Source organism: Bidens hawaiensis, unplaced genomic scaffold (assembly GCF_021521415.1).
Source record: "Bidens hawaiensis isolate Kalapana, Puna unplaced genomic scaffold, B.hawaiensis_p1.1 tig00024293_1, whole genome shotgun sequence".
Classification (NCBI taxonomy): Eukaryota; Viridiplantae; Streptophyta; class Magnoliopsida; order Asterales; family Asteraceae; genus Bidens; species Bidens hawaiensis.
In genome coordinates this window covers 292,440-352,656 of record NW_027493830.1, presented here as the reverse complement: position 1 = coordinate 352,656, position 60,217 = coordinate 292,440, and the positions used below count along the sequence as shown (strand labels likewise).

The following is a 60,217-nucleotide window of genomic DNA, read 5'->3' as shown; positions in this document are numbered from 1 at the left end:
TGGGTCAGTTAAACGCCATGTACACGCTCATGGGCTGACCAACTCAATTGTTATTTACTCGTTATTTGAATTGGGCCAACAAATTTCATGGAACGCTCATGGGAGGCCCAATTCACAAACTTTATGTTGCTTTATTTAGTTGGACCATTCAAAATTGCCATGAAAAGCTCATGTGAGGGTCAACTAGTTTGATATGCTTGATTATTTTATTCTTGGAAAATCTTATAAACATTGTTCATTTACTTAAATGATTCAAACTTTATACATATTATTTTTAAATCTCGACTCGTCCCTCGAGTCTTCACTTGCCCTAATTTATGTACATACATATACGGACGCATCCCTATTATCTCGCATAAACTCATTTCCACAACTTACCCGTCATCTTATACAATTTCGTTGTTGGTCCTCATAGAATATCTTTCCTAGTAATTAATCATCATAATCAACGTCGTTCGCCTGCTTCTCGTGATTTCCATTCGACTACTATAATCGACAAGGAGTTTGCTGCTGTATTCTGTTAACCAAACGATCGCCAATCTCGACAAAACTAATACCTCGACAAGAAATCTTACACTAACTCATATCTGTTAAATATTATTTAAATCATCTTTTCTTATTTATTTCCATATTCTCAAACTATAAATTATCAAGTATATTTCAATCATTACCCTCGGCTTTAAAACTATAAATATTTCATTACCTCTTGTTTGTCCTCAATCTCATGATGGTTTTCACAACTTACTTTCCATTTTTATAAGTCTTTATTATTAAAATTCAAATATTGTAAATTTTATTGATATTAACTAAATTTTTCATCTTCCATTAATTAAATTTTTACCATTAAAATTGATTTATTGATAAATCTCCATTAAAACCCATCACTCACTTTATTTATAGATTAAGTTCGAAAATTAAGCGATGATTCATAAATACTTCAACTCCCTACTTTGATTTTTGATACATTTTGAAAATTTTAAAATGTTTTAATGATAAATTCGTAGTGTTAGAATAGTCATGGTGGTTCATACATTTCTAGCATCGTGATTATTTTATTATAATATTTCATATCTCATTCTCATCTCCACTATTAATTTGATATTCATTATTTATTTAAATTTTTCATAATAAATCATCGATAATTCAATTTACTTATTTCCTACTATTTATAAAGATTTTGTGAAAAAGACATAATTCATAATTTAATCTAATTTAATATCTTCAATTACCTAATTTATATTTTATCCAATTTTAAAGATTTATTGGAATAGGACTATCTCGGTGATTCGGGAATATCCGCTTCCCAATTTAATCTATTAACTATTTAATTCAATATGTATATTTTTGCATTATCATTAATATTTAAATTATTAATTACTAACTATTATAATATTTTAGAATATCTTAATCGAATTAATCTAATCTCAAAATTACCAACTTGAAAAGCTATAAACTTTATATTAACTTCTCTTTAAATCTCATAAGTTCTCGAACTAATCAAACTCGACTCACCAAAATCTTCGTTTAAACTTACACTCTCGATCTTATGGATTTCATTCTAATGAATACGATCTTTAAAGATTCCACATGTTATTAAATATCGTAAGAATTGTTATAAATTAAATTTTTGTGCATATCATCTCATGAAACAAGTTCCTTTATCTAACACGTTTAACTTCATATTCTACTCTTAGCTTATTCTCAATCATCATAATTCACTTCAAATGTCTGTTTCACGAAATCCATTCCAAGCTCTAAAATTTGTAACTTTGCTCTAAAAGGTGTTTAGAAATTTCACGGTTTTAACAAATTCAACTCGAACATGTATTAATTATCTTTTGAATTTAAATTTAAATATTATCAAAACAATGCTTGTTCGTTTGACTTTGCATGCGTATGGACCATCACCAAAACCTTCGGTTTTTGCTTATTCGTGGAAGATACAATGCTTGTTCGTTTGACTTTGCATGCGTATGGACCTTTGACTCGTCATATCTATTGATTCTTTCACTTTCCGGGTAAGTTGTAAACATAGGAATCATTCATATACATTCCCTAGTCATAACCTTTAATCAATTTCGGTGGTTGATGGGTGTTGACTGGTCAAATCCTTTAAAACTCGTTAAAGGGCAAAATAGTCAACAAGTTTGACTATCCGTTTTCTCATACTTCTGGTCAGATTCAACGTTCGGTCCAGAAAACTTTTATTCTTGTAATGTAATTTTAAGGCAACTGACCAAAACCCGACTTCCGACTCACTGCTCGGATTCTGGTCAGTACCAGCTCGCTTAAATCTTAAATTTAACATAACTTGAGTTCTAAACGTCCATTTGGATTGATTCTAGTGGTAACGAGTTCATTTTTATTTATATTATCATATCCTAAAAATCTCATATTCTTAATTTTTTATATCGTTTGACATGTAGTGGACGACTCGCTTATTCGTCTAGCTCGCTTATTCATTTTTATATTCGTTATTCATTAATCTAAGGTGAGTTTATCATTCCCCTATTTTACAAATTTTATAATCGTTTTGGGGACATATACGTACGTATCCATATTTCATACTATATATATATATATTCAAACAAATGCATACTTGTTATTGTGAGTGATTTAATCAAACATACGTGCTACTTGCTTACTTGTGTTACCATTCAATCAATCGTATATTGGGATTACTATTCAATCAATCATATAGCGGGTGTTTCTACTGGTGACCAACGCCCGATTCGCTTGGCAACAGTCTACATACTTGTTTATGGTTTGATTATACTTACCGCACTTGTCAAGTTATGCTTATTTATATTGTTGTGTCAAAACTGGTGATATTCTCACTCAACTTTATGTTGACAAAACTTCATTTTCTATGCATATGGAGGTTGCTTGTATTGAAGATTAAAGTTTGGACATGTAGACAAGACCTTAGGATATAATCAAGATAATCATTATTTGAGTTTATATTCATTGTATTTAAATTGTTTGTTGTAATGAATAATATGTGTATACTTTGAATAAAATAATTAATTAGATATTGTCACTTATATTCATGATAGTATCTTCGAGCTGTGAGCAATCGGATCACGCCGCGGCATTTCCGCCTTAGGTTGGGGTGTGACAAAATTCATGACCCATTTCTCTCTCTCTCTCTCTCCATAATTCGGTTTCCTCAAGAACCTTAATCCCCATCACTAATATACATCCTAAAGTGGAACTCGACAAAGCTAACTATCATGTCGTCTGGAGCATTCTCATCAGTTGTGACTACTCTCTCTGCTGTAACAGGTATGTTTTAGTTAGAGGTTTATCATAATATTTGTGTTTTCTATTACATACGTGAACATACCATATATTAAAATTTAGGCAATTAATAAAAACCAGTGGAAGAAGCAAAATAAAACAACAACAAAAAAAGACAAAGACTCGTTAAGTAGCCAACATCTTAAACTAAGGTGCTGTTTGTTTTTTAAGACAAAAACTGTCTGCAATCTGATTTCATGTCTGCAACTGAAGATGTGGTCTGAAGGTCTGCAATCTGAAAATATAATACTGTTTGTTTTATAAATTGGGTATCGTCTGCATAAGCTAAAAATTAGTTACCTATCATACATATCACAGTAGATAGAAGTCATTTAACGTTTGTATACTAGTAAAATAGTTGGTGGTGGGCGGTGGACGGTGGTGGTGGCGGACGGTGGGTGGTGGTGGTGATGGACGCGATGGTGGTGGGTGGTGGACGGTGTTGGTGGCGGATGGTAGGTGGTGATGGTGGCGGACGGTGGGTGGTGGTAGTGGACGATGGTTGTGGCCGATGGGTGGGTGGTGGTGGTGGGCGGTGGATGGTGGTGGTGGGTGGTGGTAGTGGACGGTGGGTGGTGGCGGTGATGGATGGTGGTGGAGGCGGACGGTGGGTTGGTGGCGGTGATGGTGGCAGACGGTGGGTGGTGGTGGTGGACGGTGGTGGTGGGTGGTGGTGGTGGCGGACGGTGGGTGGTGGTGGTGGCGGCGCACGATGGGTAGTGGTGGTGTTGGACATTGGGTGTTGGTAGAATGTTAAGAAGTGTGAAGATGTGTGAAGAAGTTAAACAATAGCTTCTTTTTTAAGATCATAAAAGCTGTTTGCATATCTTATTTAAAAGAAAAACAAACAGTCTTCAGAAGATTATGACTGCGCGCCCGCAGACATAAGCCTCCTGCAGATGTTCATTAACGTTGAAATTTGGCACCCGCTACCTATAACGAAGCTTATACTGATAATTGCCAAAGACGTTGACGCAAAAGTAAACTCATTCTTTAGGTTCATATGTTTATGTTACAAGATTGGGGACTCGACGTTAGTACCAAATTACGTTGTATCATGCTTATGGTAGTAAATAGTAATGTAGAGTTAATTCACTTGTCTTCTACAATCCTTTTCTTTTTAGTGCATAAGAGAATAAGTATTACTATGAGTTTTTAGTTTTATTAACTTATTTCATTATAGCCCGCTAAAATGTTAAAATGCCCTTGTTTATACTTGCCTAAATACTAGAGGTTGTTTTTTTATTCTTATCCCTAATTGAAGTTCCACATTGTCTGTATTCTACACTAAATCTCGTGAGCGGTCTAATGTGTACATTGTTGTGAAAATTAAGGATGATATTGTAATTGTGTCAGATCCTCTGATGATTCTTTGTACTTAGTATGCTAACAACGCTAATAATGTGACAGTTATTGATATAAAACTCAAAGGAAACATGAAACCTTATATGTTGGTGCTCTCGTTGTTTGAGGGGAAGTCCTTTTAACTTTGAGTTTGACTGTGTACTAACTGCTACATATTTTGATAACAAGACCCTTTCTTATGTGTTATTAAGCAGATCTTTGATTTCCGATCTTCTCTTCGACGTTTAAGGAATTCTAGTTGTTTATGGTTCAGCACAACCTTAAACAATGTAAGCAAATTCAAATGGTAATGTGAAAGATGGTTTTGACCTTTGATTAGCTATTCAAATGTAAAAGCCTAAAAGGAGTTAACATGATGGAGCATTGATTATAAACAAGTTCTTTTTTCAAGACAAATAAAACTTTATACAAATGTGTATTCGTGCAAACTTTTTATAACTTTTGTAGTACTTACTAGGAGTATGTATATCTTTTAATGGTGTGGTGCAGTAAATACGAGAGGTAAAAGAACATAGGGTAGAGAACATAGGGTAAGAGGTTCTTAGAGGGGAAGGGGCACTCATGAGTAAGACCCATGCACCGATCAATCCCGTACTATCATCTCATTTCTACCCTCATGTACCCGTAAATCACAAATTCACCGGCGGCACCTACCCACAAGTACCCTAGAACTTTTTGTGTTTTTGTTTTTTATAATAATAATAATTAATTACTCATTTATTTTTTCCAATTGTCATATATTCTTCATGGCAAAGGTTTGCCATGAATTACAATTTGACAATCTACCCACATAGGTAGGGGTGGGTTTGCCTTATGGCTTGAAACCCATAAAGCTTACCCTTGCATGTGCCCATTCCCCTCTTTAGTATGTGGGGTATTTTACTTCACTTCTCACTTAGTTATCAGCGTCACATTATTATCTCACTCCAAACCCACTAATTACACTCTGTCAAGGAAATAGTGATAAGATACTTCCTAATTTGCTTCCCTTTTTTTCCAAATAAAATAATAACATTAATATCTAAAATAAAATTTAAATTTAATATAACTAAAATTAATACTACATTGAATATTACCAACTAATTAATCAAGAACATATATAAACATAAAATTAAAAAGGCAAATTGGATTTTAATAATCCAATTTTTTTTGCAGTTGGTCGATAATTATTTCACCTCAGAAAATAGTTGTCGTTGGTGCCACCTTTCAATTAAATGTTTTCATTGGATCTCCGTTTTAAAAAAAAAAAAAAAAACTTAACGTCCTTACGTTTTTTTCCCCCAAATTTCAAACTAATGTTTTAGAGTTTTTTATCCGAATGAGGACACGAGTCAATTGATGTAAAACTTACATTGAAACGGTGCTCCAAATGACGAAAATGTGCTTCATTCGGGTGTTTAAACTTTCAATTAACAAAAATTAAGTTGTTTGTAGCATCGTTTCGAGGCAAATTTTATATCAATCAACTCGAATCCTCATCCGATCAAAAGCCCTAAAACATCGGATTGAAATTTGGAAAAAAACTTAACGACGTTAATTTTTTTAACGATATCCAATGAAAACAATTAGTGTGAAAGGTGGACTGGTGGCAACTATTTTCTAAGGTAAGATTATTATCGTTCTACTGCAAAAAGAAGGGATTATTAAAATCCAATTTTCCAATTAAAAAGTATATATAAAATTTCGAGTACTCGTCATCGTCAGGTGGTTTGAAAAATGTTAATATATTTATCAATTTTACTGGTCCAAACACGTGTCAAATTTCATTTACGATACCAAAATTATATTACTCCCAAAAACAAATATGTTTTCGTTAAAGCTTCTACCGGGATATTCAGAAAACAATTTTTATACAAAGCTATGTATTTAGTTATTGTTTTTTTAAAATTGATAAATACAAATAACCAAAGATTAATTATATGCTAAATTAATTTAAATAGCCTTGTGAGAAATATCAGGATTCAGGACCCCTTTGAAACTTTAGGTCTTGTGAGGTTCTCAGACTCATCCGGGTTTTCATCTCATAGAGTGTTACGTTAGAGAGTTATGTTTTTGTGGTGGCACAATGACTGTCAAGTGGTAGCTGACGGTATGGTTTTTTGGGACTCTCAAATTTGAAGAGTGCGATGGCCTTAAAAACACAAGAAAAATCGTTGTTTAATAATAAAATAAAAAAAGTTGTTAGCCAAGTTAAATCATATTTAGAAAATGAGTGATATTTCTAGAATGGTTGCTTTGGTTGTAACGAATATGCATTAACCGCAAAAGAATATTTAAAACTTAACGTCTAAAAAATATTGTAGTCCTTGATTTTAACTAAAAAACAACACGTGACGTTTTATATTGGTTTGGGTCGATTCAAATACGTGAACATGTTGAAATGAGACCCAAGTACACGAACACACATACGGATTCTGTTTAGTATAATTTTTGTCACTACTGCATACCCCTAACCATTTGTTTATACAAATTAACAACAAACTTACTAACCAATTACCCTAAACATTCAAACCATTAATTAAATGTTGATTAATTAAACTCTTTCACTTTGTTTCTTCAATTTTCTCTTTTAACTTATTTCAAGATTAACTTTTAGCACCCCTTCATAATTTTGGAACCAACCCGTTCTTTTGCTCTTTTTCTTGATCGAACCATACGGGTCTCAATTGTTCTTTCTTATTGCACATTTTATTATAATTTTTTAAAATATGACTCTTAACTATATTTTTTTACTTGTTTTAAGATAACTTTCAATAAATTGTGAGCAAATGTTTGAACTTTGAATAGTTACATTAGTTTGTAGATCAAATGTGTTCGGAAGTTAACATGTTACAACAACTAAAAACTTAAGAAAAAGAAAAAAATTATGCTCTTATATGAATCAAATCCCAATATATAAAAAGCAATCCAACATGTAGGATTCTTTCTGACAATTATCCTATTATTGTTATAAATGACGCACCGTATATTTGATTTAGGAAAACACCACTATTTTCGGGAAATATGTCAATTTTTTAGCCAACATTTGCGAAATTTTAACTACGGAATCTGAATTATTTATAGAGATGCCAAATCAAATAAAGGTTGTACCAAATTAGGCAATTACAATGATACAATCTTTGTTTAAAAAAAAAAAAAAAACTTCACTTCTTCGTAAGTGATTAGGCCTATTAATCTACAGCATCAGAGTTCAAGCATTGAAACGAATTTTAACAATTAATTATTCGTTTTGACGCTCAAGAGAATTGAACCCATGATGAAATGGAAAATCAACTGACCACGAAACCAGAGGCCTAATGATACATCTAACTAGGTATAACAGCGTATTTATGTTGTTCAATTACAACGACACGTTTAAATTATGTAGCAAACATTTGAACCAGTTATAACGGTTCGTTTAAATCAATTTAAAGACACACTGGTAAAATGCCCAAGCGGGCACGATGGCTGCTTGGAGTCCATTTTTGCGAAGGCCCAAAATTTTCATATATATCTAACAATAGCAAATAGATAAACACATAGTGCACACTTAATATACTTCTTTTTATTAAGTAGGCTGACTCTTCCAATCCAACTCAATCGAATGAGAAAAAAGCTGGGACTACGACTTGTCTTGTATTTGTTCGATGAGAAATGCGAGTCTGTTTGCCTAGTTATGGGAATACTACCTTCAACAGCCCTCTTGATGAATGAAAGAAAGGCTTTAGGAGCTCTGTAAGCCCACACCTGTGTAGAGTGGATCGTTCAACACCTACGGCACAAAACAACTTTTTAAGCCTCGGCTAAACAACTAAACATTAATAAATTAGCCCACTAAAGCAAGCCTGCATTAATTTATTAAACACCTATAAAAGAAAAATGAGGATTGCAGACGTCGACAAAGAAATTATGAGTGATTGACAACATTATGCTAGTAATGGTGCAATAACTTTGTTTTGTTACTGCATTCAAAATACAAAAAATAACGTTGTGCACCCGACATCAAAACCTTGTGTCTATTTTATGCTTGTTTTTGTGAAAGAATGTCATTTTTCTTGATCCTAAAATAAAGGAAATCATGACGCTTGACGCTTGAATGAATTAGGAATCATGATCTTACGTCCAAACACTTACAACGTGCATATAGAACCAAGCAAACTTATTTAAACCAGCATAAAACTTATATGGTTACTAATAATGTCTACACATTCAATTGACCTATTTAGCCTCATCCTAAAATATTTTTCTTCATGCCATGTAGGAATATCAGTGAAACCTGAATCCGATAGGAAAACCTGAAACCCGACATAACTGGGATGGGTAATGCCTGACCCATTAGGCTTGGGATTAGTTTTGGAATTTTTCGTGGTTTGGGACGAGTTTGGGATTTGTAATATACCCGATTATCCGAGCCGATTACTCGATAACATTAACCCGTTTACCCGATTATATACCCGATGTACCCGACATAATTTTTTTATATAGTGTTTGTTGAAACTTGTTTATGCCAATTATTTGAGACGTTTTATTTTTCTGGTAATTATATTTGTAATCGATTAGTTATATTTTGTCAAAACCCGATGGAAGCCCGACGGGTTTTGGGCTAGGTTGACAAAACCTGATTGGAACCCTAAAACCCAACGGGTAGTTACCCGATTAAAACCTGACGGGTTGAGACGAGCTTTCATAATCGGGTATGGGTTTGGGAAAACCAAAACCCGACCCAAACCTAACCATTGCCATCCCTACATGTTTCCTTGTCATAGATTGACCTAAAATGAGGTAACAACCGTATTTATTCATATTCCTAAATAAACGTAAAATGGATTGTCCTAAAATACGACCTGAACACGACACGAATTTAAATGAACCGATACAACAGAAATAAATATACGGGTTGGATCAAGGCCGAAAAATCTCAATACGCCAACCAGCCAAATCAGAACTTATCAACCCATCAACCCTACACTATTTGCACTTGACAACCTAAAAAAACCAATCCTATACCAAAAATGTATAAAGGTATAAAACTAAAACATGTCCTTTTTCACATGACCCTCAAACTATGCCAACAAGTACAAACCGACCTCTGAAGTTCCAGTCCACAACAAAAGTATCCTCTACGGATAAAAAACCTTACAACACACCCTTTGCCTTTGGTGAAGAAAGAGAGTGGACAACACAACACACATCCTCTGTTCTCAATCTCATTCATTTCCAGATCTTCCTTCGTCTTCATCCTTTCTCTAATCCAGATTCCACTGATGGTGAGTCCTCAGTTACACCATCTTTATCTTTATCTTTAATTCCACCACTTTTATTCAATCCGATCTGTCGATTTGCAGGAATCTGAATTCAAATCCAAAGCTTGACGCTTGATGTTCGAATGCTACTAATCCGATCACTGGGTTCTGTTTAATTTCACCATAATAAGGTAATTAATTAGTCTTTTGTGGGTTCTTTTTGTATTTACATATAGATCTGTTAAACCAAGGTTTATGATTGAAATCGCATCAAGATTAGAGTATTGATTATTGGGTTTTTTTGAATTGTAGTTGAAATTGAGGTTAAGGTTATTGTTGTGTAAGTTATTATTATGGCAATTCAACAAGGGGTTGTGGAGAAGATGGAACCGGAGAACGGTAAGCTGTTTGTTGGTGGGATTTCGTGGGATACGGATGAGGATCGGTTGAAGGAGTATTTTGGTAGTTATGGGGAGGTGAGTGAGGCAGTTATTATGAGGGATCGCTTGACGGGCCGTGCGCGTGGATTTGGGTTTGTTGTGTTTGTTGATCCTGCTGTTGCTGAAAGAGTTGTCATGGAAAAGCACATGATTGATGGTCGAACGGTATGTTTTTGTGTTCGAATACTAGTATGCGTTATACGACACAATGTGATTGTTTGTTAGTTGATTTAAGGGGTGTTTGGATGTTGTCTTTTGAGATTGATCTATGTGGAGGTAACTTAGTATTCAAGTATTCTTTTTTATTACTAATATACCTTTTATAAGTATCTTTGATTAGGTGTCAGCATGATATTGAGTGAAAAATGCTGTCTTTTAAGTAAAAGATGACATTTTCATCATCCATTATGTTTTTTACTTGAGTTAGTATAATAATGAACAAGATGCATATTGAGTGACTTATTCAAGTAGTTTGAATATGTGGACTGCCTTAATGATAACAAAGCTGAATACTTAGGTGTCGTCTACATACATTATCCCTATTTATCTTTTGCTTCCTTAAATAATAACACTTAAAGAGTGTCAAATGTGATTATTAAAAGTTTACAACTTCATGCATCATAGGCACATATGATAACTATTTTCTGCACCATGTTTATTTACAATCAAAAGTGATTATAACAATTATGATTTTATTCCAATCAACCTCATGTTATCACTTACAAAATGCGCATCCAACTACCCCCTTTAGGGCTGTAAACGGACTGAACTGAACCGACGAGATCTTGTCCGTGTTCGGCTGTTAAGCTTTTGTTGGACAAATGACGGTTCATGAACACTCTACTGAACGAAAATTCATGTCTGTGTCCGTCCATTAAGAAATTGAGTTTGTCCTTTTGTGTCCGTTCGTTAATATTGTTAATGGATGCTAACGGACAAATGAACACTAATGGAACCTAATGGACAAACGAACGCTAACAGACATTTATGAACATTAATGGACAAGCATGCATAAATGACTCTAGTGAACAAACGAACATAAACGATTACATATTACTTTCAAAAAGTATAATCATTGTTGGACGTTCACGAACACTATTGAACGAATGCGGTCTCTGTCCATGTTCATACCGTTAAGCTTACTGAACGAAGGTTTTTGTTCATGTACGGTTCGTTTATTAAAAGGACGAACATTAACGAACTTCTTGTCAATGAACATCTGGTTCGTTTACAACGCTACCCCCTTAAATCTTGAAATTGATTCATGAAAGTATTTTAAAGATAAAAGAGAAGTTTCTAGGGTTTAGATTCTTTATTCATCGTTTCATACTTCATGTTAAATTATTATTTTACTCTTCAAATTTCAAGGTTGAAGCAAAGAAGGCGGTTCCAAGAGAAGACCATCATGGACTAAACCGAACTATTAACAGCATTCAAGGATCACCGGTGGGTCCCATGGGGCGCACAAAAAGATATTTGTAGGTGGTTTACCATCAAACATAACCGAAAGTGATTTCAAAAACCTATTTTGATCAATTCGGTACAATCGCGGATGTAGTGGTAATGTATGACCACAACACTCAAAGGCCAAGAGGTTTTGGTTTTATTACATATGATTCAGAGGAATCTGTGGATAGAGTGCTATACAAAGCGTTCCATGAACTTAATGGTAAAATGGTTGAAGTCAAACGGGCTGTCCCTAAAGAGTTATCTCCAAGCCCAAACCGCAGCCCGTTAATCGGATATAATTATGGGTTAAACAGACCAAACACGTTTAGCTCCCAACAAGGTTATAATATGAGCCCAATTGGCAGTTATGGAGTTAGAATGGATACTCGGTCAGCCCGATTGTTGGTGGTCGAACTGGGTTTCCTCAGTTTAACTCACCTGGTTATGGTATGGGCTTGAATGTGGAGCCCACTTTGAGCCCGACTGCATTCAGCGGGTCCTCGGGGTATGGGCGGGTTTTGAGCCCGAATTTTGGTGGAAATCCAAACAGATATAATATTCCTATTGGGTTTAATCAAGGTAGTGGGAGAATCGAGCCGCCTGCCAATTCATCAGCCCGAAATGTGTGGGGAAATGGTGGGCCCATTAGCCCAGTGGGGTCGGGTTCATATCTGGGTTCGGGAAGTGGTGGATTTGGAGTGTTTGGTAACAATGGAGCAAATTGGGGCTCTTTGCCCTTAAATGGAGGGAGTTCTTCGGCTTATAGTGGTGGGAATTTAGGCGGGTTTCGGGCCGAGGAGAATAATTATGGCTGGTTGGTAGAAACAGTGTTACTGGAGTGGCCACAACATCATCCTTTAATGGGCCAATTAATGGGCCTATAAATGGGCCAACCAGTGGTCACCAGGGGTTTTATGGTAATTTGTACCGTGGGGGGTCAATTTATGGAGATGCAAACTTGGCAATCTTCGTCTGATGAGGTTGATGGGTCAGGTTCATTTGGGCACGGGCTCAGTAATGCTGAAGATGTGGTGGGTGATGAGTATGTTGGGAATTATAGTATTGCAAATAGACAAACGAGTAGAGGTAAGTTTATCATAACCTTTTAATTTTTAACAGTTGATATAAAGTATTTAAGGGCATTTCAGTAAATATCCTTCTAAAAGCTCAAAATTTCATGATATCATATTTATTTTTCATTACTTTGAAACAATAAAAGTATCATATTTATCCATTGAATAGTAAATTAAATTAAATCATGTTACTAATAGCAATTTGTTTTAATGAATAAACAAAGAGTACACTATCACATTATGCACGAACATGTTTTATGGTTTCCTTTTGTTATATGTTTATTTTGTGAAACACACGATTAGAATTGCCGATAAATATGATATTTTTGGTCTTTGAAAGGAGAAATATGGTTTATGAATTTAGAAGGACGTGCACAGACACACATATACATGAAATTTTGAACTTTCACAAGAATATATACATAGCATGTTAGGATCAAATACGATTAGATTTAACGTTTTAAGCATACAAATAACTAGAATAGTTAACTTCATTTTTCATAGTGTAATTACTCTAGTTCAAAACTGTAAGGTAATGATAATTATTCTAGTTATTAGTACATGTAGTAGGCTAATTTCATTTGTATCAGATCCCACCACTATATATATATATATATATATATATATATATATATATATATATGAAATTAATTTAATAATAATCAAAGAGTGATTTGCTTGTTAATCTAATAATTAAATACGCTATTGTTTGCAAGGATGAATCAATGTGGATAAGTTGCAGAAAAGAAGTTTTGTCCAAAATCACCCGTTCTTGCAAAATAGTGTTCGGCTTTGTATTTTTGCAGAATTTAATGGTATTGCATGCAATAAATATCAAGTGTGATAGTTTAAACAGTTAATTACTCAATCTTAAAATTAATTCTGCTTGTTAACTTAAAGTACAATGCCACTCATCTTCTTATTAGAATTCTCCTATATTGTTCAAATGTATAACAAATTATCTAAGATGCTAACAGTAGGTTCTTTTGTTTTTGCTTGTGTCTAAAAACATGAATTACAAAGGCTTGAGATGTCATAACATTGAAGATCCATGAAAGAGTAGAATGAAATCCTATTTGTAGAATTTAAAGGTGGCACTTTGACGTAGTTACTAATAAAGGTACCGATATTGGTTGTGTCAAATAAAAAGATTTAGCTATAAGTGGAACGGGTCAAACAGGCTGATTGTTAGCCGTGATCCTTTTATACATTCAACCTCTCCTACAAAGATTTAGATCATTTTATACATATAGCCCTGCTTGCGGTGCGCACATATGATGTATATATGTGTGAACCCTCGGGTGGGCAAAAGTGAAATTGCACTAATTTTGACGTTATTTTACTAATCTCGTGAAAATAACGTTAAAAGTGACGGACGGTTAATCAGGCATCATGTAGTGGCGTTGATAGCTGAAAGATAAGGGTACATGCACCGATCAGCCGGTGTCCCGATGATTGAGTGCTATGTGCCTTATGTCCAAGGCTTGATGCAAAACTACTATCGAGCCGGGGGTCTCACCGGAAGCAGCCTCTCTATCCCTATGGGGTAGAGGTAAGGCTGCCTACATCTTACCCTCCTCAGACCCTACCATAGCTTTGCTATTGGTGGGATATACTGAGTACGATGATGATGATGATGATGATGATGATGATGAATTTTACTATCATAATGTATTGTATTTGCAATCATAGTTGACACATGCATTACTTATATTAAGTGTAAAACTTGGACAATATAGTGTTAAGAAGATCAATCTAATATCATGGTGTCAAGTGATCCATTTTGACCTGTACTTCCATTTTAAACATTGCTATATAATGAGAGTGATGATTGCTACTTGAAACCATTGTTGTGAAAATACAAGCATGCACTACAGTTTTGGGCAGAAATTGCCAAGCATTATAGTTGTTTTTGTATTTTAAATTCCCATATTCTGTCCACAAATGCTCGTTTCATGCAAACTTTTAAGTGTTTTCTTTAAGTCATTATAACTATGATTAGATACTCCCATAAAATAAAACGGTATAATAGTAATCTTAATCTTACATGATGGCATATCATGATGTTTTATTATATTTTGCAGTGTTCTGTTGAGTATAGAACTAATTTCATATATATTTATATTTATCTGAATTTCATTATAGCATATATTTACCTTTCAAAACACTAAAATAATTCTATTTACACCTTGTTAATAAAACAAAATTAGTTTATTGTAACAGTGTTTTACATTGAATAATAGGAAAAGACCGCAGTTTTCTAGGATCATTTCATCTCATGATGTAACTGTTTTATTTTATTTTGCTATTTGATTGATAAATATAGTATCTTTGTTATTAACATATTTTTTTTACCTTTTCTACAGAAATTGCTGCATAGAAGAAGTTTTCATGTTCTGCATACGATAAACCAACATTAGGAGGAGGACCGATTCTCAGTTGAACTGAACTGTGAGTTTCGTACATATCCCTCGTTAGCATACGCCACGTCAGCATCTTTAATGCAAAATTTGATTCTTGATAAGATACATTTATACACATCAAGAATGGCAGTTTATAATGGGATTTTGTTCAAGTTTAAGAATTTTGATTTCTAATTGACATTTAGGTTTCATTGAAGTTGTAAGATCAAGAATGAGTGATATATTGTGCATCCCTTAAATAAGGATAGTGGAATAGAGGAATAATATCTTTATCTTTATCTGTTAATTGTTGTGTTCTTTCATCGTGTTTATTTCGAGGGTGTTTGATTCCTTGATCTCTTTAGCTATTTTGATGTTTGGGATCGTTCATTTTGCGACCTTTGGTATAAACTAAAATTGCAATTAACAACTCATGTATTTCCATAATTGTGATTTATATATTTGTTAGTGTTTATATGTGATATGTCTCTTATAACTTAATTGGCTTCACAATCATAAATAAATTATCCTCTTGAACAATTGAGTGACTTTTAGTTTCATTTATAGTAGCTATATATTTTTTAGGTCACTTTTATTTGAATCTATATGATCCAAGTTTGTTAAATGTGAGTGAGACATGAGGAACAAAAACAATTAAGAATAAAACTATTATAAAAAAACTTCCATTTGAACCGGAGTCGTTGGTTGTTTGAATTATCACAACCAGAGATGAGATCGGTACCAAATAGGTGCCAAAAGGTCACCAAAAGTACAAATTGAATTTTAAGAAAAAAAGGTTTCGAATACTGTGCCGAATCTACTGGTTTGGTATGGGTACCAGTGCTCGGTATTAAATGCTCATCCTTAGTCATAAGTCATCATGTATTACATACATTCAAAAATGAACATTAAATATTAAATAGGTTGACCCAAAATGTGTCACGATCGAGGTTGATGTAGTTGATATGAGTTAATATGCGGTCATGTTTCGGTTCACCTACTCGACTTGTCAACCCGCCAACTTGATATGAGTATATACACTCAGCACTCATGCTAAATGGGACTTAACTTTTCTTGTTACGTATGGTGTTAATGAATAATAATAATACAATGGAATCCTCTTTGTAAAGGATCTATAACTAGACACAAGAATGAGAAGAAATTAAATGCTTCCTGTAATGCATACCCTAATGTGAAGCTTGGGTTTAAGTGTGGCAAACCGAATTGACAACAATCATTTGGTCAAAATACCAGCTAGTTAAGTTGTAGTAGCAAATAACAAACACTAAGAAAATTAGCCAATGCCATACCATGCATAAAATGCAGATCAATTTTAAGATGTTTCTTACGTTGATGAAATACTAGATTAACTGTTAAATAATCGGCACCAATATTGCTGCACTAAAGTGTAGGTGGACATGCTAGAGGAATACGGGGGCTCATGTAACACGTATGTAATCCAATGAGTCCCGACAGCAGTATGAGATAGAACATGATACTCAACCTCTTTACTAGAACATGCAACATTAATTTCTTGTAGGTTCAACTGATAAGGTTGGGTCCAAGAGAAACACAATAGCTTGTAGCAGATCGTCGATCATCAGAGCATCTTGCTCAATCTCATTCGAATAGATAGTTGGATAGCCAAATCATAAGTGATCGCATCCTTATGATACCACAAGATACGCTTAGCTACGACCTGAGCGATCAATAGGTCTTTCTAGAAATGGAGAAACCTTACTGGCCGCATAAGCTATCTTAGTTCGAGCCAAGTGATGCTCGACTCCATCATTGTTTTTTTTTTTTTTTTTGTATTTGACTTTAATATTTTTTCATTCAGCTCGTATAATACATGAGTCTCCAACCTAATATCTATCTATATCTATACTCTTCAACAAAAACCTAAAATGTTTTGTCACCTGTCACTCCCACATTAATCCTCACAGGTTAAAAAAATTAAATCCCTAAAATACTCATTATCATTTATTTGTTAACTGATAACTGCTAAAAACTAATTTCAAGGATGAAAGTAACTAAATAAATACTTAAATTGTAACTAAATATTAATATTTCATCAATTAACTGTGTAATACGCGGGTTGTAAGCAAGTATTAATATAAACATATCACTACCAACAACACAACCAATTTTCATTGGTGTTTACTTTTTGTTGTTAAAAAAAATGGGGTTTACATAGTTAACTTAAATGCAAAATTGAATCCAAATCAACTCTTTTTTCATTCATTCAATGCTAAAAGTACTAATAATAAAGACACAAGAAGTGATTCCGTGGGTTAAGCTCGCTCTGATGGGCTTTAATTAGCTGGGCCAAAACGTAACGGCTAGAATTAAGGGCACAATCGTAACTTCACATGACCGCCATGTGGACCGCACCAAGTGGTTGTATGATATAACGGTCATCTCCCAATCAAACCACCAATTTTCACCATTTTCAAATTCCAGCTCTCACGCTCCAAACCTGCTTCAATCAATCTCATCAATTCGATCTCCAATTATGAAGTCCTACTCTGAGATATCGCGCAACCGATCACCCGGAAGCATTTCGATTTCCTCCATTCGAAACCTACTTCCGAGATCCGGAGCTGTAAAGAGCAAAGTCAGTTCAAACCCTAACCCTAAGATATTGCGTTTCAACGTGGAGAACGTGCCGCCGGAGGATGCCAACGTTAAGGCTAACAAACCGCCTTCGGCTGTGAAGGAGTCGGCTCAGCAACATGAGGAAGTACTGTTTCCTTCAGATCCACATGTAAAGGTATGATTTAGCTTTTAAGTCATTGATTTTGTTATGTTTGGAATAGGATTTGAGCTTGGGGAATATTGTTAGGTTATCGCGAGGATTAGACCTCCTAATTCTCACGAAAGAGAGGATTATACGGTTCGGAAAGTTTCGGATAATTCGGTGGCGGTAGGGGATCGGAAGTTTACTGTGGACACGGTGCTCGATTCTAAATCTAGCCAGGTCTGTAGAGTTGTTATTAATTCTGTTATAAGTTATTGCTAATTAGGTATTAGAAAATTGATAAGATTTGCTATTATGATAGGAGGATGTGTTTCAATTGGCTGGTGTGTCCATGGTTAAGAGTGCAATGGCAGGTTACAACACATCGATGCTAGCTTACGGACAGGTAATAATTGTTTGTATGATAACTAATGAACTATATAGTGGCAATATCTCCAATGGTTGATAATGTCTTGCAGTCTGGAAGTGGAAAAACTTACACGTTGTGGGGTCCGCCAAGCGCAATGCTTGAAGATCAGTCGGCCAGTGGTGATCTAGGAATTGTTCCACGCATCTTTCAGATGCTGTTTGCTGAAATCCAACGAGTAAGCAACTGTGTTCTCGTTCTTGATTTACACATATAGAGAATACAACACCGACTTTTTAAAATATAGAACTACTAGAATCATGTAAACAGTTGTATCTTTTGCTTTAACTGTGATATATAAGGCGATAAGTGTATTATGCGATTTCCGTGGTTTCTGGTGGTTCTGTATTGATAATTTGAGTTACAATTCAGGAACAAAGTCAAACGGAAGGTAAACAGATAAATTACCAGTGCCGCTGTTCTTTCCTTGAGGTATGTGCTTTGCAGCCGCTTTCATCTGTCCTGTTCTTAATTTTGAAATTTGATGATGAATTTTTTATGCCATTGAATACTATTTTACAGATGTACAATGATCAAATTGGGGATTTGCTTAATCCAACCCAGAGAAACTTAGAGGTGGATACTACCTCTAACTTTTGTTGGTTTAAGTGATGTTAATCAATTTCTTTATTTCTCTTGTTGATGGTTGTAAACTTGTAATGAGACAATGCAATCTAAATTTCAGATTAAAGATGATTCAAAACATGGGTTTTATGTTGAGAATCTGACCGAGGAATATGTGACGGACAATGAAGATGTTACTCAAATTCTGATCAAGGTAAGCGATATAAGGATATCCTTGATATCATATAAGTGTATTTTTCCTTAAATCTACCAGAAGGACAATACTACATCATTAAAGTTGCTTGTTAACGCTGCAGGGCCTTTCCAATAGAAAAGTTGGAGCAACAAGCATAAACTCCACAAGTTCAAGATCGCATGTCGTGTTTACATGTGTCATTGAGTCCTGGTGCAAGGTAAAAACGAAGTTATACCTGAATATCACTAGCTGAAAGACTTTTTTATGTTTTCATCTTTTCAGAAAAATGAAAACATACTTCTTATTTGTAGACGATAAATTAATTGAATTTTAAATGTTTAAGAGTGGTTCATGCTATCGCTTCTGAAACACCTGAATTGTCTTATGATCTTTCTATTTTTGATGCCTAATTGTGTTCAATTTCTGAATCTTCGTAGTATAATTGTCATTCATATCATGTAGATGATAATTAACTGATTTTTAAATTGTTTTAAGGGACCGTCTTATCACTTCTGGAACAACCTTTGTCTTATGATCTTGCTATTTGATACCAGTTTCTTTTTAAATTTTAAATCTTGTGGTACAACTGTTATTCGTGTCAGAAGGGACATCCATTACACTTCTGAAACATGGTGTGCCTTGTGATCTTGCTATTTGATACCTATTTGAGTTCAATTACTGAAGCGTTGTCATAAATTTGCTATCAGATGCCTACTTGTGTTCGTCTTCTTAATCTTTGTAATCATATTGTGATTCATCAGGGTACGGCTTTAAAGAATTTTGTGGTAGTTCAAAAACAAGCAAGATTACACTCATGGATCTTGCTGGGCTCAAGAAGAACAGAATCAATGATGCTGGTAGAGAGTGTGACAAAGAAGGAGAATTTGTGAAAAAATCCATATCACAACTTGGGTATGTCAGTTTGTCACTAAAATACAACCCTTTAGGCTGTTTGTTTGATAACAAATGATGGTTATATTCTATATAAGCGTGTTTGCTTTATATCTCACGTTGACTCATGTTCAGAAACTTGGTTAACATCCTTGGTACAAATCATTCTGGAGAATCTAAAGACATCCCATACAACAATTTCTGTTTGACACATCTGCTGAGAGAATCACTTGGTGGCAACTCAAAGCTTACTCTTATATGTGCCATATCCCCAGATGACATGTAAGTTCACTAATTTTAAGAGTTTTAAGTTCAAACTAATTTACTAAGATTATGTTCTCTCAAATGGGTCGGAACACTTAAATGCACAAAATTTCCTAAGCCATTTTTATTAAAAACTATATTTTTTAAACGTATCAAAAACACCTACTATAACTTTGCATGTGTTTAAATGTTTTATGTCAACCAGGAGTAGCCCATATGTTTAAATGTGCGAAATTTCCTAAGTCATTTTTCAGATAATATAATTTTTAATGACATCTGATACATATCTTAAACTGCCGGACAAAAATCTTTTGGATCAATCCCACCGGTTATCGATCCACACCAATATTATCTGTTTTGGTCCCACCTATTAGTTGATAGCTTGATATGCAACTTGAACTCTTTTATGGACCGTTATCACCCAAAATCAAACCCATACCAAAATCCAAAATAGTCAAAAGTAGCCTAATCTGTACTTCCATTTTGATGCACAATAAGTTATTTAACAAGCCAATAGATTTTTTAAATACGTGACCAAGAGTCTATTCACCACCGATCTTCAAAGTGACTTGAATCTCTTTTCTGGAAATTTATAGGTGTTCTGCTGAAACTATTAGCACACTCAGATTCGGACATCGGGCAAAACTTATACACAATAATCCAATAGTAAACAGATTAATAGAAGATGATGTTAATGAGCTTGGCGATCAAATTCGTGAACTGAAGGTTTTTTCTACTTGAAAAGATAATTACTTTTCTGTTCATTTGCTAATAAATAATAATTAATTAAATATGTTTGACTTTAATTCTAGGAAGAGCTAATAAGAACAAAAACAGATTCTAGTTATAAAACTGGAAATGTGCGACAAAGCTTAAATCAGTTACGAATCAACCTTAACCGCTCACTAATCTTCCCACAACTTGACACTGATGTGAAAGAAGAAATGGATATTGATGAACATGATGTTAAAGATTTACAACATAAGTTTGATACGTTACATAGTTCTTCTTCTGATGAATTTCAAGAAAACTCTGAAAGTAAAGACACAAGGTTTTTCTCTATGGGTGCTTGTGAGGGTGACATGGCAGGTGAACAGTATGCCAGCTGTCAAGAAGACAGTGAGCCTGAAACTGATGCATTCAATGATCCTACATTATCAGAATCTCCAAAACTCGGAAATGTCATGCAAAAAAGTGCAGTTTTTTGTCAAGATAATGCAGCCCGGGAATCAGTAAAGATAAGCGATCAAATCATGTCTTCTTTGAGATCAAGTAAAATGTTTGTCGGTCCCACTGGATCGCTTGCAGCTAGTCTTCAAAGAGGTAGAGAGATTATTGACAACCACCAAAGGAGCTCGGTTTTAAATAAGTCACTGGTCGCTTTGTCATTTGATCATTTGGCTAAAAACACAAACGATGCATCTGTTGAAACAAGGAGCAAATATATCTGTTTAAATTGCCAGCAAAGAGTATCTAATGATGTTGATGAAAGCTTCAAGACATGGGTTGTTGGAAAGAACAATCCAGGAAACTCAAAAGAAGTAAGAAACTAAGAACGAATTTGGTTTGTGTTTTATAAATTTATTCAAAAGCAGTTTATTTAACTGAACTCAAATTGTTTATCTGTGTCAGGTAGCTGCAGAAAATGCCAAGAAAGTGAAAGACCTTGAAAAGCTTTGCAGGGAACAAGCAGCAGAGATCCAGAATTTGAATGATTTGGTTAGTTTTTTCTTCGCATTAATGTTATCAAATATAGGTGGATGTATATAGCTATGTTATCAAATGATTTGGTTATTAATGTTATCAAATATAGCTATGTTTTATCTAAACGAGGGTCACACAGGCAAAGTGAACAAAACAAGTACCAAAAACTGAACTAAGTGTTCTGGTTCATCATCATCATCATCGTACTCAGTATATCCCACCAATAGCAAAGCTATAGTAGGGTCTGAGGAGGGTAAGATGTAGACAGCCTTACCTCTACCCCACAAGGATAGAGAGGCTGCTTCGGTGAGACCCCCGGCTCGATAGTAGTTTTGCATCAAGCCTTGGACATAAGGCACATAGCACTCAATCATCGGGACACCGGCTGATCGGTGCATGTACCCTTGTCTTTCGGCTATCAACGCCACTACATGATGCCTGATTAACCTCACGAGATTAGTAAAATAACGTCAAAATTAGTGCAATTTCACTTTTGCCCACCCGAGGGTTCACACATATATACATCATATGTGCGCACCGCAAGCGGGGCTAAGTACTCCCCTAGTACTCGCTACAAGGTATGGCGCCGAGGAGAGTTTCTTCAACTGCGCCTAGTTACTGAGAATCGATCGAATATGGTCAACCCCGGTCAGAATCACATCTAGTCGGTTAACTTGGGCCGATTTTGACTAAAAAAAGAAAACATAATTCATAGTTCTATAATATTATAAAAAATATCACTTTTTTTAGTTAATGATTAGCAAATTTAGAATAATTTAGTATTTAAAAATATATATTCACTTGTTTTGTTATAAATATTAGCATACTTATGATATTTGACATATATTTAATATCCACAAATTAATTTTCTTTATATTCACCGTTTCCGAGTACGGAGTACTCCCCATGTACTCCGAGTACACCCAACTCCCCTAAAGGCCGCCTAGGGGCCGCCTAGCGACTTTTACAACCTTGTTAAAAAGTAGGCAAAAAGATAACATTTTCTTGTTCCAGGTATTGCAATACAAACAAGAAAGAGAAGGTGAAACATCACTCCTTGATGAGCTAAGAAACGGCAAAACGTCTCTTATATTACAATCCCTCCATTTAAGAAAAAGCAGATTAAACGACACCGTTCCAGAATCTGAATCTGAATTCCAGAAAGAAAGAGAAAGATGGATGGAAACCGAAAGTGAATGGATCTGTTTAACTGAGGAGTTAAAATCCGACCTAGAAGCCACCCGACGTCGTTTAGAAAAAACAGAAACCAAACTGGAGGCGCATAAAAAATGTACTGAAGAACTAGACGATGCGCTGATGAGATCCGTTGATGGACACGGTAAGATGATGGAACATTATGCGGATTTACAGGAGAAGTATAATGAATTGGAGGAGAAACACCGGTTGATATTGGAAGGGATAGCAGAGGTGAAACGGGCAGCTGCGAAGGCCGGACAGAAAGGGCACGGGAAGCGGTTTTCGAAGTCGTTGGCTGCGGAGCTGTCGGTGATGAGAGTGGAGAGAGAGAAGGAGAGGGAGATGTTGAAGAAGGAGAATAGGAGTTTGAAGATTCAGCTGAGGGATACTGTCCAAGCTGTTCATGCCGCTGGTGAACTGCTTGTTAGGTTGAGAGAAGCTGAGGAAGCTGCAGCGGTTGCACAGGTATGGATTCATTTTAAAACAATAACGGTCAAATATGAAAAATATTTTTATCAAAATATAACTAGTTGTAGCAGACTGGAATTCTTTCGGTTTAGGTGCACTCGACATAACAAACGAAAGAGAACCCAAAAAGTATATTCACAATATGTTCAAAACCAGAAGAGAACCCAAATTGGTAGTTAAATATTTATAGTTTATTCTTAATCCGTGCTTAAAAAATGTTTTGGAAAGCACAATATGTACAAAAGTGACCCCTTTTTAACTCATAACTCATTATGCAATAACCCATCCCACTCGCTCAATTTGCCACCTCTACATTGTCAAAATCCACTAGTCGCTTTGAAAACCTTTAACGGTATTTTTATCGTGATTATGTGCAGGAAAACTATGCAAACATTCACGAAGAGAGTGATGAACTAAAGAAGAAAATAGAAAAACAAAAAAGAAAACACCAATTGGAGATTATGACAATGAAACAGTATCTTGCTGAGGACCGATTGCCTGAATCTGCATTAAGACCTTTCTACAAGGAAGACTCAGAAAATGATGGTGATGATTATGATGATCAAGCGTGGAGGGCTGAATTTGGACCAATATATCAAGACCATTTTGTTATAGTTTTCTATTTGTTGGGTTTTTTAAGGTTGTGTTTGTTCGCCAACCACCAATAGTGGTTTGTTTGTTGATGAGAAGAGTTTGTCTGTTTTGATTTTTTGAAACATAAGAAAAACCATAATGATATGGTGGAAATATATTTGTGGTTATTGATGGTAATTATTAATTTTTTGTTTTAGAGTTATGCTCATGGCTCAAGAAGATGAGATCGATTTGCCACTATATCACAGCTTAAATAAACCCAAATTAAAAGAGTGTCTTCTTCACCTGATGCATGTGGATCATCTATCCAAGAGCCTCAAGTAACATAGTTTTGTTCTAACAACCAAACATACCGAAAGATGCATTTACAATTTGTCCTGCTTAAAGATTAATCCAAATTATTTAGCGTAGTTGGATTTACTTGTTAACTAATGTGGATCATATTTACTTGTTACAATTTGTTTGAATTTATTATGGTATTCGAAGCGAAGTCCCCAAGCAATAGGAGTTCCAAGGGGGGCGCCTCCTTCACAAAGGTCTGGGTCATCACCTCCCGATTAGCAAGGTCCAAGAGGCAGATTCCATTTATGGAAGTGTACTCACCATTATTTTAATATTTTGAAATGTTGCATACGAATTTCGGAGCATAAAATAGGTACACGTTAGACATTGCTTATAATATTATTGTATTTTATATATACTCTGTTAATGTAACGATTACAATTATAATAATAAAAAACATTTTGATTACCAAGTTTATCTTGGTATCAGAGCCTCTCAGCCGCCATCCTCTCCTAACCCTAAAAACAAAAAAAAAAGAAAGCTTTCGACGGATTTTTTTCTTCACCGGCAGCTTTGTTACAACAGTTTCTTCCAGCCAAACAATGGCTCTTCTTGCTGCAATTACTATAGCTGAAAAACTTCCCATAATTCTCACAAGTTTGGGTTCACTCTATCACCAACCAATTATGGTTACTGGAAGGCGATGATACAACCTTTTTTGGTCACTAATAACCTGCTCGGTTATGTGGATGGCACAAGACCATGTCCACCAGAAACTATTGAAGCTGCTGCGACATTCGTAAAGAAACAACCCCACCGACGTCTCAACCCAACCCTAATTTCTTAGCATGGGTTTCGAATGATGCCCATATACGAATGTTAATTACCTCTACCATCTCTAAGGCGTCGTTCCAGCACGTTCAAGGACATAATTCACGTGATCTTCGGTTATCTCTTGAGCGTGCTTATGCTCCTCACACGGCCTCTAAGGAATGTACCCTACGAACTTAGCTTCTTAAACTAGAGATGAAAGCTGATGAAACCTCCTCTGCGTACCTGACCAGGGCTCAAGAATATTCTGATGCACTTGCAAATATTGGCAAACCAATAAAGGAGAAAGATCTGTTCTCTTGGGTCTTAGAGAAAAGTGCAACGGGTTTAAGTCAACCATTCTCGGTCGCCAATTTTCAACTGCCTTTATAGAACTATATGGACTACTAGCAGACCACGATTACATGATCAACAAAACAGCGGTTCATATCTCATCAACACAAGCATTTACAGCAGCCCGCAAACCTTCAGTTCCGGCTACCACAGGTTCATTCGGCTAAGGGTCTTCTCAAGCTGATGCAATTCACACAGTCCAACAATTAGCTGCCCAGCTAGGGTTAAAGCTACAACCGCCTTAATCTCAGTCGTCACAAGCATACTACACAAGTCGGAACATAAACTGTAACCAAAACACCCGACAAGGCAACGGTCGCGGACGTGACAACTCTAACAACCTCAACAACACGGGAGGTAATCGAAATCAGTTTAGTTGGGCGTCTAATCAAAATATTGTTTATAGCACATGCAACAGGTGTGGCATAGATAGGTCATATATCGTCTAAATGCCCCAATCGTGATCCTGCCACTTTCGGCTCAAACAACAACCGTCTGCTAACTATGCAGATCATCGCTCACGAGCTTTCAACAATTGGCTCCCGGACACCGGCTCAAATAACCATGTTGTTGTTGATCTCTCCAACCTCGATAACTCTGAAGCCTACCATGGTGATGATAGTCTTCATGTTAGCAACGATAAGGGCCTCCCCATTTTGCATAGTTCCACTCGTTTTTCCTCACCCGCTAAAACCTTTGGCCTTAATAACATACTCCATGTCCCCGAAATAAAACAAAATCTCCTTTCGGTCCAACGTTTTTGCCTTGATAATAACGTTTATTTTGAATTTCATGCTACTTTTTTTTTGCTGTGAAGGACAAGTTTACATACACTACCCTTTTCACGGGTCCAAGTAATGGCGGTCTGTACTCCCTGAAGCTCTGCGGTTACAACCCGTGTCTAAAGTTTCATTCTCTGCTATTCGTGCCTCCTCGTCAGCTTGGCATCCAGACTGGGACATCCTCATCCACAGCTTTTGAAGTCAATGCTATATTTTTATCATTTACCTTTACAAAACAATGTTTTTAGTACTGTTTGTGATTCATGATATGTTGAAAAGTCTTCTTAATTTAATTTATTGTCATCGAATTTTAAGAGTTCACATGTTTTAGATCTTATATTTTGTGATGTTTGGGGCCCCGCCCCCATTACATCCTTTGAGGGCCATAATTACTTTTTGCTGTGTGTAGACCACTTTTCTAAGTTTATGTAGATTTTTCCATTCAAATGTAAGTCTGATGCTTTTGGTATCTTCAAACAGTTTATCACTACGGTTGAAAGACAATTTAACACTAAGATTAAGTCCTTTCAAAGTGATTGGGGTGGGGGATTCAGAAGCTTATCTACCTTTCTTACTACCCTAGGTATCACACACCACGGCATTGTGGAACGTCGACATAAACACGTTATCGAAACAGATCTCACCTTATTAGCCCAATCACATGTCCCACACGTTTTTGGAATTTTGCTTTCGACACAGCAGTCTACCTAATAAACCGTATGCCCTCTCGTACAAATTCATCCAAATACCCATTTGAACACATCTTTCACCATCCACCCGACTACAACTTTTTACGAGTTTTCGGCTCTCAATGTTTCCCATATCTCCATCCCTACAACAAACACAAAATGGATTTTCGGTCCACCCCGTATGTCTTTTTAGGTTACAGTCCTGCTCATCATGGTTATCGATGCTTCGATCCACAAATCGAACGCATCTACGTTGCACGCCATGTTCGTTTTAATGAACAACATTTCCCATTCACCAAACAGTCCATCCCATTCTCCCCATCCCAATCTCTAGAAATGTATGTCTCTTTCTATCCTACCATTCAACACCTCCATCACCTCTACCCCCACCCCCACCTCCACTCCTGCTCGTCCACCTCTAATCCATACTTATACTCGCAAAGCCAAAACCGTCAAGCCCTCCACTACCGACACCAATCCCATAACTCCTATGGTCTCTACATCAGCTACACTATCTCCGCTCACCAACACAATTGAAATCGACCCGACGACTCAACCAGCCCCCACTGCCCAACCAGCCCCCATAACCCAACCAAACCTTATGCCTTCTACAACACCCACTCCATCTACCACCAATGAACCAGCCCCTACAGCCCTGCCTCCACCTCATCAATGCCTATCGAATCTCCGCCAAAATCAGAAAACTACAAAGCCTTTTAATGCAGCCTCTTTTATCTCTACCACCCTTAATCCTGATATCGAACCTGCCTCCTTTACCGTTCCTAACACACATAGTAAATGGCGCCAAGCCATGGCTGAAGAATATCGGCGTTGATGAGAAACGGTACGTGGTACTTGGTTCCTCGTGCTCTGGGCTCTAATATTGTTGAATGTAAGTGGGTTTACAAACTCAAACGGGACCAAACAGGAGCTATTACATGTCATAAAGCTCGTTTAGTTGTAAAAGGTTTTCGACAACAATCGGGCATTGACTATCAGGAAACTTTTAGCCCAATTACCAGATCTGCTACCATTTGTGTGGTCCTTTCTTTAGCAGTTGCACAAAAATGGCAACTACGAAAACTTGATGTTCATAATGCATTTTTACATGGTGAATTAAACGAGACGGTGTATTTAAAACAACCACAAGGCTTTGTTGACCCATAGAGACCTGATCATGTTTGTCTATTGCATAAGTCTCTGTATGGATTAAAACAGGCCCTCGAGCTTGGTTTTAGCGGTTGTTTACAGCTCTTCTAGGGCTTGCTCAAGACAAATCCTTCCCTGCTCATTTACTCTTCCAGGGGCACTATTTTGTATCTGCTTGTCTATGTAGATGATATTATTTTGACAGGTAACATCCCACAAGCAATTGATCACATGGTTCACAATCTTAGCCGGTCCTTTGCGGTCCAGGACATGGGCCGACTCTCCTATTTTTTTGGGAATTGAGATCATTTACCAAGGCTCGGACATCATCATGTCACAACAAAAATACATTTTGGAATTATTACAACGTGCAAACTTATCCAATGCGCAACCGGCTGACTCACCTATTGCCACAACTGCCAACTTGGCCTTGGGTGACAACCCCCTGTTTGAGAACCCGGTAAAATATAGACAGATTGTTGGTTCCCTTCAGTATGTGACCCTTTCTCGTCCCGACATTACCTATGCAGCCAATAAGGGCTGCCAATTCATGCACTCGCCAACAGGAAATCAATGGTCCGCTGTTAAGCGCATCTTGCGCTACCTGAAGGGTACCGCCACACATGGTCTTCTCATCAAACAACAATCGTCCTCGGTTCTCCATGTTACACAGATGCCACTTAGAATACTTTGAGTGCCTTCTCTGATGCTGACTAGGCTGGATGTCCAGATGACGGTCAATCCGCCGGGGGACACGCTATATATCTTGGGTCGAACCTTATATCTTGGGCTGCGTGTAAACAAAAGATTGTCTCTCGGTCATTCAGAGAATCAGAGTATAAAGCTTTAGCTTATACATTTCTTGAACTAACATGGTTTAAGCACTTTTGCGTGAGCTACATGTACCGGTCAGATCACCCCCCACACTGTGGTGTGATAACCTTGGCGCAACGTACTTGTCAGCAAATCCAATCTTCCATGCACGTACTAAACATATTGAAGTGGACTTTTATTTTGTTCGAGAACTAGTTGCTTAAGGAAAACTCTCGGTGAATTTCATCTCTACAGACGATCAGATTGCAGACATTTTTACAAAGCCTCTACCCTCGAAGCGATTTCTCTTCTTACGGTCATTTGTTTTTGTTCTTTTTTTATTATTTTGTTTTAGTTACGGTACCGTTGGTGCCGCAAAGCCCCGATTGGGCCACTTTGCGGCACCCTGTTGGTAGTATTTTTTTTTGTTTTAGCCAATGAACGTAATGAAAAGCTAACAAATGTGAATTTTGTTTTTGTTCTTTTTTATTATTTTGCTATAGTTAGCTACCGTGCCGAACACGACAGAAACCGACCGAATTCGCCTAGACTCACCGCGTTTTTTTTAGTTCGAGTACCGTAACGAAAACCGACCGAATGTTGATTTTTGTTTTTTTACTTCCGGTACCGTAATGAACATGAAGAAAACCGACTGAATTCGCGTAGACTTGACCGCCTCAACGTCCGGGATCAATAACGGCCGGGCTTTACAAATGACCGAGTTTTACCGATCGACGCCATGCCATTAATCCACCCCAATTTGAAGGATACAATAACGCACGTAACGATAATCGGCCGAATTCGCGTCAGGTTACTGTATCAACCCCTTTGTGTTGACCGCCGCCTGTGTTTTACCGACCTGCCTGGCACAATACGCTGAGAAAAACACTAGTTTTATAACAACAATCAATTTAAAAAACAACAAATTTTATAATTGAAACTATATCACCATACCTTTTCTTTTAAAGCATATGAAACCTAGCAATCATCATCCATCCCTCCTTTTTTCTAACGTGGTGTAGTTATAAGAAGCATGAGTTCTTCAATGAAGACTCAGGTTTGATCTCTACAAATAACACTTTGGGGCAGGACCAGCTCTTAGAGGTGGTAGGGTGGTCAATGGCCACAGGCCTGACACCACGCTAGGCCTGAATTTTTTTTTTTTGAAAAAAAATATATGTATTTTTATTAAAAACAATATGTATATTTAATATTTAAACACAATTACATAACCACTAGCTTGGTCTAGTGGCAAATGAGTATTATTTACAACCAAGGTTTTAGGTTATGGTCTCACTTGAGACATCTTTAATTCTTTTTTTATAAAAAAAATTTTTACGCAACCCAAATTATATCCAAGTAAGCCCATATAAAAATTAATCTGTTTAAACCTAACAAAATACTCTTTGTACTTAAGGCCCAAAAAACTTTTCGCCTTTGGCCCAAAATTTTTTTTGTTTTCTCAGAGCCGGCCCTGCTTTGGGGAAGACATGGATGACTCAATGAAGAAATACCTGGATCTTTGTGATATCCGGTTCGGTCCTGAGGGCGTCCGGGTTTTGTCACCAGTAGGTCTTTCGAGGCAGGTGAGTTTTAGGGTATGTTTGGCAAAGAGCTTTTAGAAGCTTCTAACTTCAAACTTTTAAGAAAAGATTCATACCCAATAAAAAGCTTGTTTGGTTGAAGAAGCTTCAAGCTTTTAGGTTTGGAGAAAAAACTTCATATTTAAACGCTACTATTCTACTAGCGTTAGCGTTTGAGAAAAATCTACAAGTTTTTATATTTGAATTTACAAGTTTGGTACTTAAACTTTCATTAACTTCTGTTAATTTATATAATAGTTACATATTTTATCCTTATTCAAACTAACTATCCCCATGACTTCCTAAGAACCCCCAACTTTTTCACACGTTAATAATTTTTTTAAACAAATTACATCATAAAAAAGAGTATTTTACTTTCTTTAATTTGAGTATGATATTGTCATACTTCTTTAACTTTAAAAAATTAGTATACTACGTGATTACCGGTTAGAATTGGCAACAAGTCGAGTTAGACGAGTTTGAGTCGTGTGTAAGACCAAATTAGGGTCATAACGAGTCAAAAAAGGGTTAATTTAGTTCGGTTCGTGTCGTTATGGTTTCGAGTCGAAAGGGGTTAGGTCAGAACATGTTTTAGATTAAAACGATGCCGGGTCGGAAAGTGTTTCAGATAAAAAAAGGTAGGTTTAAAAAATTATCTATTTGAAAAGCTTTGTTTCTTGATTTTCGCCACCGGTTACAAGCTTACTGCATTTGCACGAATTACACGTCTGCATTCGAGTTATGTGTGAACTATTATCAAGTGAATCACGTACCGACACTAATTATGTGGTCGATGTCAGGTTGCCGCGCGCATTCCGCCGCACCGCGTGGGCACCCAACTAGTTTTATTAAAAGCTATAGCTACTCTGCCAAACACCTAAATATATCTAAAAACCACAGCTAACAACTACCAGTTACAGCTTTCAACTACCAGCCACCAGCCAGTTTTGCCAAATATACCCTTAGGGGTGTTTGGGTGAGCTTTTAGAATTACTTTTTTACTTATTTGCTTTTTGAAAAGCAAAAGCCCACTTTAAAGCTTTTCGAGAATTTCGTTTTTAACAGACAGGTTTTATTTAGAAATGAGGCTATTTAAGCAATTATACTCCAAATCACATCCCAAAGAGGCAAAGATAAAGAACGAAACGACCGCGTTTGGTGATTCACTCAACGCATAAATTAACCGATCAATTCCAGGGTTTACTTTGTGGATAAAAAATGTCATCCGATTCAGATTCCGGCAGTGAAACCACCACCACCGTCACCGTTACCATACCTAGTTCCGAACCTACCGATGCCTTAACGACTGCTACCAGTCCACCTTTAGTCTGCCTTTTCCGATTTGCCGCTGACTCCGCTGGGGGCGGACTAATGGGCTCCGTCTTCGGTTACGGTAATATCTCATCTCTCGTCATATTTCTTGAATTTATCGATTGCTTGTTTATTAGATTTGGTATGTAGCTGATAACAATTTTGTTCAACTTATTCTATATGTTCGGCTAATCAATTTAAGATAGGGCTGCACAATTTTAATTTTTAACGCATAAGGCAAAGATGTATTTTTAGAACAGCTTTCAGCTTGCGAGTCATAGTGATGGTGAGACTCGTTAAAACATGTGGGTCGATGAACAACTTGAATTCTTGCAACTTTGGTTAAGAGGTTTATTTAAATTCAAATGAAAAATAAGTAAGCACATTGCAACCCTGGATAGGAATTTGATCTGTTTGTTTTATATGCAATTTGGCCAAATAAAGAAGCCTTAAGTTTAGTGAAGCTGGATATCACTTGTTGAAAAAATATAATTAGTGTAGCTGTGGTGGAACTAATACTTAATTAATTTATAAAAACGGAAAAGTGATGTTTTATTATTAAGGTGTTCTATCATTAGCAGTTTAGCATCGTAGTTGACAATATTCCTTTGGCTTAAGAATCAAAATAATTAATATATGGTGCTAAACTGCTAATGGCAGGACACTGAAAATCGTTAAGGGACTTTTTTTTTCTTTCCTTTTTTATAAGTTAATTAAGTATTATTTGAAACCAATGTTAGCTAATTATTTTTTTATTAGCAACTAATATCTAACTTATACAAAATTTAAGGCTTTGCTCCATGTTTTGAATTATTTGGTGAAATAGCATATAAAACAAATCAGTTTATTGACAAAAGTTGTCATGTGGTTATGCGTTGTTTATCTGAATTTAGATCAATTTCTTAACCAAATATGCAAAGACTCAAGTTTGTTATTGACTTTATTTGTTTTCGAAGGCAGAAGCTGTTATTTTGACATGTTGCTTACTGCTGTTTTTGAATACAACCTTGCTTTGTTTACCCTATTTTTATATTGGTATGCTTTTGTTAGAAGTATTATGTTTTATTTTATATATATTCATATGATTTAAAATTTTAAAAGAGCTGGCTTGTTAAGCTTCTTATAACCTGAGCTTGAGTTCTCCTTCTCAGCTCATTAAAATAATCGACCGAGCTCGCTTGCTTAACTTTGAACCCAACCTGACCTGTCTCGTTTACAGCCCTACTTTAAGAATTTAATTGTTCGAATTTTGTATATGGTGAATAATTAGCCAATCACATCCTGGCTGAATGGCCTATATGTTGTGTGAATGGTCAGTAAGCTCACCTAAATTATTTTGTTAGAATCCTTTGGTGTTTTGAGTTTATATCTTGTTATACCAGGGCTATTAACTACAACTGTTGTGTTAAAGTGAGTTTTTGTTGTGTGAATGGTCAGTTAAGCTTACCTCCATTATTGTTAACCAGGATATATCCCGTATAATATACGGGTGGTTAAAAAAATACAACAAAAAAATTTAAATTTAATACTATACGTAATAACATACCTTATGGATTTATAAGATATAAATAATGATAAATAAAATTTTATAATTAATAAGTATCTAAAAATTTCATTTATTATGACATTTAAAGTTAAATTTGTAACTTTGTTAATAATTTTATAAATGGTCAAACTAAAAAGGGTGCACAAAATGAGTTATAAATAATTAATTGTGGTAATTGATTATGATTCTAGAAAACATTAATTAGTGAATATGTGGCAATTATATAAATGAAAATTGTATTAAGTGGCAGCATAGGTGGATGGTCTAGAAAGAGGGCATGCGGATACATTGTTTTGCTTTAATAGTATAGGTAGATTGTATTTGGTGTTTTAACTGTGAATGGTCAATTTGCTGCACATATTCTATTTGAGCCGGCTGAACTTTGATTTCTTCTCTTCTTTTGTGATTGGAGGGCTTTAGTTTTGTTACAAGTTATGCTGATGCAGTACACAAAAAAATCTGTTTTTTATTTTTTATTTTTTATTTTTTAATAATGTAAATTATTGCATATTCAAATGTGAAGAAAAGATCTGCTATATTTATTTTTGTGCCCTTTTGTTTTCGGAACGGCTGTTCTGACCGCCGTTTTTTTGGGTTTTTTAAGGTTCTGGACTGTTTAAGAAACAAGGGTTTAAAGGTTCATTCAGAGAGGCAGGATCATCTGCTAAGGTAATGCATATTGTATTGTTGCAACTTGCAACTTGACATTGACTTATGGAAGCTATTTATTAATTTATTATGTTTGATCGTTCTTTATTTCTCATCAGACTTTTGCAGTTCTGTCTGGTGTCCACAGTTTGGTTGTATGTTTCTTAAAGAGGCTTCGAGGGAAAGATGATGGTACTAAATATTTAAATGATGATTTGAATTATGACAAGATCGATTTTAGATAACAATAATATAACTTTGTTTTTACAGTCATTAATGCAGGTGTAGCTGGATGTTGTACTGGTCTTGCTTTAAGTATTCCAGGTATGATAGCTTACAAGTTATGTAGTTCTGCTAGTTTAACTGAAAAGGTAGCTTCATAATTATGCTGAAGAAATGAAGAGTTTAATTGCTTATTCTGGAATTGCTTTTACAAAGAGTTTATCTGATTTTATTAGAGAATCATTAATAAGATAAAAGTGGTTTTAAACTAGCTTTATACAAACCGATTATTCTGAAACGCAATCCCAAACATATTCTCATTTAAGCAAACAGAAAGAGGACATGTGGAAAAGTGGGATGGTCAAATGGGCTGCTTAATGGGACTAATGGGTTAAAAGCTAAAACAGGTAAACATGTAAGTTTAGATATGGGTCGTCGGATATGGTCGGGTTAACCTGTCAACAATTTTTTTTTAATTGTTTAATTATTATTTACATAATTTACATAAATATTGTCTGAAATAATTAAAACTGTATAGCAGGCTGTTAGAAAATGATAGGGATGTGAATCGTGTTGGGTTGACGAGTTGAAAAGTTCAACCCGGACACGACCCAGATTTTTATTCGTGTCAATAACATTATTTATCTAGAGCATGGCCTGTTTGACCCATTTGTCTAAATTAAACGGGTTGGTGGTTAAAAATGAAGTTGTGAGCGTGTTACTTTGGTTGGTGAGTTGCAAAAAATTGCTTAAGCGGGTTAATGGCTCCACCTGTTTAGCTAAACATGTTAAATAGGCCATCTTGAACACGACCCGCTTAATTAAACAAGTAGACCTAAACATGACCTTTTAATCGAACGTGTTAAAAAGGTCATCTTGAGCACGTCCGTTTAATAAAACAAGTAGTCTTAAGCACGACCTGTTTAATCCCTTTATCTAAACGTGTAACTGGTTGGTGGCCATTAGGGATGAGATCGGTACCGGTACTGAAAATCACAAATTTTTGGTACCGGTATTTCATGCAAAATTCGGGAAATACCGGTACCGTACCGAATCATACCGGTACCGAAAACTCAAAACTTGGTACCGATTCAGTACCGACGGTATAAAATTGGTACCGAATTTGCTCACCCCTAGTGGCCATAATGGAGTTGTATACGTGTTAATTGGGTTGTAAAATAATGGGTTTAGCGGGTCATAAACGGGCTAATGCCTCGACCTGTTTAACTAAGCAAGTTAAACGGGCCAACCCAAGCGCGACCCATTTATTTAAATCGGCCGACTTAAACATGACTCATTGACTCGTTTTTAAGCGGGTTATATTTGCCAACCCAAAACCTGATTATATATCCAGCCAAAGAATTATCTGCTTGTGATTTTTTTTATTCGTATAATATGGTTTGGAGAAATTTCTGCATGTTCTTTCCGTTTTAATCGACTTTTACAACGTAATATAGTTTATTTATTTATTTTATTCTCCAGGTGCACCACAGGCTCTGTTGCAGAGTTGCATCACGTTTGGTGCGTTTTCATTCATAATAGAAGGACTTAACAAACAGCAGCCCGCAATGGCTCATTCCTTTTTTTCCCGGGCCACGTCGGGTCAACAAGACCATGGGATACTTCCATCTTTGAGCTTTCCTCTTCCCAATGAACTCAAGGAATCGTTTTCTTCCTTCTGCAAGGCCATTGACCAAACCAGCAAAAAAGTCAACTTTCGCAGACGTTAGCCAATCTGATGATATGAATCGTGTCTCCTACCTTTTAGAAGTTTTCGCTCACTGTCTTTTGTAAATTTTTGGTGACATGCTTGTGTTTCTGGAGGCTGCTTTTTGAAAATTTAAGAATACCGTTTAACATTTCATATACTTTTAAAACGGGTCAAATGGGTCGTAACCAAAGCTCTTTTAGTGAACTGCGTAAGCACTGTAAACCTGATTGGTATTTATCTACAATCAAATTCAGGGTTTGTTAAAAATCAAGCAAAGAGTTAAGTTATTATCAAATGTTTGAAATTAAACATTTAAGCTACTATTTAGCGTGGACATTAAAAATTAACTACTTAAGCTTCAAAATTAATAACTTTACACAACAATATGCATCTCATTCTTGAGTATTGTTAATAAGGAATAGAAACATACAAAGTAGTATGTTAATAAGAAATAGAAACATAAATTGTAAATACACAAAAGTTTTTATTCCGTTTAAAAAAGTTTGAATATTTATAATAGTATTTAACTATCATTAAAATAGTAGTACCAGTGACATACGTACTCTTACTCAAAGAAATTCAATGATTAGAGCTAAACAAAGTCCATTTATATTCAGACAGATACAGGTAACACGCACTCTTTACCAAGAAATTTAACGATTAGAGCTAAACAAAGTCTGTTGCTTCCAGACACAAGTAGCATGCCTTAGTACCATCCATACACAGAGAATAATAGCCATATGGGCTGTCAAACATGGAGAAAATGTTATATGGCCTGTATGAGGAGCACAAAGCCACAAAGTCATACAATTCTGGTGGTTAGGAGTTGATATCATATACATAACATTTCTTTTTTTTTACTTCTATAAATTGGTAAGTCAATTGTGCTAGATTTTATTTTTTGTTAAACTAAACCACAGCTCGTTCTCTATTTATATTCATATATAATTATACTAAAAATCACTGTATTTTCTTTTTTTCTTTTTAATCAAATAATAACTTTTAGACATTTATTATTATATTTTCTCTCCTCCACTCACAACCATTTTCAAAAAATTAAAAAATTATACAGTATAAATAGTGTAAACCAAAATTTAACATTCTCACATAGCATTTTCCCCTCCTTTAGTCACAACTACTCATAACCAATACATATATGATAGAATCATAACCATAGAATACGATTTTGACGAGCCTTCCTGAGACGGGATGTCAACCGTGCATTGTGATTTTGACACTCCGAGCCTGACTCATCCAAGAACCACCATCAAAGAGTAAACCAACAAATGTAGGAAACCCTTTTAAGTCAGGTTTCAAACTTGAGATCTTTGTCTTAACCACACCCCATGCCATAAAGCCAACTACGTTAATTTTATAAAACTAAGAGGATTCACAACAACATCTCTATCTCCATCTTTATAATTACACTAAAAAAACTATATTTTCTCTTTCATTTCCAATTAAATAATATTTGTTCATACTTTTATCATTATCTTTTCTCTCCTCCACTCACTACCACTTTAAAAAAATATTAAAAAAAATAGAGGAACAATGTTTCTTCAAATTTACTCACGAACAAAAGTTTCTCTATCTTTCCCACTCACAACAACTAACAACTAGAGAACCACTCACAATAATACAGATGAGTAGAGGTGCACAAATCGGTTAACCAATAACCGGTTAATTTTCTAACCGGTTTTTTTATGGGAAATAACCGGTTAGACCGGTTAATCGGGTCGGGTACTACTGGTTTTGATAAAATATTAAAAAAAAATCGGTTAACTGGTCGACGAATAACCGATTAAAAACCGTTTTTTAATAACATAATATAAACAATCAGTTAACCGGTTTTGAAATCAATAATATAAATCGATTACTAACCGACGGTTAAGATAGGTTGGTAACCGGTTAGACTTTCGGGTATAAATCGGTTAGATTCCGGTTAACTGGTTTATTTGTGATATGAGAATGCTTTAACCCACTAAAAACATACCCAAAGTTGATTTTTTTTTAAAGTCTAAGCTAACCCACTAAAAACAAGTCAATAAGAAATAAACCCAATGGGCTTAGAAGAAGATGCATAGGATGGTAATTGTGTATAGACTAGGTTTCCCTTGAGCCTTTTAAGTTGTGATGAAACCCTAATTTGGACCATAAACCTTACCTGAGGATCAGCAGCAGCAGCAGCAGCAACCATGGGTACACACACTAACACTAATCACTTTCTTCATTTCTTCGCCATGCCAGATTCACCGTTGCTGTTGTTGTTTCAGGTATCTCCAGAGATTCCATGCACAAGAGACGTGCTACCGGAGGCAAGAAGAAGGCCTGGAGAAAGAAGCGAAAGTAAGACTTATATACGCTAATAATTTGAGCTGTTTGCTTCTTGTTTATGTAATGTGTGCTTCAATTGTTATCTACAGCCATTGTTTTATTATCATTGTCGCTAAGAGCTACCTTTAATTGTTATGTTATCTAGTTGGTGTATTCACATTCAGTTATCTGGTTTTCAACATTATAAAACCAAAGCCAAACTGATAAAAGTTGAAACATAACAATAAACTAATGTAGATATATTTTGGCATGACCTAGAACTTTTAGAATCCTGTAACCTGTTTATTGATTATTATAGATGCTACTAGGTGAAGAGAATGCTTCATAAAATTTATAATATAATAAAATTATATATAGCATTCTAAGCAGTTAATGCGGAAAAATATCGGATATCGGCCGAGAACCGATATTTGAGATATAGGTTATTGCGTTGAGATATTGGTGGGATATCGGTAATGTGAATATCATGTGGAATTTATATATACATAGCACTTTAACACTAAACAATTCAGTATATTTTCCTCCTATTAACAAATTAACCTTTTGCAACACTAACAATTGTAGCAGGTAGGAACTGATTAATACTTGAAACACCAACATTAAACACTAAAGTAGAAAATTAAGACTTAAAATGCTGATGTTGGGAATATCAGTGCCGATATTATCGGTACTGATATTTTGACCGATATTTCACATGAGGACCGATAACCGAGATACCACTGAGATTGGCTGCATAGATAGCATTAACTGCTTAGCCTGGTATATATATATATAAATTAAACAGCTGGTTTCAAAATTGAGGTTTGAGATTGCATATGTTTTTATTTCATATGTTTTTCTGACATTTGATTCGAGTTTATAATCATTTTATGTGTAGTAGAACTTTCTGCACTTCTTGTTTGCGCATATAGTTTTTTTTTGTTGTAACAAACCTATTTAGATTTTAATTTTGTTCTTGATAAGGTATGAGCTCGGAAGGCAGCCAGCCAATACCAAGATTTCCAGCAACAAGACTGTTAGGAGGGTTAGAGTTCGTGGTGGTAATGTCAAGTGGAGGGCTTTGAGGTTGGACACAGGTAACTACTCATGGGGAAGTGAGGCTGTGACCCGAAAGACCCGTATTTTGGATGTAGTTTATAATGCATCTAACAACGAGTTGGTCAGAACCCAGACACTTGTCAAGAGTGCAATTGTTCAGGTGGACGCTGCACCATTCAAGCAATGGTATCTGCAACACTATGGTGTTGACATCGGCCGTAAGAAGAAAACTGCCGCAGTCAAAAAGGAGGGTGAGGTATGTCTTGTTTTATGATTTTTTAATATTGATTAAACCTCTGATAACTTATTACTGTTTGAGTCCCTGTGGTTTTAAGACGGAGACACAATGAGTCCCCGAAAAAAATTTTGAACTGGTTGAGTCCCTGTGGTTTCAGAAACGAACCATTTGAGTCCCTGCCGTTACTTAACTTTCAGGGTAAAACTTTCATTTTACTAAAACCACAGGGACTCAAATTGTTCGTTTCTGAAACCAAAGGGACTCAAATGGTTTGTTTGTGAAACCAAGGGGACTCAACCAGTTCAAAAAAATTTTCGGGGACTCATTGTGCCTCCGCCTTAAAACCACAGAGACGCAAACAGTAATTTTCTCTATTTTTTATTTTGATTGGTTAATAGGAAGCAGAAGGTGCAACAGAGGAGGCCAAAAAGAGTAATCATGTTGTGAGGAAACTTGAAAAACGTCAAGAGGAACGCAAGCTGGACCCGCATGTTGAAGAGCAGTTTTCCAGCGGTCGTCTTTTAGCTGCCATCTCATCACGACCTGGGCAATGTGGTCGTGCTGATGGGTACGTATTTCTTTCTAATCACCCTTGGTTTCAAATTCTAAAAAAAGTTTTTTTGTTTTTAATGTCAGCGGTGAAAATAGTAAATTAGGTAATCGCTGTTGTATCACCCATTTTTTTTTAAAAACTTTTTTCTATAATTAGTTTGAACCTTAAAAGTGGATTCATTTGGAGTGTAATGAGAAACTTTTTATTAATGTCAATATCTCTAACACTAGTTTATAATTGTTATTTGATGATATAATCAGATATATTAATGTAGTAAGAAACATAAACTAATATAAAACGTGTAACGAAACAGACGATAAATGAAAAACAATATCATGCATTGGATATCTAATAGAGAACACGTCTTATAGAGCGAATACATTACCTAAAAGCACTACAAGTGTTAAAAGTGATTTCTTGTTCTCCACTTAAATGGGTGGTCATGTATTAAACAGTTCGTCATGTATTGATACTTGTAGAGTTGTAGTTACATATAAATTTTTTTAAACTTGGAATTCTAAGTTCCAACTCAATTTTTGCACAATTTCAGATACATCTTGGAAGGAAAAGAGCTTGAATTCTACATGAAGAAGCTCCAGAAAAAGAAAGGAAAAGGTACTGCTGCTTAGAGCATTTTTCTTTATGATAATAGATTTGTATTTCTTATTTATATTTGACGAATGGCATGATAAGAGCTTTGACTTATTTTGAATGTTGACTATCTTTTTGCGTTTGGTGTCATGACCTTCAAATGACGCGTGCTTGATGAGTTTTTAAGGCTTAAAAGCGTTTAAGTGGTCTTTACTTTTAAGTTTCAAGAATTATTTGTCTTTCAGATGATGACTGTGATGATTCGTTTAGGGTTTTGTTTTGCAACTAGATAGCTACTGGTTGGATTAGAACCGGACAAACAACTGGGTTGGTTAACAAAAAAAATCATAACTCAAATAAAAAAGTAAAAACGTAAAAATGTTTTCACCGTCTTGTTATTGTGTCTCTTTATTTATCGTTGTGTTTTTTGTTTATTTTTGTCATTAATTGTGTCTTTTATCTTTGATATGATTTTGTGTTAAGATTACAAAAGGGAAAATTCTCAAAATTGGCATTTATGAAAACAAATTTCTAGTTCTAGGTATTATTTGTAAAAGTTTCAGAAATAAGTATTATAAACTAGTCGTGACGAGCAACTTGTAGAAACCAATTAGAACTTGCCACGTGCCCTTAAATTAACTGTAACGAGCACGTTCACTAATCATTTACTCATTACGACTAAATAAGTTTCATGCCTCGTAATCAACGTCCACGAGTAATTCGTAAGTCATTTAGTCGCGACGAGTAAATTATAAGATTATACTAGTCGCGACGAATTAACTACTAATAAATTACTCGTGTATGGAATGTAAACATGGTAAACTACTAGTCGCGACTAAAGGACTTATAAATTACTCGTGGGACGTTGATTACGAGGTATGAAACTTATTTAGTCGTGACGAGTAAATGACTAGTGAATGTGCTCGTTACGGTTAGTTTAAGGGCACGCGACAACTTTTAATTGGTTGTACAAACTACTCGTCACGACTAGTTTATAATACGTATTTCTGAATTTTTTTTCAAATGACACCTAAAACCAATGTTTTCAGACCCGGACCGGAGATCGACCCGGACGACCTATTGGGTCAAAGGTCGGACGGACCCGAGAGGTCGGACCAAACATTGACCCGGATGACGTCATAAATGATATATATGTATACACACAAATATATAATTATATATAATAGTATACATATAAAAAAAGCTAACTTTCATGGAACTTAAAAAATATACATCACAATCGTCATCATGTCATACACCGTATTTATATTAATTTTAAGTTCTTCGGTATACCTTAGTTATATATATTACATGATGCCTAGTATATGTATATATTATATGATGACTAATGAGTGAAATATGGTTACTTACTGTAACAATGGAAAATAAATTCTCTTACGTTTTCAAGGATTAAGTTAAAAAAGCATGTGTCCAAAAGGCCCATTTTAAATGGAAAAAAATCACTTTTCAATAAAGCCCAACAGAAACTGTGTTATTAGGGTTTTGAAACTTGAAAGTAGTTCATTTGTGGAGGCTGTCCACTTTCCACCATCAACATCTCTTTCATCTTCATGTTTCTTCTATCAAAATATTCCGTCTATATCATACAAGGCTGGCTCAAAGGTGGCTTTGAACAAGAATGGATCGTAGTCTGCTCCATATGTTGTTAGTTTTGAGCAAAATCAACACACATATCTAAAATTGTCGGTCTGACCGTCGGTTCACCGGTTTCGGGTCGACCGGAAATTTCAAGAACCGGCCGGTTTTATAAAAACGGGCTAAGTAGCATCAACCGGACCGCTGAGGGCACCGGGTCCCGGTCGGACCGGTCCGACCGGCCGGTTCGGTCCGGGTTTAAAAACATTGCCTAAAACTAGAAATTTGTTTCATAAATACTTATTTTGGAAATTTTCTCATCACAAAACTATGTCTTTAAATTTTTTTTTTCCACAAATTTTTCTTACAATTCTCATTTTCTTCTGCCTTTACATTTTTTTAACTTTTTACATTTTTTTAACTTTTCCCTGGGTTATTATTATATACCGTTGTTTTAAATCTGAAGTTGTCGACCATCAGGTCCGTCTATGAGAATTCAAATACTTAGGCCGAACGTACAAAAAAAGGCCCATAGACCCTAACGATTAACGAAATATATAAGATAATTTTTTTAACCGACATTAACGTTATAAAAATAAAAATAGCAAAAATATAGAAATAATAATAGTAAAGAATGTTAATAAATTTGAAATAAATAAAGTAAAACAACATATTGTATTAAAATTAAAAAAAGTGAATATATCAAATCCGCATAATATAATATAAATACATAAAAATAACAAGAGAAATTACGTTTCAACTTAAAAGATTTATTAGTTATTAATTTTGTTTAATTTTAATACTCTTCATCATTTAATAAAAGTAATTAAATAATACTCTTTTTTCTCCTTTAATTTAATCTGGACCTCAAAAAGCTCACTCTCACCCACCTACTCTCTGCACCTTCTCTTCTACAAACCAAAAGCTCAAACACCTCTGTTCGTTGCTGCAATTTAACCTTGAATCTGGTCCGATTAATTTGTTTTACCCTTCTTTTCAGTGTAAGTACTCTAACAACATCATTTCAAGGTGTTAAACTTTATCGCTACAACAGCATTGATTCCGGTATATATAAGTACTAAACTGAAATTTTGGCCGGCCGGAGGGTCAACGGACCCTCCTGACCCCCTGTAGTTCCGCCTCTGGCCCAATAAATAACAAGGGAATGAAGATTTATTTATATTCTATAAAAAAAATTAATATACATATAATTTTATGCCCCCGGAAAATAAGTGCCCCGGCTGGTTGTCCGGGTTGCACCACCCTTAAGCCGGCACTGTCGACCATTATAAATTATGTTAACGCAAATGAGTTTACTGGCTACTATTAATAAAAGACAAATCCGTTCATAATTAAATTTAGAAAATTTTTCAAAATGTCTCATTAACGGGATTCCAATTTTGTTCCCATAATGTTTACAGAAATGTAAACTTGACGACGTGTTAAGACTCAACGCGTCTTCCATAGCCTGTTAGCCTCTAATGTGCGTCTTTCACGACATGACTCTAACACGTCTTTCATGACATGTTTGCCCTATTAATTATTTTTTTAATATTACATTATTATATTAACTTTGCTCGTATTTAGTTTTTTAATAACTTGTAATGCATAAAGTTTTATAAAGTTCAAAATATACCGTTAGAGACGTACTTATTTTTATCTGCGTATTGTAATAAACTTTACTTAAAACGAGTCTGGTCAAATTTTAGTAAGCATTTATTGAACATTTCGATATCAATTCGACACTCGGTTTTGAGCAAAATTTAAGACATGTAAAAAATAAATAAATAAACATGTCTCAACGACATATTCAATATATATATATATATATATATATTACAAGTTATAAAAGAGAAACCAAATATGTATAAAATTAATAGGCCAAACATGTCGTGAAAGACGCGTTAGAGGCAACAGGTCGTGAAATGCATGTTAGAGGCTAACAGGTCGTGATAGACGCGCGTTGGAGGCTAACAGGTCGTGAAAGACACGTTGCGGCCTAACACGTCGTCAAAGACGTGTTTGTTGACGGCATTCTTGGAACCTTTTATTCATTAGAACCAAAATGGTATCTCTAGACATTTTAGGAATTTCCCTAAAACATATGTATTTATTACATATGTGGTAGAGGCTTTAAACATCACCTTATCAAAGGTGACTGTTTTAAAAACAAATTCATATATTTTATATAATCAATACAAAATTTCCACATTAGTAATTTTTACACTTAGAAGAGCACATTTCATCAATCTAACACGTTTAGGTACGTTAATATAATAAATTAGGTTAAAGGAATTTTTCTTGTTACTATTTTGGATTAAAAGGAAATATAGATTTACTTGACTGGTTTAACAAAAACTTTAAGCTATGCTGTAGAAATATGTATTATCATCAATATCTTGTATGAACTTTTTACAGTGCTATTTTTCTAATTGTTCATGATAAAGGCAATGCACAATGGTTGTAGATGTGGTTGCAAATCAAAACTAACCATGTGATCGACTGATCGCCAACATTTCATGTCACGAGAAAGACAACCGCCACGGTGATCAAAGAAGCCAACAGAATCCTAGCGGCGGCTTTAGGTGGTTGACCGCTAGGTGATGTTGAATTGCCAGCAGCTGGCGGAGGTGATTTCTTTATGGAAGGAAGGATAGGTGCATCTGCCACGTCAGCATCCGTTAGGATCGGGTTGGGGGCCTCAGCTGGTGGCATAAACTGCGGTGTCATGTATTCCAGTAATAGGCCTGGTTTAGCAGGAATCATGTATGGTGGGATCTGATCCGGTGGTAATTCTAAACACCGGCTACCTACATTTGTAAAATTTTTAGAAAATTAAATAAATCCTAGAAATTATGAGAAAATGGTTTTTGATAGTTAATGAGTTTACTAATATGCAAAAAGACTTACTTCTGTAACGGGCTGTGGTGGCTGGATAATCAGTAACAACACCATCAACATCAGCTCCCATAACATATGAACTTAGTTCAACATACGGGTCAGATAAGAAGTCCCATGGCTGTGAAACGAACTCATTATTCAAAACCTGTACATAAACCGGGAGCCTAAACGCTTGAAACTTTTCCACAACATCAGTTTGACCAACCAGAAATCCTTTATTTTTAGGGAAGACCGATTCTTTTCTAACAACAACAGAATTAGCAATCTCACTGATTTCTGAGATTGTTGAATTTAGAGCATCACGAATGTTTTCATTGATTTCATACACAAGCTCATGCCTGTTGCTTTTTGATTTGAATAATTTCAAAACCCCGCCATCCGAAGATTGGATTAATATTTTCTTGGTTTTTTGATCTTTGTAAGTAGAGTTATCCAGTACATCAAGAACTGCATCTACAATGTTAAATCCTCGATTTGCTGCTAAGTATGGTGCATTCTGGATGTTAAAGAACCAAAATGATGTTAGTTTTATTTTTTATAATATAAAACTGTTATCAATTAAATTGAATTAATAATGAGAAAATAGACAAGGAGAGCATAGGCTCACCTTAATGTTGATCAAGACACCAGAAATAGAAGTAGAATTACTTGCAAGGTGCAGAAAGTCAGCCAAGGTCATAAAGTTTCCATCATTTTTGAACTTTGGATTACGTGACATAGAGTAGTTCTTATATGTGTTGAATATTACAGCTAACAAAAAAAAACCAGAAAGATCAGTAAGGAGATATATAGAAAGACACAAATAATGAGAATTGTTTAAAATAGAACATAATCAAAACTGACTAGCTCATAACTAAATGAGAATCGTATGCTTACGTCTCAAGCTCTGAATCTGGCTCCATGTAAGGCTGAAGGTAAATATTCCAGAACCTTCATGAAGCTCAGGAATGGCTAACGTAAGGTTGTTAAAACCTGCTTGTGCGACTGTTGTTCTATCAAGGAGGTTTATAGAACCTAAACAAATTGGTATCCCATCACTTGTAATCTGAACAGGGCAATCAATGATATCAGCTCCATCAGAAACAGCTTTTTTGTATGCTAAATCAGTACAACCAGGGTAGTCCCCACTTGCTCCTTCAGATGTGATGATTAATGGTTTTGCTAAATGAAAGAACAAATAAGGAGCTATTTTCAGTCCAAAATTACATCACACGTGTCAAGATGAGCGGGTGGGCCAACAGGTCAAAATAGTTCAGTTTGTAAAAGGCGTTTAAGCATGGATCAGAACAGGCTGGGCTGGGTTGGTTTGACCCATTAAACACTAGATGTTTTGCGAAACTTTGAACTCCAAGACATTATTTTGATATAATTATGTTAAGGTTTTTTGGATAGTGTGTCATGTACTTCAGGATTTTTGGGTGATTTTATTGCTCGTACTAATACGTGTTCGTTTACGTTTGTTTGTCTGTTTGTGCCTGTTTGTGTTTGTTTATGTTCATTGTCTGTTTGTGTTCATTTATGTCTGTATGTATTTGCTTATGCTCGTTTGTGTCCATTTGTGTTCGTTTAAAGTTTAAACAAGTTAACGAACAAACACAAATGAACACGTACAATTCATTTCCTAAACAAACAGATACAAAACGAAATTTCGTTTGGCAATGTGTTCGTGAACCATCCATTTGTCCGGATAGAATCTGAACAAATGAACAGGAACAAGGTCTCCTTCGGTTTGGCTCTGTCCTTTAACAGCCCTACAGCTAATTATGACTAGACAAATAATATTATTTGAAATTTTGAATAGAACTGTTTAGGAGGTTGTATGGAGTAAAATAGACTTTGTGCGACTCTCAGTCCTTTTGATACTTTGACCGGTTCCCCTTACTTTCTTTTATTTAACCCATTTGACCCATTTAAAACAAAACACAAACCAAATCGGCCCATTTAAAGGTAAAAGGATCAGAATGGCCACCTTAGCCATTTTCAAACATCAATTACTGAATCAACTCGGTAAAAAAAAACCATTTAAAACACTGACCTTGTCGAGATTGATTATTTCCCAGGTGAGATAAGCAATCTGCAGGGTTAAAAGAATAAGAATTCAGAAAAGAAAAGAAAATGGGGTTCATATATTACAATATACAGAGAGCAACATCAAAAAAGAAATAAAATCGGTGCTAAACTTACCAAACGCTATGGATGGAGTAACTGGGTTGTCTGAAAGCACACCGTCCACTGAGAATTTTCCATTATCAACAAAAGAGAGATACTCTGATACAGGGTCATAACTGTAATTATATGCAAATGGCACATCATTCATAAAATCAGAGGCAAAAACTTCTAGACCCGCCTTGTGAGCATCTAACACCAGTGAGGTAGATGGTTGCAGATATAAATCTTTATCCACAGGCCATATATATGATTTAGGAACTAAAATTCCAGAAGCAAATGATTTGATTGATGCAAGGTTAGTCAAAAGAGAACCATATGTTTGGTTGGTTGACGACTCGGTTTCATTTTGTCCTAGGAAACGGAAAACTAGTTTGGTTTTGCTTGATTTGAATCTTGTCACCACACTTCTCAGAAAGTTAACCTCGGGAGATGATATGTAGTTAATAGCAGTGTTTCTTGATGTGTTGATAACAAAATGTCTCATGCTCAAATTGTGTTGGCTGTAAAATGCAGCATGCTGCAAAGGTGTAAAGAGAAAGATCGTTAACAACTAGAAGTTGCAACTTTATGCAGTTATAGACTATAAACCAATAATCACCTGAATGTTCAACCACAGTCCAGGTAGTTTCAATTCATTAACAAGATCTTCAACTGGAAGTATTTGTAATGTGCCGTCAAAAACTGGACTTCTAGAAAAGATGCCCTGTGTTACTGTTGCAGTGCAAAACAGGATTGTAAGTAAGCAGCATCAATGAAAGTCATACTTTAAGCTCAAATTAATATTTGACATTGAATGTCACTTTTAAGTCAAAGAAAATGCGGAGTTGTTGACTTATCGGTTAGAACTTACAGAATACATTGTCTAGGTCACCAAATGAGAAATCCACAGGAAACCATCCTGACATAGACACCCCATTCACAGGGTAGGTTTTGTTCCCCTTATCATACACTAAAGAGATTGTGGTACCATTGTCAATATTAAGATTTGGAAGGCAGATCCCAACATTATCATTAGTGAGTTGCACATCACACCACAAGATCATGTCAGATACACCAGTACTCAAAGCAGTTTGGTAGGCATTGATACTTGAGTCAGGAAATAATCCAGAAAAACCACCGCGCGCAACAACTAAAGGTCGATTTCCTGCAAAATGATAGAAAGCATACTTCATATTATAAAACATAGCTAAAGTTTGTACTCAAAAGTCCAAATGCACACAGATGACAACTTGCAACGACCAACCCTAAAGTTTCTATATAATGTAATGCAGATAAGTCAGTAATATTATGTACATGAGGTATTGGACCCTATAGTCCCATATACTATATTAATTAGTATAATGACTTCTATTTAAAAATCATGATATCATATAACAGTTGTGGAAACCAGTTCTACTTAGTATTTTGGCTAAATAAAACATTACTAGTTAGAACTTCGAGCAATCAATCGACTGTTTATAAAAATAAAATCATATGCATTAAGCCATTCAGCTTGTCTAAAATCGCCTAATCTTCTACGCATAGATCTTTCATAAAGTAACATATCACAAATTCTTACCTCATTTACATTGCTTAAACCTTTTTCAAACTCGTTCTATACTCGAACTGAGCTTAAACACCAAAATTACCTGCATCCTCACTTCCACAGCACTAATTAATTCCTCAAAATTTAAATAAAGTTTATAAAAACAAATCACGGTGTGCTATCTAACCTTCCTTCATGATTAACATGCATGCTCCATAAGTCCCCCAAAGTTATACATTTAAACATACAGTTAGAAGTATCTTATTAAATATATATAACTTCAACCAATCAATCGACCATTAACACGAAACGATATCTATAATCATAACTCCTTTGATTGCTTAAACCTAGCTGCTATAGACGCTAACCCTAGAATTGACTAAAATCACATACAATCTCCTTTCCAGAAGCCTAATTCCTACGAAACTGAAATCATTCATTCTCCGAATGAATATAACGCAGAAAAAGAGTAAAATCAGTTGTAGTATTTATTACCTTTCAGAGTTAGCCACGGACTGGTGTTACTACTACTACTACCACTACCGGATCCTTGAGCTGCAGCGGCCAAGGATACGTAGCAGATGAACAGGCTGAATAGCCATCGGAGCTTGCACATTGCTGGAATCCCAATGCCTAATGCGTGATTGATTGTTGTTGTTGTTGTTGTTGTTGTTGTTGTTGTTACAGTAGCAGATTTCAGAATATGAGTGTAGTACTGTTGCAAATTTATTGTTAGTGAAGAGATGCACGCAATTTGTACGTATGGTATATATATTCTTCGCCACCTTCCGATTTATTATTAGTGGGAGACACTCACGAGCGCTAATTTCGTCACATTGACCATTCTTGTTATAAGTTTGACCATATATTACTTACCACCAAATAACGTTTCGTATCTAGCTTACCCGGGAACACCTTTAAGGAGGAAACCACCAACATGCTATAACCTCGTTTAGTCAGGTTTCAAACTTGAGAGTTGAGACTATAAAATCTGAAGCTTTAACTATCACCTCTATACCATTGGATTAGAAAACCATCTGCTGGTAAGGTAAGGCTACAACTCATTGATTTGGCATTCGGGGTCTAGTTAGCATGACACTTCAGAATTTTAGTCTAGCTTGTAATAATAAATCGGTCGGGTGTAAAAAAAATTGGTTTAGGTAGTAATCATCCATTCTAAATTGTCATACACTAGAGCTACAAATACGTGAAGTAAATATTATGTGATAAATAGCTTGTAGTCTTGTGATAATAAGATTTTTAGTAAAGATGTTTCTTCCTAAGAGCCTAATCTAGTCATGTGTTGAACAATTGTTTGTTTAACTATAAAAAAAATTGATCTAGTAAAATTAATGGCTCAAATTAGTATGATTAAGTGAAAAATTGAAGAATAAATTACAATTGTTTGTTTAATTGTAAAAAAAATTGTTTTGAGGTCTTATGTGCAAGTAACGAACATTTTTAAGGTTAGATAACTCAATTTAGTTTGATATCGACTTGCAAGTTAGTTTGATATGGGTCGACGGTTGAATTGTATTGATATGGATGGATGCTCGATGAATTAGATCGTAGAATTAGGTTTAGGTTATTTACGATTATGCCATCGCGTGAAATTGAAATAGACGTTCTAAAAGTTCGCGTATCTAATGTACGATAACTGATTATTGTATAATATCCCACCCCTATGTTTGGATCAAATACAAATAAAATTAACGTGCTAATTGCGAGAATCAAATAGAATAATCATATATACAAGTGGAGTAATTAGGTAATTACATCATAAAGTAATTACTTTATGATGTAATTACCTAATTACTCCACTTGTATATATATAATTACTCTACTTGATTCTCACAATTAGAACGTTAATTTTATTTGTATGTTAACTTTTTTCCTATATATATATATATGAGTGAGATATAGAGAGAACTCCGAACTCCTCTTAAAGAGAGAATTAGAGAACTAATAAATAATTATTTTTAATTTAAAAAAAATATTTCCCTTCTTCTAATAAGATGATATTGTTCCTAAAAAAACGTATATGTAGTGCATATGTGCACTAATGTGTATTACATATATACAATAATGATTTATTGCATATAATACAATACAATTTCATTATACAATATACACTATTGAATATATGCAAATAAAACGCTAATAATTGTACGCAATACACACTATCGCATATACGTAATACCACACTAATGCACCACTATATCATTTTTTTTGTGTGCGTAATATAGGGGCAATTACACATATCCCCAACCCTTAAACATAAATTTCATACATCCCCTTCTCAAAACTTAATAATATCAAATTTACCCTTTTCATTTATTATACTAAAAATAAATCATGTATAGACTATTTTATCCCTTTTTACTAAGCAAGTAAAAAAATATGTCAACTATATCACAAAATACAAATTGGATTTAATGAATCTCCTTGTCTGCTTTGACATACAACACCCGATATCCATATTCATCCTCAACTTATTTTCTTGATCTGGTTTTAAGTCATACCCAAGACGGTCGAACTAACATAAAGGGTTTGTCAAAAAAAATATTTTGGTGCATAAGCAAATTCATTTTTTGGCGGGTAAGTAGAGGTCAGAGGGTGTTAATGGGGGTGGCGGCGGCGGCTTCAAGATTGGTCGGAGGGGAGGTGGGTTACCGCTTTACTGGTTAAAATGGATGAAGAAGCTGGAAAACATCAAGATTGGTTGGAATCGGATATGGGTCACGGGCTTCTTCCTTCTTTTTGGCCGGAAGGGATGAAAAAGCTGGAAAGCTTGTCGGAATCGGAGGTGGGTTGTAGCATCCATATTTTTTAGATTAATAAATAAAAGAAAGTTTTATTATTATCTCTGTGTCGTTATCTAATTTTATTAAGTAATAATGGGTTTGAGTGGTAGGCTTAGGATAAAAGATGGACCAAGGGATGGTAACAGGCCTAAGGCCCATGGACTTGGGGTATTTAAACTCCTAAGCTTTCCCTAAAACCCTAACATCTTCATTCTCCATCTTCTACCTCCATTTCACACACTCAAACACACACAAGCTCTCCTTCTCTCATTAAATCCGAAACCAAGTGGAACCAATATGATTTCGCGACCTAACATCATCAAACAACAAGAAACACGTCCAGATCTGCGGGTTGGTCCAGATCTGAACCAAACCCGAAACTGTGAGGTATGTTTCAGCTAAAAAGATTATGTGTTTGAGGTCGGTTTGCCATGAAACTTGGTATAATGGTAGATCGGGCTGTAAGATGCAAGAAAATATAAACTTGGTGAGCCGCGACTTAACGGGTGCGATATAGGACGAACAAGTGATGTTCGGGCTATGTAAAAAGCAAGAAGACCAAGTTGTTACGACCCAAAAACTCACAATAACAGTAAAACGGGGCCTAAGGAGTGTTAAAGGGGTAAAAGAATGGCTAAATGAAGAAAACCCAAATCTGATCGCATAAAGGAAGAATCGCATCGCACAGACATGCGATGCGATTTGTTGGGAAAATGCAATGTGAATCGTTGACCCATGCGATGCGATTGGTTGCATCCATGCGATGCGATTCGTTGAGCCATGCGATGCGACTGGTTGCATCCATGCGTTGCGATTCGTTGAGCCATACGATGCGACTGGTTGCATCCATGCGATGCGATTCGTTGAGCCATGCGATGCGACTGGTTGCATCCATGCGATGCGATTCGTTGAGCCATGCGATGCGACTGGTTGCATCCATGCGATGCGATTTTTTGAGCCATGCGATGCGACTGGTTACATCTATGCGATGCGATTCCTTTAACCATGCGATGCGAATGGTTTTACATGCGGTCCAAATTGTGTCAAACTTAACCCGACTCATTTTCTGATGACTTTTTAATAAAGACTTATTAATGAAAATAAAAATTTTTCCAAGCTGACCTGGCAGCTCGACCTCAGCCAGGGGCTCTGCCCCTTGGACCTTGCTAGGGGTTGCCGCCCCTAGACCCCGCTACCAGGGGCGCTGCCCCTGGACCCCCGTTAGTTGAGGGTAGTTCAGGGTTTCATTAACCTAGATGTATAAAGTAGTAGAAATAGATAATTTACGCTCATAATTTATTAAACAGTTAGCCGTGCCCATCTGAGTAGAGGTGTGACCATAAACTCAGAAAGGATCGACTTTAGGTCAGTTCTAGCCCCATTTCTCTTGAAATGTTTTCGGGGGATGTGTGCATACTTGTAAGACTAGAAATATATAAATATATATATACATATATGATGAATGTGAATAAATAATGCAAGAATGAAAGAATATGTGTAAGAACTCGTATGTTTAGATTGCTTAATTAAATGTGATTGTAAGAGCCAAGTAAGAATGTAATGTAAGAGTTAGGGTGGCAGACCCTTCTAATACCTGGGCAAGAATAGAGTGGCCGACTCTATGATATCGGTGCAAGAGGTCGGGTGGCAGACCCTTATAATATATGTGCAAGGGGTCAGGTGGTAGACACTTATAATATTTGTGCAAGAATGTAAGAATAACTGTATGTTGTGTAAGAAAGTGTAAGAATAATGTAAGAATAGTATAAAGTGATCTTTGTATGAAAATGAAAGAACGTGTAAGAATAAATATATGTAAATAAAAGAATAAAATAATGTGTATATAAGACAAAAGAGGAGTACAGGAATAAAGTAAGAACGGTACCTATGGGTACAAATATGAAGATAAATGTGTAAGAATAATCCTATACTTTATTAAACTAGAACTCACTCAGCATAGCTGACTTTTAGTATGCACGCAGGTGAGTAGGATGAGACAGGTTGCTTGAGACGGGACACATGGCATTCAAGAAGAGGCTGGCATCGGAAGAAGAAAGAGTCATGTGATGTCTTATGTTTTATGTTGAGACTATTTATTGTGTTTAAGACAAGTTAACTTTGTTAAGACAAGAATTGATTATTTGTAATATATTGGTTGGCGTTTTATGATTCCACGAAAAGTTTTAATTCACTCTGATATTTAGAACTATGTTTATGAGTAAATCCAACATCCAATGTAGGGCATCGGGATCGGGACCTTACAAGTTGGTATCAGGGCATAAGTTCGAGAGAAATAAGCATCCTACATGCTTAGACTCGAACAGAGAATTGGACCAAGTGAAGGAAAGAAAGAAGATGTCGGTCCGAGAATGCCATGTGTCACTCAAGCAAGCTGAGTATGTGATCATCTTGTGTATATTGAAGAATGAGTAAGAAAATTAGATTAATTGCTAGAAGTATAATAAATTGTTTATATGTGATGAAGTGAACTGTATGATGGTCTGACTGTTATAAGTAGAACCGAGCACAAGTAGACTCACAAAAGGAAGTGTGTAGGACACCGAAAGTAACGTAAGCAGCTAGTCACAGCTGGCCACTGTTATTACCTGCAGCCTTACTATCCTTGTACTAAATAGTTCTTGAAGTGATGATGTTTGTGTTTTTCCTTTAGAATTCAAATGGATGGTACTAGGACGATTGCTGAACAGTGAGGGCGCACGGGACGCCGAGGCAGACCACGTGTTAACCGCATACCCTCAGAAGAACTGGTCATTAATCCTAGTGTAGAAAGAAGCATGATTGTGCGTGAGGAAGGGTATCAGCTCGACCATGCTATTCAAGCTGCTGTTGCTCAGGCAGTAACCGCTGCAGTGAAGAATCTCCAACAAGACAAGTCTACTGAAAGCCGTGCAAGAACCGTTGAGAAGACATGGGAAAGTAGTAAGAAGGAGGATGATGTAACACCCCGGCTTAAGCGGAAACGCCCGAGTGTGACGTACAGATTGCTCAAACACACGTGGCACTATTAAGTGACCATAATAACATTAATTCATTTAATAAGCCAAGTAACACAAGTTCGAAAGTAACAATACAAGTTCAAACCAAAACATAATCATAACAATAGTTCTTTTATTGAAATACCCTAAGTAATCTAAGTGTCTTCAATACTTCAACCTCTAATCACGGTACCTGTAACATATGTATAAAATATGGTCAGCTATAAATATAGCTGGTGAGTTTCCACAGTTTAAATACGTACATAAAAACCATACAATTCATAGACATGTGATAAACGAGCAAGTAAGTCCTTTCCAGTTGGTACAACCAACGTACTTGGATAATCGCGCAAGTAAGGTCCTTTCCAATTGGTAACAACCAACGTACTTGGATAATAAGGCCCTTTTCCACTCGATACAAACTGACCAGAGTGCAAAGGGGGCGTATGATCATACTTAATGAGGCTTCCCAATCGTGCAAGTAATATTCGTGCAAGTAATACAAGTAACACACAAGTCCATATACGAATTGTAGTTTTGTAATAGAAGAAACAATGCTTGAATTTTTATAAGGATACATATGCTACCCCAAAATATTAAAACATTAAAAAGGGGTGGTGAAAAACTCACCTTAGTAGTTGTGGTGAAAAAGGAATAAGAATAACTTGAAGGCGTCAAAGGAAACCGAAGCGGTCAATCCGTACGAACTATAAATAAGAATAAACACGACTTTTAACGGCTATTCTAACGGGATTCTAAAGTTGATTAATTGCACGAGTAATTTTTAGAATTTAGTTATTATTTTATAATTTTATTACGAATATTATGGCTCTTACATTATTATATTATTATTTATGTTTTAACGACGACTTGGTTATTAGTACAATTTAAGCACTTTAATGGCGAGAAAACAAAGTTTATATGTTCGAAAAGCTTGAACTATTGTTTACAAGTCGAAAATATAATTGTTGCTTTAACAAAATGATTTTTAGAGAATTAAAGTTTACTTTGCGATTATTACACGATTTTTAATAACGACTTATGAAAACAAGAAACTTGATTTTTATATGTAAAATGGTGAGATATATTTTATAGTTAATTTACATAATTTTTATTTAATTTAAAAAGGTTTTTATAAATTTATTATGATTTTTAAATGATTAAAATCGTTAATTGATTAAACTGAATTTATTAATAATAATAAAAAGAAAAAGCATATGTCTGACCCGGGTTTCGAACCCGGGTCTCGGTGATACGGGTTTATAGTGTTAACCAACTGGTCTGGGTCTTCTATTCGTTAAGGTTATGGTTTCCATTCTTTAAATATAGTAACAGTTTAAATGATTTTGATAATAATGTTAATAATATTTATTGGACCAAAACAAAAACGCATGACCCGGGTTCTCATGGTTATGATGTACAGGTTTAACCAGTTGGACTACAAGATCAATTCATCTTGGGTATAAGAAAATATATATATATGTAGTATTTCAGATTCATCTTCTTCATCATAAGAACATGAACCCTAATATTTCAATTGAGGAATCTGTTTCATGTTCGTTTCAATTAGTTTAGGGGTTTTGTTTATTGGTGTAACGACATTAAAAAGCATATATCAATTACCTTTAGATGTTAAGATTTGGCCGAAACCCAGTTGCCGGAAAAGAATTTTATAAGAATTCTCAATTACAGATTACTCAGTGTATTAGAGGGGGATTGAGAGGAATGAGCGAGTTGTAATGAAGCTTGGGCATATATTTATACTCCGGGGTGGAGCGTATACGCGATATTTGCATTAATGGTGAATCCGTGATTTCCGGCGACGATTACGGGGTGTTTTACGGCAAGGAATCACAATTAATTAGTTGGTTATTGCTTAATATTGACGGAGAATCATTTTTATAAAAACAAATTCGAGTTAAAAATGCGTTTAAGGGTGTAACGGCTTCCTCCGGTGCCGGATTCCGGCCACCGGAGGTTCGCCGGAAAATCGGGACAGGGGGGGACGGGAGGGGCTGGGTAAGGTTTATTATTTTAATATAATTTGAATTAAAAATGTTACACTATTAATCCCTGAAGTTTAAAGAACCTTTAAATGATAATATAAATATCTTTTAAGTTAAATAAAGTTTTCAAGTTTACATTTTAACCCAAACTTTATAATTAAATTATAAAGTTTTCGGTTTTGGATTATTTACGCGTTTTACTCGCGCGGCTCGATTAACGTTAAGGTTCGGAAATTCATAAACAACGAACAACGAATAATGAACATTAAATGTCGGGAATCACTTTATTAAAATATATTTAATACATCGAAACGACCCAACGGGTCGGGTTTACAAATACAAATCTGAATCGAAAATTGACGAATGTCACAGATGAGACTGAGAAGGAAATGTCAAGTGAAGTTCGTTCTGTGAGAGTCGATGATGGGAAAAGAGGCTGAGGTGGGTGCATCTACAGATTGTTTAAAGGTTTTGACCCACATGTGACGCAATCGCTACCCTCCAGTGGATAACTGCAATGGACAAGGTTATCCGCATTAGCGAGTGCTCTCCGGACCAAGCCGTAGGCTTCGCTAATCAGTCATTTGGAGATGAAGATATGTTCTGGTGGGAAACTGTTGAGCAAAGAAAGATCATTGCAGAGATTAAGGCTATAAAGTGGGAGGATTTGAAGGAGATGATCATGAAGAGCTTTTGTGCTGATGCTGAAGTTGAGAGGGAGGAGATGAAGTTTCTGAATTGAAAGGCTGGGAAGATGACACACCGCAAGTACACCACCGAGTTTAACCGTATGTCAAGACTTGTGCCGATATGGTGAACACTGAAGCTAAGAGGATCAAGTGTTACACTGGTCAGGGCTAGTAGACCTGCTACTTTTGACTCCGCTGTTGACATTGCGGAAATGGTTTATGATGACCTGGAGGTGGACGAGGTGGTAGTGGAAGAGAAGAAAGAAAAGAAGTGGGTTGCTCCGGCTAAGCGATCGGGTACTTAGTTGTGGAATTCGATGGAGAAGAAGCAGAAAGTGTGGGAAAAGAAGCCTTGCAAGACTTGTGGAAAGATGCACGGTGAGGAGTGTAAGTGGGGCGTAGGGGCGAACACGTGCTACAAGTGTGGGAAGACAGGGCACTACTCTCGTGATTGTAATAGTAAGCCTGTTTGTTACAAATGTGGAAAGACTGGCCATATGGCAAGAGAATGCACTGCAAATGAAGCTGAGGGAAGTAATAAGAAAGGGGCTGACCAGAATAGGCCGAAGACTAGAGCCTACATGCTAACCTAGTAATAAGCCAAGCAGATCCCTATTGTTGTGACCGGTACGTTCCTAGTAAACGGTATTTCCGCTTCAATATTGTTTGACTCAGGTTCAAATAGGATTTTTGTAGCTACCTCGTTATGTAAGACAACTAAGATTATTTTTTGTCGCATGCCTGAAACTTTTATGATAGAGACCGCTGGTGAGACCTCAGTTAGACTTATGAGAATGGTTAAGAGTTGTAAGATAGAGTTAGAGGGACATGAGTTCCCCGCTACCCTGTATGTGTTGACTTTAGGAGGGTTCGATGTGGTTTTGGGTATGGATTGGTTGTCCGAGTTCGAGGCTCAGATAGTGTGTAAGAGTAGGTTGATAAGACTGAAGTCTCCAGATGGTGAAACGGTGACGGTTTATGGTGACAAAGAAAGTTCAGGGCTTAATGTCATTTCAATGATAAAAGTCGAAGGTTTGTTAAGGCGAGGGTGTAGTGCCTACTTGGTGTATGTTGTCAAAGCTACGACCCAGACGAAGGAAGTGAAAGATATTCCGGTCGTGTGTGACTATCCCGAAGTTTTCCCTAAGGACCTTCTGGGTTTACCACTGGAACGAGAAGTAGAGTTAGTGCGTCAATAACCATGTCTCGCGAACATGGGCTATGGCTACAATGATTGTATATAACTGTGATTGTTGGTTTACCATCGCCATGCGAATTGGGCTTTGGTTACTAAGACGACGTATGATTATACTGACTTGCTAGACTTTTGATGGACCTCTACAAACAATGATAGAATATGAACACATAAGCACATAAACAAGTAACAAATAACATTTGATCGAAATACACACAATCATTCGTTTGCTAGTTTTGTGTAGATATGTAGTATGAAAATATGAATTTGATATTAGTACTAATACGCATATGTCCCCAAAACTTATGAAAATAGTAAAATAGAGGGGAATGATAAAACTCACCTTAATGCGTAACCGAGTGAATAGAAATATGAATGAATGATTAAAAATTAAACGGATCGTCTATTAACGCGTCGAACAAGGTAAACCAAATGAACCTGAAACTTTGATTTAAATAAATATGAGAAAAACCAAACTCATTGCCGCTAGAGTCGTTCTAAACGGACGTCTAGAACTCCAGTTATGTTAAATTAAACGTTTAAGCGAGTCGGTACTGACCAGAATCCGATCAGTGATTCAGACGTCTGGTTTTGGTCAATAGCCTTAAAATCTTGAGATAAAAATAAAAGTCTTCTGGACCGAAAGCTAATTCCAATCAGAAGATATAGTAATTGAAAAATCATTAAAATTGACTTTTATGCCCTTAAACGGGTCGGAAAGCAATTGACCGAAAAAAACCCCATCAATCAGTAAAATTGGTTGAGGGATTTTATTAGTTAGATAAAAACAAACATTTTTCATGAAGACAACTTACCCAAACGATGAATGGAACAAGAGATAATGGAGGTCAAAATGGTCTTGAACATCAAAGTCAAACCATAGATGAAAGAACTTGAGAAATCTTTATGAAATTGATAAAGAAGAAAGATAATTTCGTGGGAGGGGATGATGGATGATGTTTCCATAAGTTTTTAGGGTTTAGAGGTGTGTTTTGATTAAGTATAATGAATTTTAACTTGTTTATGAAGTAATCCACTCGATTAGGAAACGAAATAAGCTATTAATGAGAAAATCTGGTACAATAACTAACTAAATTTGGCTTGGACAACAAGAAAAAGAAATTAGACCTTCTATAACATTTCTTGGAGTTTAAGTTTCGTTAATTTAATCGAAAATAGGAAAGAATTGGCAAAATTAGTTCCTGTAGTTTTCGAAAATGCGATTTTTAGCCGTTTTAAGCGATTTTAAAGGTTGTCAAGGACTATTTGGCATGATTAAAAGTTATGAGTTATATAAAATGCTAAACCAAGTTAAATACCAACAAATACAAGTTTTAAATAGTTCTAATGATCCGAATTACATTCTCTAATCGGTTTAAACAAATA

The 60,217-nt window shown here is 35.7% G+C and overlaps 4 protein-coding genes and 1 pseudogene across 5 annotated transcripts; 4 read left to right on the top strand and 1 right to left on the bottom strand.

Moving 5' to 3' along the window:
- Positions 1 to 9,835: 9,835 nt before the first annotated feature.
- Positions 9,836 to 15,550, top strand: LOC143569028 (heterogeneous nuclear ribonucleoprotein 1-like; annotated as a pseudogene). The gene is made up of 5 exons (XR_013141663.1): positions 9,836 to 9,911; positions 9,990 to 10,078; positions 10,200 to 10,492; positions 11,696 to 12,862; positions 15,216 to 15,550. The product of XR_013141663.1 is annotated as a heterogeneous nuclear ribonucleoprotein 1-like (transcript).
- A 2,194-nt stretch (positions 15,551 to 17,744) lies between these two features.
- On the top strand, positions 17,745 to 24,370 carry LOC143569038 (kinesin-like protein KIN-12C). Its single transcript, XM_077055043.1, has 15 exons — positions 17,745 to 18,024; positions 18,097 to 18,231; positions 18,314 to 18,397; positions 18,471 to 18,596; positions 18,791 to 18,850; positions 18,941 to 18,994; positions 19,104 to 19,196; positions 19,300 to 19,406; positions 19,959 to 20,090; positions 20,205 to 20,351; positions 20,930 to 21,059; positions 21,146 to 21,874; positions 21,966 to 22,052; positions 23,052 to 23,699; positions 24,080 to 24,370. Exons 1-15 carry the CDS (start codon positions 17,767 to 17,769, stop codon positions 24,368 to 24,370), a joined length of 3,081 nt encoding a protein of 1,026 aa, XP_076911158.1. The 5' UTR covers positions 17,745 to 17,766.
- A 7,696-nt stretch (positions 24,371 to 32,066) lies between these two features.
- Positions 32,067 to 36,256, top strand: LOC143569027 (chloroplastic import inner membrane translocase subunit TIM22-2-like). The gene is made up of 5 exons (XM_077055035.1): positions 32,067 to 32,151; positions 34,220 to 34,284; positions 34,383 to 34,455; positions 34,534 to 34,587; positions 35,968 to 36,256. The coding sequence occupies exons 1-5, from the start codon at positions 32,130 to 32,132 to the stop codon at positions 36,213 to 36,215; spliced, it is 462 nt and encodes a 153-aa protein (XP_076911150.1). The 5' UTR covers positions 32,067 to 32,129; the 3' UTR covers positions 36,216 to 36,256.
- A 2,218-nt stretch (positions 36,257 to 38,474) lies between these two features.
- Positions 38,475 to 41,029, top strand: LOC143569026 (small ribosomal subunit protein eS8-like). Its single transcript, XM_077055034.1, has 4 exons — positions 38,475 to 38,542; positions 39,494 to 39,824; positions 40,205 to 40,374; positions 40,910 to 41,029. Exons 1-4 carry the CDS (start codon positions 38,487 to 38,489, stop codon positions 40,986 to 40,988), a joined length of 636 nt encoding a protein of 211 aa, XP_076911149.1. The 5' UTR covers positions 38,475 to 38,486; the 3' UTR covers positions 40,989 to 41,029.
- A 3,869-nt stretch (positions 41,030 to 44,898) lies between these two features.
- LOC143569025 (glycerophosphodiester phosphodiesterase GDPDL3-like) lies at positions 44,899 to 49,757 on the bottom strand. Its single transcript, XM_077055033.1, has 9 exons — positions 49,637 to 49,757; positions 48,467 to 48,760; positions 48,215 to 48,327; positions 47,632 to 48,133; positions 47,483 to 47,521; positions 46,324 to 46,608; positions 46,055 to 46,197; positions 45,457 to 45,943; positions 44,899 to 45,356 (listed from the first exon to the last, which is right to left on the bottom strand). The coding sequence occupies exons 1-9, from the start codon at positions 49,755 to 49,757 to the stop codon at positions 45,064 to 45,066; spliced, it is 2,277 nt and encodes a 758-aa protein (XP_076911148.1). The 3' UTR covers positions 44,899 to 45,063.
- Positions 49,758 to 60,217: the final 10,460 nt, after the last annotated feature.

Coding starts and splice junctions, on each gene's coding strand:
- LOC143569038 (XM_077055043.1), top strand. CDS start 17,767: ATGAAGTCCTACTCTGAGATATCGCGCAACCGATCACCCGGAAGCATT. Junction 18,398..18,470: donor CGATGCTAGCTTACGGACAG/GTAATAATTGTT, acceptor AATGTCTTGCAG/TCTGGAAGTGGAAAAACTTA. Junction 18,995..19,103: donor CAACCCAGAGAAACTTAGAG/GTGGATACTACC, acceptor TCTAAATTTCAG/ATTAAAGATGATTCAAAACA.
- LOC143569027 (XM_077055035.1), top strand. CDS start 32,130: ATGGGCTCCGTCTTCGGTTACG. Junction 34,456..34,533: donor GCTTCGAGGGAAAGATGATG/GTACTAAATATT, acceptor TTGTTTTTACAG/TCATTAATGCAGGTGTAGCT. Junction 34,588..35,967: donor TCTTGCTTTAAGTATTCCAG/GTATGATAGCTT, acceptor TTTATTCTCCAG/GTGCACCACAGGCTCTGTTG.
- LOC143569026 (XM_077055034.1), top strand. CDS start 38,487: ATGCACAAGAGACGTGCTACCGGAGGCAAGAAGAAGGCCTGGAGAAAG. Junction 39,825..40,204: donor CAGTCAAAAAGGAGGGTGAG/GTATGTCTTGTT, acceptor ATTGGTTAATAG/GAAGCAGAAGGTGCAACAGA. Junction 40,375..40,909: donor CAATGTGGTCGTGCTGATGG/GTACGTATTTCT, acceptor GCACAATTTCAG/ATACATCTTGGAAGGAAAAG.
- LOC143569025 (XM_077055033.1), bottom strand. CDS start 49,757: ATGTGCAAGCTCCGATGGCTATTCAGCCTGTTCATCTGCTACGTATCC. Junction 46,609..47,482: donor AAATAATCAATCTCGACAAG/GTCAGTGTTTTA, acceptor TCTTTCATTTAG/CAAAACCATTAATCATCACA. Junction 45,944..46,054: donor GTGTCTTGATCAACATTAAG/GTGAGCCTATGC, acceptor TTTAACATCCAG/AATGCACCATACTTAGCAGC.